Source organism: Passer domesticus, chromosome 11, assembly GCF_036417665.1.
Source record: "Passer domesticus isolate bPasDom1 chromosome 11, bPasDom1.hap1, whole genome shotgun sequence".
Lineage (NCBI taxonomy): Eukaryota > Metazoa > Chordata > Aves > Passeriformes > Passeridae > Passer > Passer domesticus.
The window spans coordinates 34,609,582-34,663,128 of NC_087484.1; the positions used below are offsets into that span (position 1 = coordinate 34,609,582).

Sequence of the window (53,547 nt, forward strand, 5' to 3'; positions counted from 1 at the left end):
TGTGGAAGGCTCGGCCGCGTCTCTCGCGTCTCCGCAGGCTGAGCTGCTGGAGCTCAGTGGAGAGCTAATCCCAGAGGCTCTTTTTGCTGGGACCCCCTGAGTAATGGGGAATTTTTTTTTTTCTTCTAAAATGTTCTCCTTTTTGTTTGCTTTTACTTTATAAATATAGAATGCGTTATAATACACAGGCTCCAGGATGTTTCTTTTGCTGCCCTGAATCCACGGGGCATAGATGAGGAGGGGGAAAATGGTGCTTGCGCTCAGCCAGCTGCCCAGGCGTGCAGTGCTGCAGGGACAATGGCCAGAAGCCCCTTGGCCTGTGGTGGTTCTGCTGAAGCCTTTGTGCTGCCGGCAGAGGGGGTGGGCAGGGCCGGAGCTGCGGGGATCCCTCTTGGAGCAGTGCCTGGAGATGGCCACAAGGCCTGTGGCAGGCAGGAAGCGCCATCGGTGTCCTCCTGGCCGTGTGCTGCTGGCTGCATTGCTGAGGGCTCCCAGGTGCCTCTGGCTGGGGCTCCTCTGGAGCTCCTGTGGGGCTGCGGCGCTGCTGCCGGGCAGCTTGGCCGGGCTGGGGGAGAGCCTGAGGGGCTGGGGCACTGGGAAGCCCTGAGCAACTGGGTGTCAGAGGCCATGAGCAGCCCCCTGGCAGCCGCCTTGTTCCTGACAGCCGGCTGCTCTGGCGCTTCCTCAGTGGGCGTTTGGAGGGAACCCCTGGCATCAGGTGTGGAACCCTGGTCCCGGCCTTTCAGGGCTGTGAGGCCAGGAGTTGTGGGGCTGGGCGTGTGCCCTCCCTGTGCTCGAGACTGGAGCCCGCGGCCCCTCAGCCTTAGGCACTGAGCTCCAGTGCCTGCTTGCCGAGTCTTGTTCCTGTTGCCGTGGGGGAGGCCGAGCTCTCTGGCTTTAGGCAGGATTGAGCCAGAAGAGCAGCAACTCTGAGCCCAGAGGGGCTGAAGAAAGGCAAATACAACAATTTTGGTGCCGACACCCAGGAAGGCTCTCCAAGTCCCGGGGAGATGGGTAGCCCTCGGGAAAGGAGCTCCCCACCACCAGACTTTTAAGTGGTCCTGAGACTAGACCAGTCTCCCTTGGAAAAGAGAGCCTTAATTCCAATAACGCATAAGCAAATTAGTTATTATGAGCGCGCAAATGAGGCTCCCATCAGAGTGGAGGCTTATAGGAGAAAGGGAGTACCCATATAAAACTTCTTTGTGCACCAAGACCCTCGTGAGGAAAGGAGGCTGTGAGTATCACGAGGTTTTGGGTCTGGGGGGCTGCTGTGTGCATGTGTGAGTGTGTGTGGAGTATCTGAGACGGGGGCTGGGCAGCTTTGGACCCCCGAAGTGAGCGGGAGCTGCCGGTACCGCGTTTGCGAGATCTCCGCCAGGAGACCGGCCGAGAAAGGAAGAAAGCAAGAAGGAGTGAACAAGGGAGGCCCTGGGAGGGATTGACCAAGGAAGGAAGGGAGTCCCTGGTCCAAGAACCTGTGGGAAGGTCCTTGAGCAGGAGAGAGTGACTCAGTAAGGAGACTAAGGAGAAGAGTGATTGAATTAGTTCAATTTGCTTTGAAGAGTTGATAGCTAGAGGTTTAGTATGTGATTAAATAGTGAGAAGAGGTAACCAGAAAAGTGTAAAATAAATGAAGAAAGGAAGGTAGAAATAGATTGAGAAAGAAGGAGAAAATTAAAAAAGATAAGTGGAAATAGATTGAGAAAGAGAGAAAAATAAATAGGTGTAGAACAAGTAGTTTGAGAAGGTAGTGTGACAGAGGAATAAGTGAGGCAGTGGAACCACGGGGTGAGTGTGAGAAACCAAGATTCTCCTGCTACTGGAGTTTGGTGCCGCAAGGGATAAGTCAGGGAAAAAGTAAGTGCCTAAACCCAGGGGTTGCGGTTTGTGTGAAAAATTCACAGGAATTTGGAGGATCTGAGGACAGTGAAGGAAATTCTCAAGAAGAGAGCATTCCTCAAGACAGCCTGCTGGGGATGATGATACAGTTTTAAGATGAATGAGAATCCCAAAGGGGAAAAAGTCAGCAGAAAATGATTAAGTATTGTATGTTTGAATAGACAAAGGAAATGATCCAGAAAAATAATTTCTATTGGCCTAAGTTTGGATTATTTGAGGATTGGATTTTCCAGGCTCTAAATATATATGTGAATTCCAAAGAGCCTGTTAATCAGGAAGAGAGTGAGTATGCTGCCTTACAGATCCCTGAGGGGAGAAGTGGGTTTGTTGTTCAGAAGCAAGAAGGTAAGGGTTACCCGTTGTATCCTTTATTAAGCAAAGAGCAAGCGGTCAAAAGGAACAGGCAGGAGCCGTGAGACCCATTGAATCATCTCCCACCCCCCTATGGACAACCTAAGCAGCTAGCTCAGCCTCAAGTCCCTGAGGGTCCCCCTGTGAATCCAAAGGCACCTCTTATTCAAGAGGAACCAGTGGCACACAGCACCAGAGGCAGGGGGAGGCAAGGGGAGGAGAATGATGGAGATGAGGGGGAAGAAAGGGAAAATCGATTATTACCCACATAGAGGCGTTCCAATGGCAAATGCAGGACAGGGACCACCTATTAGTTATGTGAGTGCAACCCTAAATACAGGGGATGTCAGGGAGTCTAAGAAGGAGATGGGCGAGATGCAGAGGACCCCGTTGGAGTGGCAAAATAGTTGGATGAGGTTTTGGCACCAAACACATATACCCGGGTGGAGTTGCAGTCTATCCTAGGAATTTTGTTTACCAGAGAAGAAAGAGAGATGATCTGACAGGCAGGGATGCGGATTTGGGACAGAGAACATCAGGGACCAGAGCGGGGTGATCAGAAATGGCCTGTGCAGGATCCAAATTGGAATAATCAGGATGTGGGGCATAAGCAGAATATGAGTGATCTTCAGTGGACAATTATTCGAGGAATTTGGGAGGCAGTGCCCAGGAGGCAAAATATGGGAAAAGCTTTGAGTGAGCATCAAAGAAAGGATGAGTCCCCGGCAGCATGGTTAGAGAGATGAAAGGAGGACTTGCAATTATATTCAGGTATAGATGCTGATTCTGCAGCTGGGCAGGTTCTTTTCAAACCTCGGTTTGTGGCGAAATCTTGGGGAGACATCAGAAAGAAGCTGGAGAAACGAGAAGATTGGCGGGACAGGGGGCTTCAGGAGTTCCTGAGAGAAGCACAAAAGGTGTATGTAAAGAGGGATGAGGAGAAGCAGAGGGCAGATGCAAGAATCTTGGTGGCAGCAGTTAAAGAAATGCAGGCAGCTTTGAATAGAGAAAAACCCTCAGGAAAGAACAAACAGCAGACGTCAGGTCCTCTTTTTAGAAACCCAGGACCCACGTGCTTTTTCTGCCACAAGAAGGGACACTTCCAAAATTCTTGCCCTGCCTTTATGGGTACAGGACCCACCTGTTTTTATTGTCATAAAAAGGGACACCTACAAAAAAGTTGTAGGAAAAAGCAGCAAGATGAGGAAAATTTTCAGGAAGATTAGGGTGGTCAGGGGCTCTATTTAATGAAGGGGACTGAAACACAACCAGAAGAGCCCTTGATAAAGTTAAAAATAGGTCCCCATAGCGAAGAAATTATATTTTTAGTGGACATGGGAGATTCTAGGTCAACAGTAAGGAAATTACCACAGGGATGTAAGATAAGTCAGGAGAAAATTCCAGTAATTGGAGTTAAGGGAGAGGCTTTTGCAGTTCCTGTATTTAAAGGGGTGCAAATAGAGACAGATGACAGATTTGGAGTGAGTGACTTATTGTTGCTCCCGGAGGCTGAGAATAATTTGTTGGGCAGAGATTCAACAATAGCCTTGGGAATACAGATAAACCCCTGTGAAGGAAAGCTCAAAATCTATTCTTTAAATTAAGAGGATAATCTGGAAATTAATAATACCTTTTGGCATTCAGGTGAAGTAGGGAGGTTGAACATTCCGCCCATTCAAGTTGAAATACAAAATCCAGAAATACCAATCTGAGTGAAGCAATAAACAATATCACTGGAGGGCCGGAGGGGATTAAAACAAGTAACTGAAAATTTAATACGGCAAGGAATATTAGAACCTTGCATGCCACCCCATAATACTCCCATTTTACCGGTAAAGAAATCTGACGGGAGCTACAGACTGGTTCAAGATTTAAGGGCAATAAATCAAAGAACTATTCCTCATTTTCCCATAGTTGCTAACCCATATCCTTTGTTGAGTCAATTGCCCCCTAATTACACCTGGTACGGTGTAGTGGATTTGAAAGATGCCTTTTGGACTTGCCCTTTGGATGAGGGCAGTAGAGATTATTTTGCCTTTGAGTGGGAAGATCCGGATACAGGTAGAAGGGAACAGCTTGGGTGGATAGTGCTACTGCAAGGTTTCACGGAGTCACCCAATCTTTTTGGGAGAGCATTAGAAAATCTCTTGAAATCTTTTGAGTTGCCCAAAGGTATCTTCTTAGTCAGTGGGAATGGCCTAGAAGGGGGGGGGGATTCGTGGCCAGCTGATCCACTTGATACCCCCTCTCTTGTGGCCATGGCCAGAGCTGGGTGGGATGGCCCTGGCAGGACGGTCTCCTAGGATTCCCACCGATCCAGGCTCTGACTGTGGCTCTGTTCCTCTCCGTTCCAGCCCTTCAAGCCCTGAGGAGAGATGACAGCCCTTCCCAGGCATACATGTTAGTTCAACAGATAGTCAGTGGGAGAGCTGCAGAACTGGCACAGAAGAACCAGAGTTTGTTGAAGACCTGCAAATGCCATGGAAGATGAGACTGCCTTGAGTCCAGAAGAGACCAGCTGGAGCTCCAGGCACCGCTGATGATTGGCACAGCTGAGCCTGTGGAAAACTTGCATGGCTTCAGCCCTCTCCCTGCTTATAGATAGCTCCCTCCCTCCAGCCCTCAGACTCTGCCCATCCCTCCTTTTCCCCTCCATTCTCCCTCCCTTTTCACGGCTCTTTCCCTCTAGTCCTCAGATCCTGCCCTTCCCCTTTTCCCCACCCAGCTCACTCCTTTGCTTCGCCTTCCATGAATAAACAGTTTGGCTTCTTCACTTTGCCTGCATCCCTGTGGAGCTGCAGCAGAACAAATCCGGGGCCCTGGGACACACAGGCCCCTGCTGCCGTTCTCTGCCACGCCGTGTTTTGTGCACAGACCCAGAGGAACGAGGGCAGCTCAGGCTGGCACGGTCCCTGTGCTGAAGGTGCAGTTTCACAACCCTGTGCAGGTACAGATCCTGCTGAGCACACGGAAGGCCAGCAGTGGCACAAGGAGCCTGTGTGTCAGGAGCCAAGTCGTGTCTAAGGCCCTGCCACATTTGATCTGCTGCTGTGCACGTCAGCAAGATAATGAAGAACAGACAGTGAAGGAAACCTTATGGTTGAACTGGTGGGAATGTGACCCTTGAGAGAAACAATGGATTGGTCAATTGATGGGAAGTTAACCTGTGAAAGAGGAACAGCACACAGTGGAGCTGTGGTTGGCATGGAGGTGGTATCAGAAGCCATTGCGGCCTCATCTGATGCACTGGCCAAGCGTGAGATGACGTCCTAAGTGGAAAAACTGCAGAGGAGGAGATGTCAGGCCTGGTTCTGGTGTGGAGGGATGAAAAGGCCAAAATGCACGCCCTGTTGATGCAGGGGATGCCCTGAAGGTGGGTGGCCTGCCTGCCCCTCCCACTGGAGCACCACGCTGAGATCCCCTGAGAGGAGCCCAGTGCTCCTTGCTCCTCTCTGCTGACACGTGAGCCTTTGTCTGGTTTCGGGGTGGCCCTGGCTGTGTGAGGGGGGCTACGTGGGCACGAGACAGCCGGTCCTGTCCCGCTGGGTCCCAGCAGTGCCTGGCAGCTGTCCTGCATCCACGTCAGGATGCTGGCCAAGAGCAGCCCTGGAGGCTGAGGCACAGGTCAGGGCCCATGGTGTTCCCTCAGGATACAGCAGTCCCGAGGGGTCTCCCTAATTCAAAGAGATCTGCAGACAAATGCACTGTCCACCAAAAGCCCTTTTCTTGAGCTGACGGGAGGGCAGGGGTCTGCACCCCACCAAAATGCTTCTCTGCCATGTATAAATTTCAGTGGGTTGATGTAGGAATTGCATCAAAAATACCATCCATCTTTACCCTGCTGAGGTGATTGCATAGGCAGGGGGTTAGAAATACATTCTGTCAGATTCCTGTACTTGAAGCTGATGTCCAGGCGCTGGCCAGAGCGGTCTCCATGCCCTAAAGCAGCACTTCTTCCTCATGGCTTCCCTGCACCGGGCTCATTCCCTACTTGCCATTCCTTCTTCTGCTAGAATGTGTCTAAAGCTTTTTTCAAGTCCCTCTCCTGTCAAGTTAGGCCCGCCAGGTTTTTCTTATGCTAACTGGTGCTAAGTACTTCCCTGTGTCTGTGCTAAGTACTTGTTTGCTTATGTGAATTGCTTGTGCTTGTGTCAAACAAAGGCCTTGTTTCATCCTCCCTTTCTCTTTATCCTGATGCAAATTCTTTTGCAAGATTTCCTCCACAGTCCACAGGACATATGTACTGTTATGCTGCTCTTTTAATTTTCTACCACATCCATAGGTTCATGATGGTTTAGAGGAGGGTTCATTTTTTTAAAAATTAGAACGGGTTTGCTGAGGAAGCTAAAAATCTGAGGAGCTGTTGGTGATTGAAGATTTGTCCATCACAAGAAGACATCTGACTCATGATGTTCTCTATCTTTCTCTATTTTGGTGATGATTTTGGTAACTTCTTTGATACCAATTTGAGTGTCCATAAGGCTCTGTGAGATGCATTTTTGACTTCTGCCACTGGCCATTCTATATTAGGCTGGTACAGCATTTGTTTTAGTACATCAATGTTCCTTCCAGTTTGGAATTTGGGTGCTTCATGATACACATCATACACATTCTGCATAATCTGAAGAGAAGTTATTGTGTGGTGCAGCTCAAGTCACATCCACTTTTGGTTGTGAATTACAATAGAGAAGTTATTACCATTAGCAGTTTCATTAAATGAATCTGTTGTCATTGTTGTGCAAGCAGATCTCACACAGGCCAATATTGGAATTACACAGTATTTTGTTGCATTCTTAATGGTTAATGTAAAAGACTGCAGCGTTCTGTTCATTCTATGTGAAACTGACCAATTGCCACCAAGTGTGGAAGTCTTTTTCAAACTCCTTTGTGGTTTCATTTTTAGGCATGATTTAGTTAATTCTCATGGTAATTTCCCCCAGCTCTCCTTTTTTTAAGTTTTCCTGAGATTACAGACTGTAGCCACAGCTGAGCTTGTCTACACTGAAATGCTAAAGAAATGTTACCGTGTAGTTTCCCCATAAAGCCAACGACTGCTGGAAACAATCCTGCTGTGTATTGTTGGCCAGGGTGGTTGATAGGTTAGCTGCCAGGCTTTGGGTTTGTGCAAGTGTTAGCAGGGCTGATCTGAGAGGAGTTTGTGTCTGTCCAATATAAGAACTCACAGTGCTTCATTTATTAAGACTTCTTGATCAATAGAATTTCATATTCCCAGTTCAGACCCAAACCATCCCCTTAAGCCTTTTTTAGACCTATGATTTGGTGTCTGGGAATGCATCCATGACTCCCAGCCTTTTAGGCTTTGCTGTATGAATGGGTAGTATTGCTGTTTAATTTTGGATCTATTAGCCTGTATCTTTACCTCCAGCATTTTCAGAGAGTACCTTGGATTTAGAAGCAACAATTGATCATTTATTTTTCTTACCACAGAGTGAAAGACTATATTATTTCACACATGGGTCCCGTGCTATGCCATTGTTTGCTAATGTAAAGTTGTTTGTTTTAATTTTAAATGCCTGTTGTGTGACCCGTTCTGTTTTGCTCCTTGTCGAGTACCCAAGGCATGGTAACAGGTTTCTTCAGATACATTGCCTGCCTTTAGGCAAGCGTTTCAGAAACCTTCAGAAACCTTACACTGGCCCCTGGTAGTATTACAAAGGACACTTACTTTACTAAATTTCCCACTACAAATGGCTGAGTATTCTGAGTACCTCAGCCCATAAGAGGATGTAGTTGTGCTGTCAGGAGTCCATGCATATCTGGGTTGCCATCACGCGGTCATGACATTGGGCATGATATACCCTAACAGGATGATTGTGCTCCCGGCTTCCCCTCCAACTGGATTGGTGACTATTTCTGATGGCCTGGAATATGCCAAGAATGAAATTCAGTTCTCAAAAGCAGATGCTCTGTGAGACCTGTTCCACGTACTAAGCATACCAACAGGACAATTTATTATTCTAGTGGCACAAGAACTGCCTGCTGGAAACAATATGTGTTGGTCGCATTCCTGGCGGGCTCAATTCCTGTATCTCTGTGTGATGATGGTCCTCCCACCCCACCTGTGCCCTGCAGAAGAAGGGAACTATCTTGTGCTAGGTTATAGTCTCCCATTTTAATTTGCATAGCGCAAAATCCTGATAGGAATCACATTAAAATGGATTCACACGCTGCTTGTTAGAAATCTCACGGATGTGCATGGTCACAGTAATAATCACAACTAAAAGAGGTTTGTGAGTTTCAAATTCACATGCCATAGAGGTCCTGCTTTCAGGTGGGACAAGAAAGGCTGGCATGGAGTCAGGTTTTCCTCAATCTTCAACTGCTTGGTCATTAATCCTTAAAATAGCATAAAGTGTTTTTACCTTATTATTCCCTTTTAGCCAATTAGGTCCCAAATATTTTTGAATGTTCCATCTAGCAGGATCTCGCAGGCCAAGGAGATCATGATGGTAGTGACAGTCACCTACTGTGGCTTGGATTCTGATCAGAAATATCGGGAAGATGATGATGGTGTGAAGCGCATCTTGGTTTCTTCTGTTCTTTCTGAGGTCCACTTGTGTACTCCTCTTGCCTTTTGCAGAAGTCTTTTAATTCTGGAACAGTGTAGGCAAGAGGTTAACACTTCAAGCTTTAAAGGCTGTATAAGTGATTAAAAGTACTAAATAGAGTCCTTTCCATTTTGGGATAAGAGGCTTTCCCCCAGGGGATTTGATGTATACCTGGTCCCCAGGCTGGATTTGTGGAGAGGAGCATCCTCTTGCTCCTCTGCTCAAAATGTGTTGATATATTTGATGCAGTGTCCTGGTTTCGGGCAAGTTTGGGAGATAACCCCCAAAGGGGCTTCTCTACAAAAGCAGATTCAATTGCCCCTCCCCCCTCCAACCGGTTTGGGAGAAAATATCTCTTTGGAGAAAAGTGGAAAGAAACCTGTTTATTAAACAATAGAAACCAAACAATATTAAACAATAAAACTTCTCACTGATCCAAGGAAAGCAAACTCAGAACAGTCCCCTCCCCGGGTTGCAGCTTGGCTCACTCAGTCTCTGATCAGTCTCTCTGGTGCTGGAAATGCTGCTGCCCAGGCCCAGCCAGGGGGGCCACAGGTGGAGCTGCCGGTGCTCTTCTGCGTGTTCAGTGCAGAGCAGGCTTGAACAGGTCCAAGAAAAAAGGAAAAAAATCACAATCCGGAGAACTTCCTTGCCTCAGCTAGCTAAAACTAACTAAAAGCAAGAAAAAGGGAAAAAAGGAGCTCTGTCCGGCTGTCTGTCCATCCGCAGACAACACAGTCCAGGAGCAGGAATGTGGAGGAGTGAGAGCAGTCTGAAAACAAACTGCGCGCTTCTTCCCTCCCCTCCTCACTGTCTGGAAGAGAGTCTTAAAGGTGTAAAACTTATTATTCAGTATAAACAGAACAAGATGATTGGGGATAAAAGTATCATATAGTCAACACAGGACATTCCACCCCTTATCCCCATATCGTCACCTTACTACTAAAACTAATATATATATTCTAACTCTACACACACATACATTATACATCTAATATACAGCTATACACAGACAATGGTGGCAACATTCATCAAACAGTGATATTTATACATGGTTCTCACCCAACAATCAGATCTCCCTGAGGTACACATCGTGTTCTTCCATCTTTTTGCATTATCCACCATGTGCAACCTGGTCCCTGAGCAAAAACAACCCCGCAAATGGGTTTGTCTGTACTCGAGGCAGGATTGATCCAAACTGTCTTCCCTAACAAACCCCTGACATGTACCACTGGGACTTTGTCTCCATCTACTCTATGCAAAGGCTCAGATTGGGCAGGGCCCACTCGGTTAGTAGAGCCTCGGGTATTAACTAACCAGGTGGCCTTTGCCAGATGCTGCTCCCAATTTTTGAAAGATCCCCTACCTAAGGCTTTTAAGGTGCTTTTTAGCAGCCCATTGTACCTTTCCACTTTGCCCGAAGCTGGTGCATGGTAGGGGATATGGTACACCCACTCAATGCCATGTTCTCTGGCCCAGGTGCTGATAAGGCTGTTCTTGAAATGAGTCCCATTGTCTGACTCAATCCTCTCAGGGGTACCATGTCTCCACAGGACTTGCTTTTCAAGACACAGGATGGTGTTCTGGGCATGAGGCACAGGGTAGGTCTCCAACCACCCTGTGGTGGCTTCTACCATTGTGAGCACGTAGCGCTTGCCTTGGCATGTCTGGGGCAGTGTGATGTAGTCAATCTGCCAGGCCTCCCCATACTTGTACTTGGACCACCGCCCACCATACCATAGGGGCTTCACCCTCTTGGCCTGTTTGATGGCAGCACACGTCTCACAGTCGTGGATAACCTGAGAAATACTGTCCATGGTTAAATCCACCCCTCGGTCTCGTGCCCACTTATAGGTGGCATCTCTACCCTGATGACCTGAGGCATCATGGACCCATCAAGCTAGGAATAACTCTCCCTTGTGCTCCCAATCTAGGTCTATCTTGGACACCCCTATCTTTGCAGCCTGGTCTACCTGCTCATTGTTTTGGTGCTCCTCATTGGCTCTACTCTTGGGGACATGGGCATCTACATGGCGGACCTTCACAGGTAGCCTCCCTACCCTGGTAGCGATGTCTTTCCACTCTTCAACAGCCCAAACTGGTTTAGCTCTACGCTGCCAATTAGCCTCTTTCCACCTCTCCAGCCATCCCCACAGAGCATTGGCTACTATCTATGAATTAGTGTAGAGGTAGAGCTTTGGCCACCTCTCTCTTTCAGCAATGTCCAAGGCCAGTTGAACAGCTTTGAGTTCAGCAAGTTGGCCATATCTACTTTTTCTTTCAGTTGTCTCTGCAACCTGTTGTGTGGGGCTCCATACGGCTGCTTTCTACTTCTGATTCATTCTTACCATGAGACAGGAACTATCAGTAAAAAGAGGATATTGTTTTTCTTCCACTGGCAGTTGGTTATATGGAGGAGCTTTTTCAGCACGTGTCACTTCTTGTTCTTCTTCATCAGTGAGACTGAAGTTTTTACCTTCTGGCTAGTTTGTAATTATTTCCAGAATCCCAGGGTTGTTCAGCTTTTTAATACGGGCACACTGTGTTATGAGAGCAATCTACTTATTCCATGTAGCACTGGTGGTATGGTGGGTAGAGGGAACCTTTGCTTTGAACATCCACCCCAGTACTGGTAGTCGGGGTGCCAGGAGGAGTTGTGCTTCAGTGCTTATTACTTTTGAGGCAGCTTGGACTCCTTCATAGGCTGCTAAAAATTCTTTTTTTGTTGGAGTATTGTTGGCTTCAGACCCTCTGTAGCTTCCACTCCAAAATCCCAGTGGTTGGCCTCGAGTCTCCCCAGGCACCTTCTGCCACAGGCTCCAGGACAAACCATGGTTCCCGGCTGCAGAGTAGAGCACATTCTTCACATCTGGTCCTGTCCTGACTGGGCCAAGGGCTACTGCATGAGCGATCTCCTGCTTAATCTGGACGAAGGCTTGCTGCTGTTCAGGGCCCCAGTGGAAAGTGTTCTTCTTACAGGTGACTAGATTGAGAGGGCTCACAATCTGACTGTACTCAGGAATGTGCATTCTCCGAAAACCAATGGCGCCTAGGAAAGCTTGTGTTTCCTTCTTGTTGGATGGTGGAGACATTGCTGTGATCTTGTTGATGACATCAGTGGGAATCTGACGCCCTCCGTCTTGCCACTTCACTCCCAGAAACTGGATTTCTTGAGCAGGTCCCTTGACTTTGCTCTTCTTGATGGCAAAGCCAGCTTTTAAGAGAATCTGGATGATTTTTTGTCCTTTCTCAAACACTTCTGCTGCTGTCTTCCCCCATACAATGATGTCATCAATATATTGCCGATGTTCTGGAGCTTCACCCTTTTCTAGTGTACTCTGGATCAGTCCATGGCAGATGGTAGGACTGTGCTTCCACCCCTGGGGCAGCCGTTCTAAATGTACTGCACACTTCTCTAGGTGAAGGCAAACTGAGGCCTGCATTCTGCTGCCAGCGGAATGGAGAAAAATGCATTGGCAATATCAATAGTGGCATACCACTTTGCTGCCTTGGACTCAAGCTCATACTGGAGCTCTAATATGTCTGGCACAGCAGCGCTCAGTGGTGGAGTCACTTCATTCAATGCACGGTAGTCCACCGTCAGTCTCAATTCTCCTTCAGATTTACGCACAGGCCAGATGGGGCTGTTGAAGGGTGAGTGGGTTTTGCTGACTACCCCTTGGCTCTCCAGCTTTCAGATCATCTTATGGATGGGAATCATAGCATCTTGAGTGGTTTTATACTGTCGACGATGCACTGTGGAAGTGGCAATTGGTATCTGTTGTTCTTTTCTCTTCAGAGGCTCTATTGTAGATGGATTCTCAGACAGTCTAGGCAAGGTATTCAATTGCTGGACGCCCTCTGTCACTACAGCTACTATCTTAAATGCCTACTTCAGTCTTTTTGGGTCTTTGAAATACCTACTTTGGAGATAATTTATGCCCAAAATACATGGGGCTTCTGGGCCAGTCACAATAGGGTGTTTCTTCTACTCATTTCTAGTCAAGCTCACATCAGCTTCTACTAAAGTGAAGTCTTGTGATCTCCCTGTTACACCAGCGATAGAAACGGATTCTGTCCTTACATGTCTTGATGGAATTAAGGTACACTATGCACTAGTGTGGACTAAAGCTTTATACTCTTGTGGTTCTGATGTGCTAGGCTAACGAATCTACACTGTCCAGAAAACACGATTTTCCTTAGCCTCTACCTGGTTAGAGGCAGGGCTCTTCTAAGCTTGGTTATCTTTCTTTTCTTGGGCATATATCTTAGAGGTTCCTTCAAGGGGATCGCATATGTCATCATCATCATCATACCTGGCAGTTCGGCTATGGGCAACTGGAGTTGCTTTTCTTGTGGTGGAACTTCTTCTCTGAGCTCTGTCTTCTTTCAATTCATGCACCTTTCGGGCCAGAGCAGCGGTGGATTTTCCATCCCACAGCCTCAAGTTTTTTCTATAATCGTGCAGGAAAAACCACAGCTCAGCTGGTGGGGTGTACTTTCTCTCTCTATCTGGGGAACGTCTGTGTTGGGTACCAGAACTTTTGATCTGTACTGCTGAGATTTGGAGAAGGTCTTCTTTAATCTCCTGTCTGAGCTTCTTATGATTCTCCTCTATCTTATCCTCTAATCTCTGCAGACGTGTTTCCACTGCTGCGATTCTGGCATGTGTTGGGCCGTGTACAGCATCTGCATAAGCTCGGAGCTTCTTTGCCATGTTAAGCACGGTCTCATCCCTGTCATCCCACTTCATGATAGCTAGAGCAGAAGCATATTCATGTGGCCCAAGTCGTACCAGTTTTCGCCACATCACAGATGTGCATGGTACCAAGTCTGGATTCCTAGTTGTTATGTCATCTGAGAAGATAATCTCAGCCACTGCCATTTCTCTCAGGCATTGAATCCCTTGTTCTGTGGTCTTCCACTGTGTTTGCTGCATGTAGAGATCATCGGCACACAGGTATCTTTGCGCTACACTGTCCAAGACCCGTGCCCAGAGGCTGTGAGGGTTAGCCCCCCTCATCATGCCTTGGTCGATGACAGGATCATGTGACAGGGATCCCAAATGCCTCGCTTCAGTGCCATCCAGAATTGTAGCCTCGGCTGCAGCATCCCAAAGACAGACTAACCAGCTAATTCTGGATTCATCAGATGGTCGGGTGTAATCCTTCCTTAGGCCACGCAGGTCCTTCAGGGAGAAGGACTCAATATTGGCTTCTGATCTTGTGCCAGTTGCTTTGACTCCTGATTTTATGTCAGGAAATGTTGAGGGTCCTTCTCCTGCATCATCATCATCATCATCATCATCATCATCCACTGGTCGATCGGTCTTGTCTGTGCACTTCCCACTTCTAGTGCTAGTAGCAACAGCCATTGGTTGAGGCTTATTGTCTGGTTTAACTGCTGGCTTTGAGCCTGGGGTGTTGGCTGGAGCCTGAGTGACTGGGATAGCTCTTGATGTATCTCTCTGCCCTCTTTCTTCTGTCTGCTGCCCTAGAGTATCTAGCAGTGTGTGATAAGCATATGCTAGGGCTTAGCTCACTGCAATGATCTTTTTCTCCTTAGGGTCATTATGATATTTCTCTTTCAGATATTTCTTCACCGTAGCTTGGTTCTGAATTTGTTCATGGGGAAAGTCCCAGACTATAGGGTCAGAGAATTCTTTCAGGATTTGGCCCATATTTTCCCATTCTCCACCCCACTCAGGATTCTCCACATGTGGGTCTACTTCTGGGTCAGGGGTCTCATCAGCCCTTCTAGACATCTCAGCCCTCATTCTAGAGAAGCTGTAGACCATATAGAGGAAGCTTACCAGATTAAATACCAGAAAGATGGTGTCTTTAACATTCAGGGGAAACTGAACATTCTCCAAAAGTGACGTAACAGATTCAAAGGAGAAGAAGGAAAGGAAAGGCTGGAAAGCCTCATTCCCCGCTCCTCCTCTAACTAGCTGGGTGTAATTACTAATAAATTCTCAAAACATACTGTTAGAACTGGGATGCAGGGTAGGACAAAGAAACCATAAACCACACATATCATAAACAGACGCCAGTATCTTTGTAAATGCCCTATAAAGCATTATCACCAAGGCCAGCACAATAGCTAATCTAATCCGTGTCTTTTTACTGGAAAAACTACATGATAGGGACAATAATTTTAGTGACCAGAAAGATATTGAAACCTCAAAAAGGTCTAGAGACCAGAGCCACATAAAGGCCTCCCCAAGAGACATTACAAATTCAAACAACATGGCTACTGGGTACTTTAACTTAGTACACAGCAAGCATAACCAACCTGCGATCAATAAAGGGTTTTTTTCTACTTTCTCAAGCCGCACGTTGGGCGCCACTAACTGTATTTGTCTTGGTTTAGGGCAAGTTTGGGAGATAACTCTTAAAGGGGCTTCTCTACAAAAGCAGATTCAATTGCCTTTCTTTTTTCTAACTGGTTCGGGAGAAAATATTTCTTTGGAGAAAAAGTGGAAAGAAACCTGTTTATTAAACAATGGAACCCAAACAATATTAAACAATAAAACTTCTCACTTCTCCAAAAAAAAAAGCAAACTCAGAACAGTCCCCTCCCTGAGTTGCAGCTCGGCTCACTCAGTCTTTGATCAGTCTCTCTGGTGCTGGAAATGCCGTGGCCCAGGCAAATGCCGTGGCCCAGGCCCGGCCAGGGGGGCCACAGGTGGAGCTGTTGGTGTTCTTTTGGGTGTTTAGTCTAGAGTAGGCTTGAACAGGTCTAAGAAAAAAGGAAAAAAAAATACAATCTAGGGAACTTCTTTGCCTCAGCTAGCTAAAACTAACTAAAAGTAAAAAAAAAAAAAAAAAAAGGAAAAAGGAGTTCTGTCCGGTTGTTTGTACATCTGCAGAAAACACGGTTCAGGAGCAGGAATGTGGAGGAGTGAGAGCAGTCTGAAAACAAACTGTGCGCTTCTTCCCTCCCCTCTTCACTGTCTGGGAGAGTCTTAAAGGTGTAAAACTTATTATTTGGTATAAACAGAACAAGATGATTGGGGATAAAAGCATTATATAGTCAACTCAGGACATGTAGTTAAAAACATTTTGTGGATTTTAATTGTAATTTTTTTTTTGTTTTGCTTACATTTTCATGGTTTTTACGCTGTTGTAAAAAAGCCATGGGAGAAGCCTTTTTAATGAATAAAGGTAGTGGAGCTGTGAAGGCCAGTGGGCCAACAGGGAAAAGTCTACAACTGTCCCCTGGATGGAAAACCCCTCAAGCAATAACCACTCTTGTCAAGGTGAGAAGAAAGGCTTCTTCCAGCATGCCTTGCTGTGATATGCAGATTCAATGTATCCCATTGGCCCTTCCCACTCTCTCCACCCCTGTGCCCTCATCCCATTGGCCCTGGTGTACTGTCCCGCCCCTCAAGAACCCTATATAAAGCTGTGCTTTCCCTGCCTGAGTGGCTCCTAGTCCCCAGACTTTCCTGAAGAAGAAGCTCAATGAAGGCTCTCCTTGGAACCCCACACAAAGACCCCATCTCTCTTTCTGCGTCGCCTGGATCTCAGAAGAGCAGAAATCACCCTGCATGAGCGCAGTCGTGCCTTGTGCTCCTGAGGAGTCTTTTCCAAGACACTTCTTTGGGAAGGTACTCTAGACAGCCACCCGGCACGACAAGTGGTGCCCAACGTGAGGCAGCAATGCTAAGGGCCCTGAGGCCCTGATGATCATTGATTGCCAGGGTACCAGACACGCTCCCCTTGGTAAGAAAGGAGAAGAGCTGAGCATCAGAGGCAGCAGAGAGCGGGTCAAGACCAACAGCCCCGTAAGTCTTTTTTTTAAAAGTGCTGTCAAGCTAGGACAATTTTATAAAGAAGACCCAGGTCTCATCCCCAAGAGCTTTCAGGCCAAGATTGCAGGAACCTCCAGTCCTAGTGTTGCGTGGGGGAAGGTTTACAGGGACAAAGATAAAGATGGGAACAATAATTACAAAGGAAGAACAGGTCATTTATAAACATTTTAATTTATTTTTAGATTCTTAAGGGACAGAGTTTTCTAAATGGGATCTGAAAAGAATTGTTTGGTGGCTTTACAACACTTTTCCTGGTGCATCTGCAAGACTCCATATTTACCATCAACTTTTGGGACCTAGTTTGTGTGAAGAACACTCACTATGGCACCTGAATTGCTGCCCATGTCCTCTGCCATCCAAGAGACCTTACACCATCATGCAGCACATGGAGGCCTCCTGCCTTTGGTCATGTCTCCCATAAAACCCCTTCTAGCTTCTGTGAAGCTCCCCTTATTCTGCCCCTCTCTGATTTTCCCATACCCTCCCCAGTCCCTGATCTGGAGTAGTGTTGGCCATGCCATCCCAGACCCTCCTTTTCAAGATGGTAATGGTCACACCACCTTGAAACTGTTTTCCAGCTCTTCACCTTCTCTTCCTGGCTCTGATCTCGCCTCTGGCTCTGCCTCTTCTCCTGAATGCACCACCTCTGGAGGCTCTGACCGTTCCATCATAGGGCACGCCTCTTCTAGGGAAGATGGAACCAGAGACCCCGCTCCGGAAACCATTCTTTTTTTTACTCCGCCAAAATGGTGGCGCCCATAACCCCCCGACTGGACCCCCAGACAACTTGCTACAGTTACCCAACATACAACATCAGGGCTTCCACTCCCTCTCCTGAGAGGGTCTCCCCCTTAGTTGCCTCCACCAGCACCATACAGCCCCTCTAAAGCCAGGCTGATCCATCAGACAGTTTGGGACATGTGTTCCAGTGTCGAGAGCCTCCTTTAAATGCAGCCATTGCCATCTGGACTCCCCAAAGAAACTTCATATTCAATGAATTTGTGCCTGCGCCAGTGACCACCGCCATGGATTGCAGTGGCAGGCATGTCCAGCATGCTGTGGCAAACTGCATTCAACAAAGTTTGACACCTAGAGCTCCCAAGCGCCGCCAGCAGAGGAGAAATCATCACCAAGCCTGCTCCAGACAGCAAATTAATGTAACTGTACAAGTTTTCTATAGAAATCATAACACTTCCCCTTTTATTCCTCCTTCCTGGTAAATATATTTTCAGTTGTATTTAGATAATTTTAAGTTTAACCAAGTTCTAGATCACCTTGAAGATGTGTTTGTTTGATTAACCTTTTACAGCTCCCCAGTCTTCATTAAAAAGGAGTAACTTGATTTAATAGTATTAATTGAAGTGATGTAAGCTATTCAATACCAGTATTATTATTTTGTTGGTTAAAGTTGATTTAGTTTTTACAGACTGTTATTATCTCTTTCAATTTTAATATATACAAAAATGTAAATAGTTCTCAACTAAAGTTACAAGAATTTAATATGACAGAAACAATCCTAACTCCCATTATTCATGTTAAATCTTTAAATGCCTCTATTTTAATTAATTGGAAAAATCGAGTTTTTAGAATGCACTCTTTATACCCTGTCTATTGTCCTTTCTGCAAGGAACCCCGCAGAAAGACAATATCATATTGTAAAAGTATGTGTCTGTCATAGGGTAAGAAGGAAGTGAGTTTTTTTGGGAAGCTGTGATTAAAGCAATCAGTGCTTAGATTTGAATATTGGCACTTAGCTTGGCCACTGAAGGTATGGAGTGCCTTTGAGAACACCAGGGGTGAAAAGAGCAGAGAACTCCTAAGAGAACTTTCTTGGTCCCAGTCCGTGAAGCAAGTCAGACCTTCCCTACCCAGCCAGGGCTGGGTGGGGGAGGCGAAGCCTTGCGGCTGGGTGAAGTAGGCCGGAGCTTCAGGCAAAGGAGGGGAGGTGAAGGCCTTGTAAGATGAAAAAGTGGAACAGCCCTGAAAAGCATTGAGCCACCCCCTACTCCCCAGGAGAGAGAGAAAGCCAGTGCCTGTGCTGCCTTAAAATTCAATATCACAGCCTGACAGCACAGCTGGCCAGAAGGAGAAGTAAGGGATGTGGCACAAAAAAAGTGCCCAGCAGCCGTGGGAGTTCTGATTGTAAGACAAGGAGTGATAGTATAGAATACTTGAAAGACTTAAAGGGAAGAGAAAGAGGAAAAAAAGGAAAAAGAAAAGAGAGACAGTGAGAGTGAGAAAAAAGGACTAGTTTACTTAGATTAATGGCATTAAGTTGAGAACAAAGAAATGAAAGAAAAGACTTTCCTTAAGTGTTACTTTGATTATTACGTTAAACTTATTTTCTTACCTATACCTTTCAATCTTTACATATGTCAAAATTATTTTCTTGTATGTACCCCTTTCATGTTTAATCTTTCCATTAAGATTGTTTATTGTCTGAAGTTTAGCTAAAATTATCAGTTCTATAATTGTCATTTACTTGTTAATAGTGTTTCACTGTTCATTCTTATGTCCCCGGGAATCCCTTTATGAGTTGTCCTAATGCCTCTAGAAGTTACTCCATAAGTATGAAGGAATTTAAGTTGAAGAGTATTCTGGGGCCATAACTTAAAGATTGTTCTCCTGTTTCTAAAAGAAATAAAAAAGGGGGAGTTGTGTAGTGCCCCCGCCCCAGGTGGCAGGGATTCTACCCAGACAGACAGCATGGGTTGAGGGGTGTGATTTAAAGAAGATTCCACCCCTCCACCCTGTGGGGCATGTCCCTGGAAGTCCGGAAAAAGGCATTCCACTCCATCTTGTCAAAGAAGGAATGGCTCCAGAATGTTCTTCCTTTCCTGTACCCCCATTGGTTTCAATTCTACTGCAATGTCCTCACCTTAGTTTTTTCCATTGGTTGTCCTCCTGGATTCACCCATTTGCGGTCCCCTGCTCCTTCTGCTATTGGACCCTGACCCTAAATGCCACCCCTAGCCTGTCATATAAAACCCATGACTACCCCCTTGTTTCTTGTCTTGGTCGCTGGCACAATAAAGGATTGAGACTTTTGCTAAAGCAAGAAGCATCCTGTTGCCTGCCTTTCCCTGTTGGTCATCGGTGCCTGCCTGAGGTCTGAGACTCCAGGGCCCAGGGGAGTTGTTGCAGCACAGGCCCCATGCCACTCAATTTGGAATTTTAGGAGGTGGCAGGCCATGGAGGGCCACAGGCCCCTGGGCTGGATGCAGGTCCCTGGACACGAACGCCAGCCGTTTTTCATGGGCAACAAAACTGACCAGGCCAGTTTCCTGATGTCCTTTCCAGGAGGTGCTTCCCACTGCCAGGGCAGCCTGAGCTTTAGGTGGTACCAGGTTGCCTCTGGGAGACATCCTGCGCCGTCTGGGATTTCAGGAGGCAGCAGACTAGTTGGGGTCACAGGCCCCTTGGCTGAACGCAGGCCATTTTCCATTGGAAACAAAACTCACCACCCCAGTTTCATGGTGTCACTTTGCAAGAGGCACTTGGCACTGCCAGGGCAGCCCGAGTTGGAGGTGCTGGCAGCTTGGGTCTGGGAGACATCCTGTGGCATTTGGGATTTTAGGAGGCAGCAGCCCACTTGGGGTCACAGGACCCTGGACATGAATGCCAGTGGAGGAAAGATCTAATTCTAAAAGCATGGCCCAGGCAATGCTCCTTTGACAAGTTCTGCCCTGAGCTTTCCTCAGGAAGATCTGAAATGTTCAATGTCACCAGCAAAAGCTCCTGCAATGGCTGCTCGCCCTCAGAGCAGGGCTGTCAGCTGTGAAACAAGTGCTGCCACAAGCAGCAGCTTACCCAGGGCAGCAAATCAAGAGCTAGGAAGGAGCTGATCTGAAGGCCAAACTTCCTTAGCTCCTTCTAAAAGAGCTGGAACAGTTCTTCTTTCCAGTGCGGTGGAATGCTGGGCACCACAGCTCTAGGTGAGAACTGGGCACAAGTTTTCTCTCACTGAGTGCTGTGATGTTTTCTGGAGGAGCTCTGGGCTTCTGTGCGTGCTGGCCACAATGAGGAGAGAAGGAATCAAGTGCACTGACACACCTTTGCCTTGAGCATAACCCAGCCTGGACCAAACACACTGAAAGGTTTCCCCCTGTCTCAAAATGGCAGGTCCACTGTTTGACAACTCAGGTTGGTTTGGTGTCAAGGAATTTCCCTGAGAAATACTCAGTTTGTCTTCCTCTCTGCCTTTCCCTCAGCAGCCTTGGGGATGCTCCTATGTGAAGCCATCTGTCTCACAGAGTTTGAGACAACTTAAAACAGGATACTGTGCAATAAGTCGTCTCCTCTAAACCGTTCTAACAATCCCTTTCCAGGAATAGGAAATTATTACTAATAGATGAAAGTGGAAAAAAACCCCAACAGTTTATTAACAAACAGATCCCCCTATGACACGTGTTACAAGGTGGAGCCGGGATCTCTCTCGGGAAGAACAGGAGCTGTCATGGAGTAGTTCTAGCAGCTGATGAAAGCTCGCTAGCTCGTCTGGCATCGACTTTCTCCCAGTGGCAGAGCTCCATGGAACAGTCACAGCAGGTGAAGCAGCTGGGCTGGAGCCCCTCAGTGCCTTTTCTCCCTGCCGTGGCTCAGCTCACAGACTCTTGGGCTGGGAGCGGGTCTGCTCCGCTTCTGCCAGCACCATGTCCCTGGGCTTGGACAAACAGTTTTCTGCTAGGAGAGCCCTGCACTCTGTTCCACATCTCTTTCATAAAGGCCCAAACCAACTCCAAACACTCAGTCTACAGCAGCTTTTCACAATGGGCTGCAAAAATCGAGGACTGCTGCAAGTGAGTGTTGGAAGGCTCTTGTCTTGCTCCTGCCAGCAGAATTCTCTGTGATTTTATGCAATTTTATTCAGATGCAACAGGAGAACTGAGGTTTTTTATTAAAATATTCCATAATGAGTAACAGGCCTCGGGAGCATGAGGTACAGAACTGACATGTGAAAGCATGAGCATATCCTCCAAAGTGGTCAGTTTAATTGTCCATTTTATTACTCTTCTATTTACTCTACACTAAGAAGGAAACGCAAGCTTTGCTTGGAGGCAAAGCAGGCATGGGATACACTAGGATCCCTCGCAGGCTCACCAGGGCTGGCAGTGACAAAGCAGGCAGACTGCTTCATTGAGAACCACTACAGAGCTACATCCCAATGCGCTTTTAAGTACTATGGTATTATTAAGAGCTCCTTTTCTGCATGAGATACAAAAAAGGAGGTCCCAAATGATCTTCATGCAAGCATGCAGTAAAGACCTGATCCTGCTATCCTAATGAGGCTTTGGTTTTTGGCAATTACACACTTCCCATTCATCTTTTGATGCAGACACTTGTGGTTTTCCCCTACACCCTTGCAAGGCTGGCAGTTGCTGCTTCCCATTTCCTGTTCTTCCCTAGAGCCAGTACAGTGGCTGCTTTGAAACAAAAAGCCCTGAGATCTGGATAGCTTGAAGGAGCATGAAATGCTAATTGAGTGTTCATGGTGGTCATACCCAGGTCTGCACTTCCCAGTGCTCTGAAGCAGCAGCAGGAGGACCGTGCATCATTCCTGTTGGTGGATGTTCATGTTTCTGGTGTGCAAGAGCAATGACTTTGAGGAGGGACAAAAATGCCCCAATTCAAACAGTGGCTGTGCAAGGAGATGTGAAGTTTCACAGCCTTTTCTAGAACATTATAGAAAGATCTAAAAGAATATTGTGGCATTGAGTAGGTCCCTAATTTTGTCTCCATAGAAATCCCCAAAGGCCACATTCACTCTGCTGGTGATGGCAACCCCACAAGCTCACGGGCTAGTTTTCCCGCCAACATGCCACCCTGCCTGGGCTTTACTAGGCCAGGACTAGACCCATAGCTAAGCAAACACATGCAGCCAGGTGACATAGAATTTTTCTTTCAGAAGACCTAATTAACACATTCCCATGCCGTTTCTTCTGTAACATCAGTAGGTGGCAACCATGAGAACTTTGCTGGCAAAAGGTTACATTTTGCACTGGGCCTAGAAGTGTTTTTCCCTAAGGCAAAGCAAAGTGAAATGTGAAGTTCAAAAGCTTCAAATGCCTATGAAAGAAAACTGTGGAATAATTTCTGGAAAGGCAGCATTATCAATGATCATGCAGCCCAGCAACAGCTGGAGCTGCATCCAGAATTGCTTCTTCCAGCTGTGCAGGAATTCATTTCAGTGGCCAGCACTGTTCCATGATGAACAAATTGTCCCCTAGCTCTGGGCTGAATGGCACCCAGGCTGCAGTACAGATTTGAGGAACCCTTGTCACTTGTTATTGGCCTCCCAGTGCACTCATCCTTCTGCAAACAAGGTGCAAACAACACAGCTGGGCTGCTGTCCTGGGTAAATATACATACAGACAGTTTTTCCAAATCAGTGCATCTTTTCCCAGTGAAAGACACGAATTCTTCTTACCTATGAAATTGTGATTGAAGACACCCGTCAGCCAGATCTGTGTGAGATTGCAAAGGAGCAAAGCTTTGGGGTTTGGGCACATTTCTCTTTGTTTCTTTGCTCAGGCTTTTTCTGAGCACAGAACACACCTAGGTAGAAAGCTTTTGACTATACAGGATCTTTTGGATCCATTGTCCCCCAAACAAGTCAACAGGTGGCCCTGTCGTAATGCCAAGTAGCAAAGAGCAGCACAAATGACACCAAGAAAACATGGCCAAAGAGGAAGAGGAGAGGCCCAGTGAGGAGGAAAGGATGTGGTGAGACACTGGCACATTGAGTGAGCTGCACTCCCACCATCTCTAGGCTAGCAGGACCTGGTCTCACATTCTTCTCCTGGTTTATTTAAATTTAATTTATTTATTTACTTTTTTTTCATCATCAGTATAAAATATATACAATTAAAAATATGTAATCAAGATTTAAAGGTACAATCAAAACACATTTATTCAAAACTACATCTAAGGATCAGAACATATGTACATCTACTACAAAACCTAACATATAAATCCTATTCTTCAAACAATCTTCATACAGGCAGCAGCTTCTTCCTGAACTTGGAGAAAAGAGAGCTCTTCTGTACAGCAGGCAAGGACTTTGTGGGTAAGGCACCATGGGAATTGTCCAGAGGAACCTTCTCAGTAAGACTGTAACCAGTCCGATCTGCAAAATGGAGACAGAAATTTTAACAGGGGCCACAATGCAAACCTAAAGCAGCTAAAGCTCCATATTTCATGGGACAGACATCCTGCAAACTTCTAAAGAGCTGCACAGGGAAACATGCTCTTGCTGGCAGGCACTTGAGGCAGGACAAGGTAAAACCCTGGCCCACTTCCACAGGGCTGCCACAGGAGCACCCTGGCCTCTGGGCTGCCCTGGGACAGCAGGGAGCCCAGAGCCCTGTGCTCTCCAGCAATGGCTCAGCTGCACATGCACCCTCCTGCTCCTCTGCCTGCCCCACAGCTGAGCAGCCCTCCAGCTCCACAGGCACTGGCAGCAGCACAGCTCATTGCAGGGGCACATGCAGGCACAGCTGTTCCCTGGCAATGTGCACAGGCTCTCTGGGCTGCCACAAGACCCTTCCTCCCACCAGAGATTGGCCCAGCTCCCCCTCACCTCTGTGTGAGGCTGAGCCATGATCAGCCTTCACCTTGTCCTCAGTCTGGAGTTGCTTCAGGCCCCCCATGCCATGACTAGGAAGGGCGATGGAGAGAGAGGGGGCAGGTGCACACCCTTCCTTAGCATTTGGTCTCTTTTGGCACAGCTAACAAGGCAGATCTGGAGGTGTCCAACTCAGCACGTTGTCATCTCTCTGGAGAACATCATGCCTTCACCAGCCCAACATTTTGGAGAGGTTTTCCTGCACATGTGGAGGCTGGCTGGCAGCACATCTCTTCAGCTTGGTGCCCATCACCTTGTGGAGGGCAGAGGCAAGCTTGGTGGCCACAGTGCGGACATTGGCGCTTCGCACCGGCAGCGCCTTGTTCTCCAGGAAGGACCAGAGCACGGGCAGGGCGTCGTGCTGGACCACTTCAGGGCTCCTGGCATAAACCCACTCCACAAGCACTGCCGGGAGAGAGACACAGCTTCTCAACCACCAGCCTTAATGCAAACAGGGATCTACCTCTGCTCTTGCTAATTGGAAGCCTTCTGGCTAAGATCAGCAAAATAGCACAGAGCCCCATGATCCAGAAACGGGCAAAGCAGCTGATCATCCTGGAAACAGAACCACCAATCCCTCAGGACTAATTTCTCCAACCACAGCCTTGTCCCTGTGGCAGACTTTGTCCCTTTACTAAATTATTTCACATTATCTTTCTGCATGAGCAATGAATGAAATGTCCAGTTGCTTTTTATTTCCATTAAGAAGTTGTCTAAACCCACACTGAAGATTCGGAAATGCACCGTGGACAGAAAATTGAGAGATTTCTAATAAAAGGGATGATTCCATTTTCATAACTTTGATGTCAAGTGCCAAACGTTTAATCTGGCTCTTCCCTTTGCGCAATGGCACACAGCAAAGGGCAGTATTAGAACACACCTCAAAACTCCTGCCCACCAGAGACGGCTGCTGCTTGGCAGTTGGATTGGAAACATCAGTGACTAGCTGGTGTCTTTGGCAGAATGCTTCTGGGGCTTCCAACAAGCAGCTGTTTCAAACCTCAGGGTGTCTTAGAGAATTAGCTAGACCCCATTGCTGTGGCATTTGAGCATCTCCACATTTTAATGCCATTTCCCCTCCCAATGTTAATGGCATTTTTTCTTATAATGTCCACTGAAGTAGGGGCATAGAAAGAGCAAAATGCTACACAGGGGACTGAAATTCATCCAAAACACAAGTGTTTTCTCATATTGTCTCTGAAATCTGCTCTCTGCTCATTTTCTGAACCAAACTATATCACAGACAAAAATTTACTACCAACAGGCTCCTTGCATGGCAGATTTGGCTGAAAGATCAAAGATGAAAAGCTCTGGAGACCATTCTTATTTTCTGATCAGGCAAAATGTTATCTAGTAGCCATTTATTATTCTGTGGTGGAAGAGACTTTATTTTCTCTGAGCTTTTAATCCACTGGCAGTCATCAATATTAAAACAGCTCCTGAAAGTACCCAAACCCCAATTGTGCTAAGCAGGAAAAGGGTTATGGTACCCATTTTAACATGGGAATTCACTTGAGTTTAAATACAATTAAAGATATTGGTGACTATTGAAGGTAAGGAACAGCTGTCTCTTCCTACTGAATCTCAGAGAGAACATCTACTTTTTCTAAAGTAGTCCTAATTTATGTTTCATTCCTTTATTTGAAAAAGAGATCAAAAGATCTGTAAAACTAAATTCCCTGTTGCTGGAGATCTACTTTTTTCAAAGCTCTTTAAAGGGCCTTTGACATTCCCAATCGCTGAACATGCCCTTTTGAGATTCCTAATGGAGACACAAAGTGTATTAAACCTTGCATTCAAAGATGTTGGCCTAATTAGCAGTGGCTTTAGCCCCAGATAAAGCAAGACTATCAATAGTCTGTTCTAGTATATATTGGGATTATAATTTTCCCATTCTTTGGGTATTGCTGACATAACAAGCACCTCTGAGGAATCAATTATCAGCTGCATTTGTAACATTTGGGACAGTGCTGACACAGGCAGACACTGTTTGCACACCCTGAAATGCTCAGTCCAGTGCCACTTTGACAGCACAGGCAGGGAGCCTCAGCACTCTGCTTCTGCCCCTCTGCCTCCAAAGGCTGCCTTGCACTAAATCCCTGCCTCTAATACGTCTGTTGACTTTTGACCTAAGCTGTGACCCCAGGCTCTGCACAGTTCAGCCTCAAAGCTTTCCAAGAGAAAAACAAGAGTTCTGTGAGGACAAAACAAACTGGTCCCCTGAAACAGCATTTGCCACCATTTTCCCTAAAAGATGACAGATGTCCCTGAGCTTCCAAGAGAGGGGCCAGCTGGGGTATTTTGAGCCCCTCCCTTTCCTGGAGCTGGGTTCTGAGATGCCCCAGTGGGAGCTCAGCCCCGAGGCCGAGCTCTGCCCCCATCTCAGGTGCTGCACAGCTCTGCAGCAGCCAGGGAAACCTGCCAAATACACCTGCCTTGGGCACTGGGCAGGAGGGACAAGCTCAGCACCTCCTGGTTTGGCGGAGCTACTCTGCTGTCTGTTCACAGGCATTGCCTGTAAATACTCCCTGGGAAGACCTCTTGGCCTAGAAGGGGAGGCCATACCTGTGATACACTCCGTGACATCCAGCAGAGCTTGGCCACTCAGGTGATTCCACTGGTAGCTGAACTCCTTCAGCAGTGACACTTTATCTACAAGTGAAACACATGTTTCTGCTCGCTTTTCTGAGGCCATAGGACAAGGGACAGTGCAGAGGGAAAGGGCAGGGGCAACCCCATTCTATAAAATAAAGTACATTTCTGCTGGTTTTTGAATCCTTTTCTTCATTCCTTCCAGCCTGCTTGGCAAGGTTTTAAATTGCAAAAGAAAAGCTCTCCTTTCACATTTGTAAATGCAAAGTTGTCTTCTGTATCAGGAGCTATGTTAAAACATTTCCCATCAGGGACCTCAAGAGTTCAGTCACATGTAAGTAGTGAAATGGTTTTGCATCCCAGAGCAAAAAGGAAGAACCCCATACTTGGGACACAGAAAGGCACCGAGTCAGGCAGTTCCTGAGTTCACAGAGCAGCTGAGGAGGAGAAAGTGGCAACTCCCCTTGAAGACCTGCCTCTTCAACACTCCTATTTTCAGGCACATTTCCCCAGTGTGGCATTTTCAGAGCTGACATAAATCTGTGTGGCAAAGGAATTTAGGGCAGCCTTTGCCTATGTAGCTAACTGCTGTAGACATCTTGCCCCATGCAAAACAACATGTGGAACAAGGCACCATTGACAGCTGGGTTTATACCTATTTGTTATAAAGAAATGAACTTGGCAAATCCTAAGTTCCCCTTTGAAAATAGAAGACAAAGAAGAAAAGGGGTAAATAGGCAGCTAATGCCTATCATGTAGAGCATTCCCGGTGGCTGCTCTGCAGGAGCTCTGATGGGTCAGTCTCCCTTCATGCCAAGAGCAAAGCTATTCATTTGGGAAGTCAAACGGGACCCAATCAAACTCCAAACCCCCTTTGCCTCTGAACTGCAGCAAAGCTGTAGTCTGGGACTTGCTCTTCAGACAGGCAGCACAGAGCCAAGGGCTCCTGGGACTTTTGGGAAATGCTGATCACATTCAAGCCTGTTGGGGGACTGGTGCATAAGGACTGCACCTGCACAGCTTCTGAGGGATGCCAGCTGGAGCTTTCCACAGACAACAGCAGCTATCAAGGCACTCAGCACTCTCTTGTGTCAGAGAGACAGAGACACAGGTGAGGAGAGTCCATGCCAGGGCTCAGCCTTACCTAAATGAGCAATGGATTCTTCCAGCGCTTTCACAGCTGCGGCACGAACCCTGGGGTCCTTGGAGTTCAGGTTCTTTGTTATTCCTTCCAGCAAACCAATGATCACCGGGTTCAAGGCATCTTTCAGGACACCTGTGATTTCAGCCAGCACGTCCAGCGCCTTCTGCTTCACTTTCTTGTGGCTGTCAGATATTCTCAGGACAAAATAATCAAAAATCTGTGAATAGAACAAACAACATGAAAGCTGGATTCACATGTCCTTGTTTGAAGAGTGGATGTAGCAGTCAGCAATGTAAAAGATGAGAGAGATACTTTCTGTCAGGTCAGCACTTGCTTGCACAATTTCACTCTTTTCCTGTGGGCCACTCACTGGAATGGTGGCACAACCTCATGCTGCTAGAAAGATTTTCTTCTGTTTTTAAGAGGTTTGGTTGGGGACAGAATAGTTCCTATGGTATTTCACTCCATCTGTAAATCATTAAATCCATTCCATTTCTTCATGCTAAAGACTACCTTTGCTTTAGAAGTATGGAAGCAGATGTTTACAATGCCCGGTTTTCTACACAGTTGCCTCAAGTACTGAGGGCAATTAGGATTTTGCCAAAACTATGGCAGGAGGAGATCTAAGTTTTCTTTTGTTTGTCTCAGCAGCAGTATCTGGAGAAGTGCAGGGCTCTGATCAACTCTTCCAGGATGCAGACCATTTCTCTAAGTAACAGGTAGACTTCTGGAATTTAATGAGCTGTACAGCCCTCATTAGAGCAGGTTCAGTCCCTTGACAGACACATCATCAGGCACCTTTTCTTGGAGAAAGGGGAAAAGCAGCTACTGGGAGGAGATGGCAGAGATGAGTCCTTAGCTGTTTTCCTCCTTTTCCAAGGAGAAAAAAAGACCCCCCAAAAAGGGTGAGCACTGTCTTTACCAAGAGGAATAGGAACAAGGATGGAAATGAGAGCCAGAGTTGTGCCTGTGCAAGACTAGATGGAGTATATGGAAGTATTCTTAAAAAAACCCTGGGTTTAAACCATCCCAGTCTGATCTTCTCTTCCCTAGGTAAACCCATTTTTGGTCTAGAGAATAATTGCCATGCTTTCAGTGGCTGGATTGCCTTCACTTAACCCAGCTGGGAGTAGGAGAGAGCAGCAGTCACACCAGCAGAAAATTCTGTCATCATCGATGAACAGCATCAATAGGCAGCTGCCAGACGTATACAGCTGGACTGAAATAACTTGTCCTGAAGCCTGGACCTGAATTAAATTTGCCTGGGTAAGAGGGACCAGCATGTCCCAAACAGCCAGGATGGAGTGCCAAGACACACTGAATTAACTTTACTGCTGCAGGCTTAGGAAAGGAGCTAAAGGAAAGGAGCAATGAAGATACACTACATACCTGGACAATGTTAGTGGAGATGAGCTGGGGGCTGGTTTTGCACAGGTCTTGGAGGAGTGACACTCCTTCCATGCGCGTCTGAAACCCCTTGGCCTCCAGGAGATTGTAAAGCTTCTGGAGCAGCTCCGTTTCTTCCTCAACCGGAGGTAACGTGACCTGGGCTTGTGCACGGTGTAGGAGGCATCCATCAGAGGTAGATTTCACCCTGGAAAATAAAACCAAATGAGGACCTGTTGGTGATAATACCTTCAGTAAATTGTGAGCAAAACATCTTCAGTAGCTTTTCTAATGATGTGATTTCAAGCTGGAAAATCATGAGGCTCTGAAAAACAACGTGGACCTAATGACAATCATTTTGGGAGACAATCTGCAAGGAACATTCTCGCCAGTGCTCACTCAGAAAAAGCAAGGATGAGATGCATCTGATCTATCTTCAGATGGCTGCCAAGGCACACAGGTCACATTGCTTTGTGGAGAAAGAGACACACTACTTCCAAGTTTAAGTGGCTCCTCATATGGGATGTTTGTGTCTCATAATAAGGAAACTCATCACTCCGGAGAAGTGTCTCTACAACCAGGCATGACAATCTGCAAAAATAGCTCAGATGCATCTGAACAGATGAACAGGGTCATATGTGAAGGATTCAGAAAATCAGTCACAGAGATAAAAACAGAAGCCAGACACCCCAGACCTACACTCACATTTCATTTGCTTCCCTAGAGACTAAATCCACAGCTTAACAACCCCACTGGGAACAATTCTCCTGGATCAACCTGTCTCTTCCATGAACATGGAAAGATGCTAGCTATGCTACTGAGGCATGTGGTCACTTTCCTGCCACTGCTGAGCATGACAGAGCTAAATAAATCCCCTCTGTGATCAGAGGAGAACAGGTACAAGTAGCTCTGCAACTGCCATGAAGAGACAGCAAGGACCAAATTCCTGTCTTAAATGCTGATTGCAGCACAGGACAAAGGAAACCAAACATGCTGTCTCCATCAAGCAAATCAGATGAAGGACAGGAATATCAAGACAAAAAGTCCACATTGAGACACCTGTTGCCTGAAGTTGATCAGGAATTGCATTGCTACTTACTACTCAAACTTGATACTGTTTCAGGGTAAGAAAACCATGATTCAGCCAGGCCAAACCACATGCATGAGAACTGCATCTTTGTGGAATGGCATCCTCCTTCTAGACTGAGACTTCTCATCAAAACACCCATCAGGAAAAGACTCCACTCAGATGAAAAAAAAGCCCTGGTTGAATTTCCTTGTCCCAAGTCAGGCAGCAGAAACTTGGCCCTGTCATAGCCTCCATACCACTGCCCTTGCCACTGCACTGGATCGTCTGAGCTGCAACCAATGGGGTCTTTTTGTCTCTCAATTGTGAAAACCCCTCCAAAGAAGTTGTGTTCAGCCTAATGCAGAAGTAGACTTTTTTTTATCATAGAGCATTTGTAGGGAAAGAGAACAATCTGTGTCACTGGCCATCTCTGCCAGAAAGATTTTCCTGAGGAAGAGACATGTACAGCTTGTCATGTGCTTTGTCACATCTGAATAAAGTGCTCAGTACCGTTTGCTAGAAGACAATGTGGCCTGGGGCTTCTTGGAGCCATCGTTCCTCTTCTTCACCAGCTCCTTGACAGATGGGCGTTCAGCCTTCTGGTTTTCCATCCCCTACAAAGACATAGAGAAACCCCATCAATCTTTAGAGTATAAAATAGGAAATTCCCTGTTTAAAACACAAGTTAGAACCAGGATCACTGCTACCAAGGCTTAGGGAAACATTTCCTAACTTGCAGATAGAAACAGCCCAGGGATTCAGTGATGCCAACTCTTTGTTTTCAATAGCCCAAGGCAGGTTATGGGTGCTACCAGACTGAGCAGCAGTCTAAAATCCCAAATTCATTAGTCTTGAGCATAAATGGGAATAATGCAAACTGACAGGCAACAAGTGTTCGTAAACAACAGAAGCAACAGAAAAATCTGGACTCTCTGGGGGTTGGCCCATTGTGTTGGAAGGATTTGGTTCAACACTCACTGTCCCTGTGCCTGAACAAAGGCATGCTCCCTTCTGTAATGTCGATAAAAAAAATAAAATCCCTGCCCCCCCCCCCCAAAAAAAAAAAAAAAAAAAAACCCAAAAAAAAAACCCAAAGGAGTTTCCACTGGATGCTGCTGAATTCACCAAGATTTTTCCAGTTCCACAGAGCTTGACAGCAGGGCAGTATTCCCAAAAGACTGTAACTGTAGTAACTAGGATTGACTTGGCCATCTTTTGTAAATTTGGAAATTTTTAGTACTACTACTTCCAGTATCTTTTGCAAAGACTCTGTTCTCTTCAGAAGCACTATTCTCACTTAATTGCTTTACTGGGCAGAGGAGGGAGAGCATGGTGGGGGCTTACACTTAAATGTAAACCCATTTGCTCTCTTTCCCTTTCTTCTTTGTGAATGATATTGAAAATATTCCAAACCCCACTTTTTCCCTAATAACATCAATTTCTTTGTGGTTTGCAGATGAACAGGCTGAGGATTAACATCTCACTCCCAGGAGAAAAATGATTCAGTAGAAGAGGAATGAGATCAAGACAGATTGGGGATGTTTGATCTCATATTAGCAGTGGCAATACTTGCACCAAGGAGCCATTTCTACTGCCAAGCACTTACTTTCTTCTGCATTCTTGTCAGAATATCTTCCAGGTCATGGGTGGAAAGAGATCGCTCCAAAAGCATTTTAAATTTTTGATGATTGAGCAACATCTTCACCATCTTCTGTCCATAATGCCTAAGGAAGGAAGGGAGGGAGGAAAGGAAAGAAAAGTGAACAAACAAAGGAAGAGTGTGAACAGAAGAGGCTTATACCTTAAATTCATCATGTGCAATCCTTGCACAAGAAGGCATTACCTACTCAGCAAAGAGGGAGATTTACCTCCAGTTGATACTGCACAGTGCTGTCAGATGAACACAGGAGGCAAGAGGAGAATGTGGGGCAACAGAAAAATACCATTTCACTCTGAAACTGTGGGTGTGCTCCTGTGGGATCAAAGGATCCCAGACAACAAGCAAAACACATCTGCTTTGTTGTCAGAGCCTATTAGCAGTGTCTTGCTGCCATTGCACAATAATTTGCCTTTCTTTAACTGGCAGGGAAGCCAGGACAAAACACCTCATGCATCCTATTGATTATTCTATACTATATGTATGCACAGGGGCAGCTAGTTGCTCTGGTGTTCTTGGCAGCTATTAATGGGAATTTCATCATCAGAGTAAGGGGACTTTGGTGGTTTGGGTTGATTTTGCCACTGGGAAACCACAGTTTTCTTCAAGAAGAAATTTGGAGGTCATTGAGCCACAGATAACAGCATTCTAGAAATCTGCAGACCAAGTTCAGAAAGACTGAATATGTTGGCTAAAGACCCCTGAAATATTTATAGGAATGTATTAAATTAATGAAAAACAAATGTTTGGGATCCTTCAGTAATGAATATTAGCCAACACTTTGGCTTTGTGTTGTGCACCCAAGGCCAAAGAAAACTGTTGGACTGGCTCATCTGAGCTCTTTTGATCTCAGTAAAGAATCCTTCAAGCCATAGGAAGTTGGCAATGCTCATTTCTGCTGGCCAACCTCAGGTTACCCAGTACAGTCATTTGCCCAGGCAAGCCAGAGCAGTGGTCACAGCACCAAGGCTGACAGAGCTCCAGAAGCCTTTGGACAATGCTCTCAAGCACATGCAGTGACTCTTGGGGTCACTGCATATGGCCAGGGGTGTGACTGGATGACCCTGATGGGTCCCTTCCAACTCAGCATATTCCATGCTTCTATGACCCTTATTCACACAGTGAGGGAACTTCATATTTCCTTCAGTTTCCACTCTTGTGGGGTTTTACCTTTATAACCAGACACAAAAGGCTTTTCCTGTTTTAGGAGGTGAAATGAAGATCATTACCTTGTGTCCTGGTGACAGTCCTGAGCAAGCTTCCCTGCCACGTGTGCCAGCCTCTCAGCCCTGGCTGTGCCTGCCAGCTTTGTGACTCCAATTCTCTCCATCAGGGACAGGAGGAGCTCGGCCCCACACTTCCGCACCTGGGCGTGACGGCTCCTGGGAAGGAGAGAGCAAACCCTGGGGCACAGGGAGAAGGAGCAGCAGCAGCACAGGCCTTGGCCAGAGCCTGCTCCCTGTCCTTGCTGGGGGAAGGAGGCCTGGCTTCTCCCTGCAACTTTAGACACCGCTAGAAGGTTCTGAACTCAGGTAAACACAAAGCTAGCATTGTACAGAAGGACTGCCTGCAAGGCAGAGGGAGGAATTCAGTCTCCCTGCACTCTCTGATACCCAGCTCCTTTCACAGTATTTACTCTGAGAAAGATTAAGGAAATAGATTACATATGAATGATTTAGAAATTAAAGACAACTCATGCTGACCCATCAGAGGGCACCCAGTACACAGAGCTGCAGCGGGATTGAGGCTCTTTCCACCCATGATCCCCAAATCTGCAGATCTTTGGAAAAAAACAAATGCAGGGAAAACATGTTGTGGGCCATGAAGTTTCAGAATATCCAGCAATGCAGCCTGTTTCTTCTGTGAGGCTTGGCAACGGAGACATCTGAATGTTTTACCCTATTCCAAAGCTGAGGAAAGGAGGGACAGGCAGTTTAGCCAGGCTGTCCTGTTCTAGAGAGTGTCTCTTGGGAACTATCAGGCCCAGCACCAACATTTAAAGCAGCATGTGCTTCAACTGTCCCATGGCAGTCAGGCTGTGAAGGTGCCTTTAAAGTGATTTATCATCCCAAGGCTAACATGAAACATGAGTTTGAATAGAAAGTAGAGTTCTATGGCCAGGACAGTCACACAAGAGTCCTTTTGGCAGGAGCTGCACCTGCTGTGCAGGCTGTGCCACACCCAGCAGATTGTCCCCCATGTGCTCCACACCCCAGCAAGTACCCTCCTCCTTTCTCAAGCTAATGGCATCATGAGGAGACATGGTTTTCCCAGGGCCCCTGTGGTTAGTGCTGTGAAATACCAAACACCACTCACAGCTGCAATTGCAATTGTCCCTCTTGCCACAAAAGCACAAGGCTCTATCCTCAGCCTTTGCAGGCACTTTCACTTCCCCATCAGTCACCACAGCTAGGAAAATCTGACAGCCTGGGAGAACTCCAGGAAGCAGCAGGAAGCTGAGTCAGAGGAGCTTTCATTTGGGTATCAGGAAAAAGGTTTTTCACCCAGAGGGTGGTTGGGCACTGGAACAGGCTCCCCAGGGCAGTGGTCACAGCACCAAGCCTGACAGAGTTGAAGAAACATTTGGACAACAATCTCAGGCACTTGGTGTGACCCTTGGGCTGTTCTGTGCAAGGCCAGGAGCTGGACTCAATGGTCCTGATGGGCCCCTTCCAACTCCCCATATTCTAAAGTTCTGGGATTCTGAGAACTAATAGGCTGCAGGAGGGCAGAAACAGGTGACAAGAAGAGAGAAATGACGTTGATTGGAGAATGAAGTCACTGAGTTCACAGAAGATGCAGCATACAGGACCCTTCCCTCCCACCATTCCCATTCTCTGTCTCATCCCTTCTCCCTCCCACACACTAGAAGGTGAAGAATATCACTAAAAGAAGAACAACCTACTTGACTCCCATGTCCATGACAGCAGTCATTGCTCGTGCAGGAGTCACATTCTCCACCATGATCCCCAGGGTCTGACTGGCTGCTTTCTGAACAAATTCTGGGGAGTTGGACACCATCTGCAGAAGGACCCAAGCAACCTCATCCACCTCAGAGTCCATGTTCTTCTTCAAGGTCACAAAGAGCTCTCCCAGAGTGACAATTGCAGAGTAGGACACCTTGGAACGGAGGTTGGCCACCTGGACAAGTCATGAGGGGAAACATAAGAATCACCTTGAAAAGAAAACCAGTTGCCTTCAACAGAAGTCCCAGAAAAATGACAACACATCCCACTGTGTCCAGAGAAACATCAAAGTACAGTAAGAGCAGGAGAGCACAAGTACAGAAAGGCTTTTACTCTGGCACCAATTTCTGGTCTCAGACCTGCTTACTGCAGGCCTAAAAAAAAATATTTCATTCAAGTGTTCTACTTAACTCTTCTAAAATGTTCACAGCTTTGATTTTAAGCCCTTTGACTAGAAAACTGAAGCAAGGGCTGCTTTCAAATCATAAAAGCACAAATAATAAAGATAGAAGAGTCAGGTGCTCCTGTTCAAAAAACAACACCAGCAGCTGAAGCACTCAGCCAGGAAACAGAAAACACAGGCTCAGACCCAGAGACCAATTTGCAGTGTTGAATTACAGCTTGGGCAGAGACTGGGACTCTGGCAAATAACCTCATTAGTGTCTCAGTTTCTGCATTTGCACATTGCATTATAAGTGCACCACACTCAAAGACAAGTGTCAGATACCCAACTTACCAGTAAATACAGCTACATGTACCCACAGATCGTACAGATAGCTGACAGAAATTAGAAATAGAAGGTCTAAAAGCAGAAATGAAGGCAGACCCTGAGCACACATGGAGATGAACAAGCACATACCTGCTCTACACACCATGTATGAAGTATGTGGGACAATTCAGAACAATGTTCTCACCTCGTTGGTAACTGCCAAGCAAACGTCATGAAGTCTGGAAAGCAGGACCTCTGAATGGGACCCAGCCAGGTGTTTGATGTTGTAGAGTCCCTCCTCCTTCAGCTCCCTGAAAGGCAGAAGATTATTTTTTTCTCTCCCCCAAGGCAGCACCTGCTGAGATTATCAGGCTGGCAGCTCTGTCAAACAATGGGAGGTGCTTTTCAAGGAGTACTTAATTTAGTTATGGAAAAGGTTGCCACAGGATGATGTGGCTGTCAAAAGCCTACACAAATCCAAGAGGTGAATAGAGGGGTTTCAGAGTGGCCATTTAAGCAGACAGCCTTTCTGAAATCTCTGGCACATGATGCCCCCCTGGCACTGCTTCCTAGAAGCTGTAGACCAGACCAAGCTGCTGTTTCTTGTCACCTCCCTGTGCCTGTCCCTGAGACACAGTCCCACCGAGCTGTTATTGGGGCATTTTCCTTTTTTGTCAGCCCCAGCAGGCAGTTCAGCACTGAGAGTCTGCACTGGCACTCTGGAGCTGAGTTTCCCCTCTGCCATCTAGGCCTCTCTGTCACCCCCTCCATTCCACCTCACATATTCCCCCAAAAAGCAGCAGGATGTCCCAGAAGATTCCACCTCTGAGCAAGAACTGTTGAAACTCTGGCTTTTCCCAAAACCCCCTACCTAAAACAACCACCACAACAGCAACGTGTTATTTAAAAGGTGCAAACAACTCTGTCTCTCAGCACTTTGTGCAGGGCCTCAGCTACAGGAAGGAATGTGAGGCATCAGGGCTGCAGCACAGGGCTGGCGACTGATCCCACAGGCACCCCTGAGCGTCATCCGGATCCCCCACACCTGTAGAAGCTCTCTGCACCTCACAGGACACCCAAGAGAAATAGGGAAGAGAAAGCAGAAGAGAAAGGACAAAACAAAGGTGACTGCACAAGGAGATGCATTGTGGCAGATTTTTCATGCTCATCCCAGTGTGTATGGAGTCCTTACCCCTGTGTGAATGAAGCATCTACTGGAGAGTGATCAAAAGGACATTAAAAAGGAAACCAATATCACCTAACATTTGTAGGGTTATCACCTCTGGGCCTCCTTCTGCCTGTGTATAATTTTGGGACACATGGTGAGTGTTGACAAAACATCTCAGGCCCATATGAAGCAGTGAGAAGGAAAAAGTTGAATTCCAAAAGTGCAAGATTCCTAGAGGATTTAATATCTTTTTCCTTCTCTTCTGCCATCAGCCCTTCAGGAGTAATGGCAGGCTGAGGGACTGGACAGCACAAGTCCCTGGAGGAACTCCCTGCAGCTGCTTCTGGGACTCCCATGCAGGAGGTCACAGGGAGACGCTGTCACCTGCCATTGCTGTCAGCAGTGGGGGCAGAGAGGAATCTTACTCAGTCCCACTGGGCCAGTGGCCCAAGGCACCCAAATCTCTACACTCAAAACTTCTGCCATCCCCTCAAGGTTTCCTTTGCAGCTCCATGGAGCAACAGGCAAAGCGAGGAAGCAGCACGGAGCTGCTGCAGCTGGAGCAGTGCTGCAGAGCAAAGCCAAGAAAAGGCTGCTCTCAAATCTTTATCCTCTCACTGCTCTGGTTTCACGAGTGCCCTTTGTCCACTCTGGGCTCTCGGGGGCTCAGAGGTACTAGCAAGACACAATTCTAACCTACGTTAATGCCAAGAGGGACACAGAGTGAACAAGGCCTTTCTTACCAGTCATCGCTGCTGAGCAAGGAGAGTGCCTCCAGCAAGGAGTGCTGTGGGTCTGGAGAGGCTCTGTCCTTCTGCCCATGCCCACGGAGCGGCTCCTCTCGGCGCGGGGCACCAGTGGCCGTCTGCGAGGTCACTGCAAGGAGAGGGTCGGCCATGGGCGCTGCGGCCCGGGCAAGGCACCCCGCCATGGAGCGGCCTGCAGCCCCATCTCCCAGCCAGGGTTCCCTGTGGTGCCAGCTGGCACTGGCTCAGAGACTTCCCTGCTCTCTGGCTCCTGGGGCTCCTTGCTTTCTCCCAGCCCCCCAGCTGGGCACAGCTCCAGGCTAAACCTGACAATTGCCCCGCAGCCCCAGCTCCCCAGGGCCACAGGTGCCACGGCCAGCGGCAGGTTCCTGTGGCCGCAGAGCTCCCGCTCCCTGCCAGACAGCGCTGAGCAGCAGCACTCACTGCCCAGGAGGGAACCCCTCAGTGCCCCTCTTGTCTCAGCACCCTGATTTCCCCAGCCCTGAGGACAGGGGCCCTCTGCAGCTCCCTGAGGAGAGACCTGCAGCTGCCTGGAGACAGCACCAAGCCAAGCCTGAACAGGCCAGCCCTGCTGGGCCCAGCTCAATCCCCACGGAGCAGCTACCAGGGAACAGCCATACCTGACCCTTCCCACCTGACAGCGCCTCTGTTCCCACAGACTGCAAATATTCTAGACAGCAGGCAGCTGAGTGCACATACATTTTAGTATCCGTACTATTGGGAAGGCAGTACTTTATGGATGTTGTTCTTTCCAAACATCATCAATCTGTACTCTTTCAGAGGTGCACACTGCCTGTATTTCAAAGATGCTGAGGTGAAATTTGTCATCTAATGGATGTGTTTGCAAACTCAGCAGGTTCTAAGCTTTCTCTTGTGGAAAAATATACTTTCCAGACTAGACAGTTGATTAAAAAGGTTTCCAAATGCACTCTGAGGATAAAAATATGCAAATACAGATCCGCTTTGTTGGCAGACACACTCTCTTGTTGATCAGTTGACCTGGGTTTGCCTTAATTAAATTTTATGGTAAGGAAAAAAACTTAGAGGGTATGAAGAAAATCAGATGATAAATGCATTTCTTAGGAAACCCATTTGTCATCAAAAGCACTGCCAATCAAAAATTTCATGTTGTGCACTAAAAAGCTCATTTTCTAATGTGTAGATGAAAACATTTGAGCTGTCTACAATGATGGAGTATAAATATTGCACAGAATCTTGATGAACTGCCCTAGACTTTATAGGGTTTTTGTGCTACCTTGCATATTCTCACCAAGTATGGAGGAACCATAACAAGAAAAATATTCAGACAGGAGCTAATCTGGGTGTCCCTGAGGTACCCCAGCCACTGACACCAGTGATGTCACTGCAGAAGTCTGTAGACATACACATCTGCATTCAGTATGAATGGAGAGACACCTCAGGCTAGTTCTGGTCAATTCTGGGCATGGAAGTAGCATCACTAGAAAAGAGCATTGAAGTATCACTCCTAGCTGCCATCTTCTTATCTCACCCTGCTTGGGATCACAGCACAGGCAGGCTGCCCACAAAGGAGAGAAAAGAGCCACTAGGGACTGTCTGCTGTGTATTTCCTGCAGGCAGCAAACAGCCTGGGAGCAGCAGGCAGCCCCTCCTGGTGTCATCGGCTGCACATGGCTGCTGTATTTGCTGGGTGACACAGGAGGCACTGCTTGTTCCCTCTTGGCACTGCAGGCTGTGGGATGGCAGCAACGAGGAGCCTTCGGGCACTTCTGGGAGCAGCAGCAGCACGACTGCACCAAGCTGCTGACTGCCCTGCAGAGACAGCCCTTGCTGGGATAGCAGAAAAGCTGGCTGCAGAACTGGACAGCAGCACAGGCAGAGGGCCAGATGGTGAGTGAGCAACTGATGGTGGTGGTTCTCGCAGGTGCACGGTGAGCACACCCTGGCAGACTGCCCTGCAGCTCACCCTGCAGCCACCAGTGCTGCCTCCTGGCACCAGTGCTGTAGTTTGGACTATCAGGATGGGCAAAAGCCAGAGCTCAGGCCTTTACACTACTTGATTCAGCTCAGCTTTCCAACAGAGCTCTAAGAACCACTGCTCCAGCACTACCAAGCTGGAGTAACTCAAAAGTAGATTTGCTGTTCATTCTCAGGACAGACTATGGACCCAAGATCCCAGCTGTGCTGGCTGAGGCAGGAGGCAGTTTGTACTCCTTGTGCAAGGAAAAACCTGTGTGGAAAAAGCTGCCATGGAGCAGGCTTACCTGAGGAGCTGCATGGGAAGCTGCCAGCCCCATGGATGATGGGCCTATTGGGCAGTAGGGACACATTGTCCTGCTTCTTCAAGACCTTCTTCTTCAAGGCACTACCAGGCTGTTTTCTCTGCACTCTAGAAGCTGTGCCATCAACAGGTGGTAGGCTAAAGCCTGCAGGGACCAAAGAGGAGCTTCTAAGTGGAAGGCACTAGACAGGGTGATGATGGAAAGGGCGAGAAAACTTGCCAGAGCTGGGTAACATCTCTTTGTTATCCCAAAGAACTTCAAGTATAACAATGGCACACTAATATGGGAAAAAGAATCACAGATTCCTAGAAGAGTTTGGGTTGGGTTGGAAGGCACCTTTAGGCACCATCTAGTCCAACACCTGTGAGCAGGGACATCTTCATCCTGATCAGGTTGCCCAGGGCCCCATGTAAGCTGGCCTTGAACACCTTCAAAGATGGACCAACAACAACTTCTCTGGGCAAACCCTTCCAGCTTTTCATCCCCTTCCTTTAATAAAAATATCTCTAATATCTACTTTAAATCTACTCTCTTCTAGCTTCAAACCAAATTGCAGTAATGCTTCCCCTAAGAAACAAGGAAACCCTGTACTGCTTTGCTTTTGTTTTCCTGTTCCAGAGGCTGGCAGGGGAAGTTACCAGAGAAAGTGCAGATAACCTTGCGTGCTGCCCTGGGGCTGAGTGCTGCCTCCTGAGGGCCCTGCTGCCGCCCTCGGGCAGCGCTCACAGCCCTGCAGGCAGAGCCCCTCGGCCGGGATTCAGTCGGGAACGCTGCTTGCTCCCGGGGCTACAGCAGAAGCACTGCCTGGGGGCTTCAGCACAGCTCTACAGCACCAGCTCCTCAGCAGGGAGTGGCAGGAGAAGGATCTCTGGTGTTTTCATGAGAAGGAGTTGCATTTTGTTTCTTCCAGGTTGCACACTGGTTGAAAAGCATTCTTTTGGACTCACCTTGCCTGAAGACTGCTCTCCAGGACAGAGTCTGAAGTTCCAGTGTGCTTTGCAAGACAGAATTTTCTACTCTGAAAGACTTTCGAGGTGAAGGGGGGAAACTAATATTCTGTTACTGACTCACTGAGGCCACAAGCAAGACACTTCATGCCCCTGTATTTTTCTTTCAGAAACAGAATTAAATCCCAAGCAAGCTTCCACTCAAATGCAAGTGGAACAGTCCCCCAGTCTGACTGCAACACTGTGCAAAGGGCAAGCAAGTGGTCAAAAAGGACCACCACAAGTGTAGCCACCACTTACTTGCTTCAGCTTCATCCCCGGGCTCAACTGTCTCCCGAATGGGCTGCAAGGATGTTTTCCTTTGCCTCCTTTTCTTCATCTCTCTCTCCAAAAGCTCTGCATCCTTCCGCTCTAAGTTCTTTTGAGCCAACATGCACAATGCAGCACGGATCTAGGTGCAATGGAAATGCATCACAGACTGTAAGGAGAGACACATCAACCAGACACAACATCTCCTCAGGAGCACAGAGTCCACAGAGTGCCATAGGTTTCAATGCAGCTCCATATCCATTCCAAAAGTTTCAGAGGAATGTCTCCCGTCCTCACCTTGGCAATTACAAACAGCCAGGTGGAACATTTCTGTGCCACAACCTTACACTGCTACAACTGCAGCCTATGTCAGGAAGCCCTGCTTGAAGCATGAAGGTCTTAGGAGTGCTCCAAGACAGAGGAAGAGCTGACACGGCCAGTGAGCTGGCAGTACAGTTCCTACAGGCCATGGCAGGAGAATGAAAACCATGTGCAATATCCAGCAAGGAGGGGTAATTAGCTGTTGCTTAACACTCATGGCCAGGAATTGCAGCTGTTTCTCACTTCCTGGCTTCTGAAGGACTCAGCTCTGAAGGACTCTGAAGGACTTGGTCTCTGACATCAGGAGACCAAAATGGGGAGTCATATGAAAACAAGCTGCAGAAACACTGCTGTTAATGAGCAGAAAACTTGAGAATGAGAGGGCTGTGACATACAGCCAGAAAGGTAACCAGGAAAAATCAAACTCTCCCATTTTCTTTTGCAGCCTTGCTTACACACAACATTAGAATCTTTGCTTCTCTGCTTCCGAGGATGCACTTTGCTTACATTCACTGATGTGTAGCTTATTCTGTCATTCAGAACTTCTCTAAAACAGCCTTTGCACATAAAGAATGCTTCTGACATGACCTTAGCACCATCTCCAAACCAGGCACCTTGACACCACTGCAAACAGCCAAGCAATTGCTCTCTAGTTGTCAAATATATTCCCAAGAGAATCCACATTGCCCAGGAGAGGATGATTATGATTTTCAGTGACATTTTGGGCCAAGCACTAAACCGCCACTGGAAAGGAATTCTGCTCATCCCTGTCCTTTTCCCTTACCTTTCCAAAACCTTCCCTCAGGTCTGTGTCACGCGTAAGACCAGGATCGGTGTGATGATCCATCTCCTTGGCCCGGCTCAGTGGGAGGCCTGGAAATGAAAGCAAAGGTTTGTGTAAATCTCTGGCAGATGTCAAGCCCCCAAAACCACAATGCTGGACAACAGGCAAGACAGGTTCCAGATTGCAGAGCCCTCAGAAGACACAGAGACTGTGACTGAGAGCAGCAAGGTACAATGCCTAGAGCCTCTCCCAAGGGATGGGCTACTGGCAGCAGACATGACATTACTCTGCTGGCCAGCAGACTGAAACCTGCTGCACGATGAAGGCCCCAACCCCTGGATGCTGGAGAGCCTCTGTGTCTGACAGAGATGGGTAGAGATGGAGATTGCTCTTGACAGCAATTCTTATCTGCTCTTATTCATGCTGATATTAGTAAACATCTTCTTTTAGTTCCTAAAAGTCCCAGGTTCTAATACCTGGATGCATTTAGATCAACATTTTCTTCTCTTTGTTGGAATATTTTAGAGGACATGCAAAGAAAAACTTAGCATTGCAGGAGTGTTACCCAAACATGAACTGTGTTCTTGGCACCAGATAATTCATTTTCCCCGAGGGTTTCCTTCTGAACTGTATGAGACTGGGCCAATTTTGGGCCAGCCTGATTAAAGGCTGATTTTCTAATTGCAAGAAGAACAATGGAGCTCATTCTGAAATACTCTCCAACAGAGCTGTTAGAGCTAAGAGAACTAATTCTTTACATGGCTTCACAGAGGGTAAATTCATACAGCAGCCAAGCAGTTTGAGAGGAATCCCTGTCCTAAAATGGGATTTCTTCACCCTGTAGAATGCTTCAGTCAGTAATAAAAGGGAGACAGCTAAGGATTAATGATATAGGTCATTTCTAGTCCAGAATGAGTCCAGAAAAAAATGTCACCTTCCTTACTGAGCAATACTTCTCCCTAGCTGCATTAAGCATTCCAGCTGCACATCAGCAATTAAGGAGTCATTCCAAAGGGGCTGTACCCAGGATTTGCCAGAACTAACCCGGAGCAAAGGGACCAGGTCATCTGATCTCTTCTTCTGCATCAGCAGAATTATTTCTTCAAGTCTCATCTGTCCCATCATGACACAGCCAGAGATGGCAGAGGAACAACAACAGTGTCATTGGGGCTTTCAACTTGAAAGCATTGGCTGAGCCAGATGCACCAGAGAGTGCATTTTGTCTGGCCCAATTCCACTTGTCAGGGATCAGGCAAGGCAGGGAGGGAGGACAAGGCAGAAGGCATCTCCTCCCCCAGCCTCAGCCTGCAACACTGACACAGGCACAGAGAGCCGGGGAAGAGATTTGTCATGATGAACCTGCCATAGGTGGCTTTGGGCTTGTGCTGTCACAGGATGACAAACTCAGACCCTGCATAGGATGCATCCATTTGGAAGGCTCCTTCTCCCTGACAGGAAAATTTATAAGGACATTCTGTCAGAGGAGGTTTCTCTATTTCTGCCAATACAAAACCAGGCAATGTCCATTAATGTCCATCCCGTCTCAAAGGGTTCAGCTCAGAAAGTGCCCCAAGGAAAGGTTTTCTGCTACAAAAGCAGGAGGAAGAAGTGGGAAAATTTCTCATTTTGTGCTAAATGCCTTGTTTTCCTTACTAATTGTGACATTAGGAAGGCTGCAGGGAGATAAAAGGCATGTGCAGAATGGAGAGGAATATTTCCTTTTCCTGCACTGCATTTCCAGGGCCACGAGGTACTACTCCAGCTCCTGCCACTCAACACTTCAGACTGCAGGAATTTTCACTGCACTGCCAGAGAATACTCCCAGTGACTGGACTCTGGGAGAGTCCACTGAGCCCGTCAAGCAATTGAAATGCATTTAAAGAAATTTTTAAAAGAATGCGTTTTAATCAAGCTTTGCAAATGTCACCTCTGAGTCAAGACCAAAATGGTCATTTTAGGACAGACATGCCCTGTACCTACCTGCATGTTCAGAGTTTTCCTCCTTGCTTCTGCTGCTGGATCTTGGCCTGCAGAAAATGGAGGACAATGAACATGTGAGGAGGTAGAAAGAGAAAGGAGGGAATGGCTGTACCATGAAAAGAGGAAAACCGCCAGAGCATGGGCACTCTGATGAAGGAGGAAATGCAGCACAGAAACACACCAGGATGCAAAGCTGATTCATTGTCCTTAAGCTTTCCATTGCAGGAGTCACAGAGAGCTGGCCAAGCTCTGTGTGAAACAATAGCCAAGTCCAGCAGAGGACTCATCTTGAGGTGCTTTGAAGCCCTGCCTCCTCTTCCCCACCACCACCTCTGCTCTTGGCACATTGGTGCTGGCTTTGACATTGTGCTGGGTCATCATAGATGGGCAAAATGCCTAAATACATGGGACACCTGGCTGTGCAAAATAACCACACTTTGGGATGGGAACACACAGGTGAACAGCACACTGCAGCAGCAGCAGACACCTTGGCTTACCTCATCTCCTGGGACTCCTGGAATTCCAGCTGCGGAGAGCTTTGCAGAGAGCCCACAGCACTGCCAAGAGAGGGACTTACTGCCTTGCCTATGGGGGGGATCAGAGGTGGTCCCAATAACCCCTTCTTCATATCCCCTCCACTGGAATACAGCAAGGAAGCCTGCAAAGAGTAGAACACAGTGCTCAGATCAAGCATGCAGCCTTGTCCCCATTCATGCCTCAAGACATTTAGATGTGCATTTAATTGGGACCTGGCAGGAAAAGACAAGGCAAACTGATGGAGCAGCTTGGCCCAGGATGGGGAATGTTGACCTAGGAAAGGGAAGTGGTGAGGGAGATCCCAGGGCACACATTTGGCACCTCTCCCTTTGTGCTCAGTTTTCTGCATTCCCAGCTGGCATTCACATATTTGACATCAAAATGTTCTGAGGTGCCACTGCCTCCACCTGGAGGATAGGGTGTCATGGGAATGGGTTTAGATCACTATTCTCTCCCTGCCCCTTAGGTACCTCACAGCCAGTGCTGATCTCCAGTCATGTCCCCACAAAGCCATTCTGCGGGAGGCCAAAACCTGCTCTTCTCAAGCCCCTCATTTCTTCTGCTGCTGCCCTTCCCTCCTACACTTCCCCAGCAGCCTTTGAGACCAGATGCTGCTGCTGAGCTCGCAGGATGCTCACTGCTCTCCAGCCCCAACACATCCACCATCTCAGCCTCACTGGCTTTCAGGATGTTCAGCAGAGCTCCCTGCCCTGCTGCTCTCTGCAAGGTCTCTGCCTGCCCAAGTTCCTCCAGGGCCCCCATGCCATGGCCAGGAATGAGAATGGAGGCAGCAGGGGCAGATGCACACTCTTTGTTTGTATCCCATCATTTTTGGGCCAGCTAAAGAACCAAATCAAGACCTGTTCAGTTTCAGTGAGAGGGACAGTTCCTGTCAGGGAGACACTGGACCTTTCTCAGCAAGGCTGAAATCAAGTATCCAAGCCTTTGATTGGACATTTTGTCTACCAAAACTCTTGTTCATCTGCCTCCTTTTGCACCCCATGGCAAACCCAAAACAACTGCAGCTCCTGGCCCTGCTGACAAGGCAATTGTGTGCCTGGGCTCTGGGCTGCTCTCCCCATGGCCACTTCCCATCCCTTCCCTCTGGACAAAGCCATGCCACAGCACACAGCTGCCCAGAAGCTGATGATGTCTAGAAATAGCAGCAGAGACAACTGTGCAGAGGGCATGGCTGTACAAGTCAAAAGCTGAGACAACCTGGAACTGACTTTGCAGGACTGCCTGCTCCAGCAAAGACCTTGTTCCATCCCAACCAGACACAGCTGACAAAAAACACCACCAAGACATAGACATGGCTCACAGATACCCATAGGTTACTAAATCTAGAAGGACAGCTTGTCCAGATTGGACAACTTTAGCTGCTCTGACTGCTTGTTGGTGTTTTCTCAGCCATGAGACAGAGGAGGAACCACAACAGAGCCCAGAAACCATTCAAAGACCTCTCTTGTTATTGACACATGCTGAGGATATGAAGGCTGCACTCCACAGCCACTGCAGAGACAGCCTGAAGCACAGTGTCCAGCTAAGATCTTCTTTGGCTCAGCTGCTTCCCTGAGGTCACACCACAGGAAAAGATCTCCAATCTCTGCCTCCAGCACATAAACTGAAAATCTACTGCACAGGACGTAGTTTGGTCTCCTTACCTTATAACATTTTTCTTCTGAACTCTGCTCCTGGTGTTTTCTACTGTCATTATCATAGCCAGTGCCAATGTCCTTGTTCTCTTTCTCCATGCTGTACATTTTATTATTGTTAGAAGAAGGAGAGCTGATCCTGATGGGAGGCAATGGCTTTGAGGGAAGGAGCGAAGAGGGACATGGCCGGAAAGACGTGGAGAAAATGAACCTAGTCACGCCTGCAAAGTGGAGGAATTTTCACTGCACCACCAGAGAACACTCCCAGTGACTGGGCTCTGGGAGAGTCCACTGAGCCCATCAAAAAACTGAAATGCATTTAAAGAAATTTTTAAAAGAATGGGTTTTAACCAAGCATTCCAAATGTCACCTCTGAGTCAAGACCACAATGGTCTTTTTAGGACAGACATGCCCTGTACCTACCTGCATGTTCAGAGTTCTCCTCCTTGCTTCTGCTGCTGCATCCTGACCTGGAGAAAATGGAGGACAATGAACACGTGAGGAGGTAGAAAGAGAAGGGAGGGAATGGCTGTACCATGAAAGGATGTAAACATTCTTAGCATGGGCACTCTGATGAATGAGGAAATGCAGCACAGAAACACACCAGGATGCAAAGCTGATTAATTTTCCTTAAGCTTTCCATTGCGGGAGTCACAGAGAGCTGGCCAAGCTCTGTGTGAAACAATAGCCAAGTCCAGCAGAGGACCCATCTTGAGGTGCTTTGAAGCCCTGCCTCCTCTTCCTCACCACCATCAGTCATTCCTCAACTTGCATCCTAACTCCCCAATTCTGCTGTCTCTCCTTTTGGAGCCAAGTGGTTCCTACAGCCACACTGAAGCAGCAAGAGCTGCTCAGCTGAGACATGAGACTGTATGGAGGGCAGCTACTTTTGTACAGGTGCCAAAGCTTGACTTTGCCTGCTCGTGCCTAAACCTGGTGACAGTCTCATGCTACATGTGGTCAGAGCACTGCTGTCTCCGAGAATGCTATGACACCTCCTGGCTCTTTCAAGAACAGAAAGGCTTTTTACAACTCAGCTGCTAGGGGAGGATATTCAGATTGCACTTTAAAAGCCCTCCCAAAGATTTCCAATTCAAATGATACTTCTGTGTCTCCTTCTTTATTGTTATCACTCGGATAAGCTTGACAGCTACATTTTCTCTCCCATATCCAAGCCAATATCTTTCCATCAGGTACGGTCCTGTAACTCTTGTCTACCACCTTGCCCGCTTTGATCTTAAGCCCAGATCAAAATATTAAACATTGATCAGATTATACATCTATACCCCAAAAGTTCTCTGGCATCTCATTTCACAGTGGAGGCCCAGGCACAGAGAAATTATTCCTGATGTTTACAGAAGCAGCACCTGAATTTGCAGACCCCTCTCCAGTAGCCAGTATTGGCCCATACGTAATCTCATGGGTGCAGAAGTTAACAGTCAAGAATGACAGCATTCAAATATCTGCAGGACCCAGACCCAAGCAATTCACTTCCCAAAAAAGAGCACAACCATTACAAAGGGAATCAATAGCCAAGTACAGCAGAGGACCAATCCTGAGGTGCTTTGAAGCCCTGCCTCCTCTTCCCCACCACCACCTCTGCTCTTGGCACATTGGTGCTGGCTTTGACATTGTGCTGGGTCATCATAGATGGGCAAAATGGGGAATACACAGAGGTTTGCCTAAATACATGGGACATCTGGCTGTGCAAAATAACCACACTTTGGGATGGGAACACAGAGATGAACAGCACACTGCAGCAGCAGCAGACACCTTGGCTTACCTCATCTCCTGGGACTCCTGGAATTCCAGCTGCAGAGAGCTTTGCAGAGAGCCCACAGCACTGCCAAGAGAGGGACTTACTGCCTTGCCTATGGGGGGGATCAGAGGTGGTCCCAATAACCCCTTCTTCATATCCCCTCCACTGGAACACAGCAAGGAAGCCTGCAAAGAGTAGAACACAGTGCTCAGATCAAGCATGCAGCCTTGTCCCCATTCATGCCTCAAGACATTCAGGAACGCATTTAACTGTGTCCTGGCAGGAAAAATCAAGGAAACTGATGGAGCAGCTTGGCCCAGGATGGGGAATGGAAAGGGAGATGATGAGGGAGAGACCATGGCACATATTTGGCACCTCTCCCATTGTGCTCACTCTTCTCCAAAAGTGGCTTCATTCCCAGCTGGCATTCACATATTTGACATCAAAATGTTCTGAGGTGTCACTGCCTCCACGGGCATTTTGGATGTCATGGGAGAGGCTTTATAACTCCCTGCCTCTAAGGTACCTCACAGCCAGTGCTGATCTCCAGTCATGTCCCCACAAAGCCATTCTGCAGGAGGCCAAAACCTGCTCTTCTCAAGCCCCTCATTTCTTCTGCTGCTGCCCTTCCCTCCTACACTTCCCCAGCAGCCTTTGAGCCCAGATGCTGCTGCTGAGCTCTCGGGATGCTCACTGCTCTCCAACCCCAACACATCCACCATCTCAGCCTCACTGGCATTTAGGATGTTCAGCAGAGCTCCCTGCCCTGCTGCTCTCTGCAAGGTCTCTGCCTGCCCAAGTTCCTCCAGGGCCCCCATGCCATGGCCAGGAATGCGAATGGAGGCAGCAGGGGCAGATGCACACCCTTTGTTTGTATCCCATCATTTCTGGGCCAGCTAAAGAACCAAATCAGGACCTGTTCAACTTCAGTGAGAGGGACAGTTCCAGCCAGGGAAAAGGTCTGAGAGCTCTGCTGACAGCACAGAAACTGAAGATTGACCACACTGCACTTAGCTTGGTCTCCTTACCTTATGTCCTTGTCCCTCTGAACTCAGCTCCTCTTCTTTTCTCCTGCCCTCAGCATACCCAATGCCATCTTTCCCATTCTCCTGCTCTCTGCTGCATATCAGGCTTGGCTTGGTAGAAGGAGAGCTCTTCTGGATGGGAGGCAATGGCTTGGAGGGAAGGAGCATAGAGGGACTGGCCAGGGAAAACCTCTTGGCAAGCGGGTAGCCAGACAGGCCTGCAAAATGGAGACACAAAATATAAGAGAAACCAAAATGCAAACCCAAAGCATCTGAAGCTCCATATCTCGTGGGACACATTCCCTGCAAACTTCTAAACAGCTGCACAGGGCTACATTCTCTTGCTGGCCGACACTGGAGGCAGGACAAGGGAAAACCCTGACCCACTTCCACAGGGCTGCCACAGGAGCACCCTGGCCTCTGGGCTGCCCTGGGACAGCAGGGAGCCCAGAGCCCTGTGCTCTCCAGCAATGGCTCAGCTGCACATGCACCCTCCTGCTCCTCTCCCTGCCCCACAGCTGAGCAGCCCTCCAGCTCCACGGGGCACTGGCAGCAGCACAGCTCATTGCAGGGCCACATGCAGGGCACAGCTGTTCCCTGGCAATGTGCACAGGCTCTCTGGGCTGCCACAAGACCCTTCCTCCCAACAGAGATTGGCCCAGCTCCCCCTCACCTCTGTGTGAGGCTGAGCCATGCTCACAGGGGAAGAAGTGAGTTAGGTGAATTCCCACCTTTATCATTAACATATCTAATGGGTGTGGCACTCAAGGGGAAGAATTTTTAATTTTAGAGAAAATTTATTTGGGTTCATTTTTCATGGAACTAGCCTGCATTTAATTCCTATGAACAGTATGGAGCTGGCAAGTCTGAAGGGAAAAGGCGAAGGCTCCAATGATAAGAGGAGAAAATATTCCTTCTTCAGTCTGGCCTGTGAATCCACAGGAAAAACCCACACCGCTGTGACTGCTATTTCTGTAAACCACCAAGTCCTGTCAGCAACAGGCAGGCCTTATTGGTGTTTCTGTAGCACTGTAATACCATCCTCAGGGTTGGACCTGACCAGCAAGCAGAGGAAGAATGGGAAATTTATCTGTAGTGAGACCTGACATTGATGGCAAGGAAAGCAACAGGACTTGCGTCTCATGACCATGTCCAGTCTGTGCTCAGCTGTGGCCCAGTCCCTGTCCTGGCTGACAGTATGAGTGATTTGGCTGCTGTCAAAAAGGAGAAAGCAGAGTAAACTAATGACAGAATGTTGTGATGCCATGGGCATCCTTGCAGGATCATCTGTATCTGTCAGCCACCTACTCTGACCCAGAGCCAGCACTGAGCACCATGGAGCAGTTTTCCCTGAAATATGGTGGGATTGTTTTTCCATTTGGCTTCATTCTTTCAGCTCCTTCCTATGCTCACCTTTTCCTTCAGAGGTTTTTCCTTTTCTAGTAAACTCCATCTTTGAACCCGTGCTTCTGCCTGGCAGAAGGATCTGGGTTTGAATTTGGGAGCACTCTCAGTGTAGCCAGCGACAGGAGCTTGGTGCCCAGCCTCAGAACAAGGCCGGGTGACTCCGATCGCCAGCGCTCGGCACAGAGAGGCAGAGCCAGACGCGTCTGCTGCCGCTGCGGCCGTGCCAGCCACAACCTTCACAGCCTTCACAGCCCCAGCGTGGGGCTGCCCCTTCGTGACACAACAGCCCATGGGGCTGCCCCTTTGTGATGCACTAGACCGTGGTTCTCTCATTTCCATGGCTGCAAAACCCCACCCCAACTCCATCCCTTTCCCTTCCCTTCCCAAGGGCAGCCAGCCTTAAGCCCAGCCTGGCCACAGCTGAGGGTTTCACACTGTCTAGGAAGTAAACCCTCTCCAAAGCTACTTTTCAAGTCCTTTATTTCTGGAATTCCCACTCAGTTCTGGGTTGCAGCTGGTTGGTGTGGGAATTGGTTAATTTCTCTTCACATCAAACAAAGTGCTGGGACACAAACAATGGCACCATGCTGTGGAAGTTAAAGCAGCTCTGCACTCCCCAGTAGATGACCCCACAATTCAGCTGGCCGATAGCTTTAGGGAACAAATTGACCATCCAAACATTCCACTTTTGCTCTGCTTCATTGTTCCAGTGGTTTATTTCCTGCTTTCTTGATTGCAGAGACACCCAAACCCAACATAAACATCATCTTCCTCAAAACATTTCTGACCCTGGCAGTTCCTGACAATTCAAAATTTTCTTCATAGAAATAGCACTTGGCAGGTCATTCTAAAATACTCTCCAACAGAGCAGATAAAACTAATCATCCTTGATTTGGCAGAACTAAGCCTAACCCACGGGACACGTGGGTCTGATCCCTTCTTCAGCATCTGCAAAATTATTCTTCAAGTCTCATCTCTCTTATCTATTCAAAGATCTCTGCATTAGATGCCCCCAGAGTTCAGTGGGCTGACATGATCAGTGTATCTGTAGGGTGTAAATTGGCCATGCAAAGTTCTCCATTGTTGTGCAAGGGGTTTATTCCTGCTTTCTTTCCTGCAGACACACCCAAACCCAACATTACAACACCTGCCTCAAAGCAATTCTCATTTGGACTGTCCCTGAAAATTCAAACCTATACTCAGAGTGTTTCCCTGTCCCCAGGGACAGGCTCCAAGGCTGGGCTCTCACCTGCATGGAATGAAGAAGAGCTGCTGCCCTTGCCAGTGGCTCCGGGGTCTGGTGATTAGGGCTTTGAATGCAGCTTTTGTACACACACTGCCTCTCTGGGCCAAGCAGCATTCCGGGACATTGGCAGCACCTCTGCAGGCCAACATCCTCCAGGCACAGCTGCAGGAACGAGATTGCAGCAAGTTCTGGCTGAAGGAGTCTCCAGGCTGCAGCAGCCCTTCACCTGCAGCAGAATCATCTTGTGCTGCCGTGGGAGAAAGCAAAGGGGGTGACGGGCTCTTTGCAGATGAGGGTCTCCTCCAAGTGCTGCTGCTCACTGGGCTGATACAGCTGCTGGTGCCCTCCCCTGCAGATGTACCAGGAGCCTGTCTGGAAAAATAACACTGCCAGTGCCAGTGCCAGCCACCCATCCCTGCCATGGCCCTGCCCGCAGGGCGTCCTGCCTACCAAACTGCTCCAGTCAGGTGATGTCAGACACCATCAAAATACATTCAAACTATGCATTTTACACATTCTTTCCAAATCATGGCCATGCAGTCCACATGCTGGAGGCAGACTGCTCTTGGCAGAATGGGGGAATCCCCAGCAGCTGCTCTCCCCATGGCTGGATGGCCATGGCAGCAAAGCCAAGTCTCTCACCGTGTCCACTGCTGTTGGGTCCCAGTGATTTGGACATGTTCTCACTGAACTCAGGCTTCTGCTACAGCAGTATTGTGCCTTCACACATTTGATAACTAAGAGTTGGAATGGCAAGGACTCGTTACAAGAGCTACCAAATAAAAGGGGAGGGAGGGGGTGAGCGAGTTAGAATAGTTTGCTCCTTTTTAATACAAGCATATCTGGATTGAAGCAGGGACACTGGGCTAATCGTACTGGGGACTGGTTTGTAAGCCTTGTCTCTAGCAATTCCCACCAGTCTGCAAGCATTTTTTAGTAGAAAGGGGTAGATAAATTTTACTGCACATCCATGAGTAAGTTGAAGCCAGAACTCCAAGTACAAAACAAATACTCCCAAATTGGCCACCCATGGGGAAAGGAAGAAGAAAAGCAGGTGAAACAAGTGCCACTGCAACTGAATTGCCTGCATTCATCCCATGGTCCAGCCTTTGTGGACAAAAGCACTTCAATTCAAACACACAGCTTAAGAGCAAGGAATTCAAGTGTTTTGAGAGCATTTAAAGCCTGATTCCTATTACTTTCAAGGAAAGGTAGATGCTAAATTCCTTAAAAACACAAATATGTGTCTATTTCGGACTGCATCCTTCAAAGCAGGAATGGAAGTTCAGAATTGCAGAACTGTTTCCATTGGAAAAGGCCTTTAAGATCATAGAGTCTTCCCAATAACCTGACATCACTAACACTGCCAAGGCAACCACAAAAGCATATCCTAGGAAATGTTGGGAGATGAGACATCTTTCTTGTCTCCTTTGTCTCCCCAGGAGCCCCTTGGCAGGAGAAATGCCCACATGGGCTTTATCTGACTCCTTTCTAACCAGCCTTTCCCTCACTCCCAGGTCGCATTTGCTCTGCAGGCTTCACTAGCTCGTTCAACCCAGAGGAGCACTCAGAGGAGAAAATGCTGCCTGGCGTGGG

At 47.6% G+C, this 53,547-nt stretch overlaps 2 protein-coding genes and 1 long non-coding RNA gene across 3 annotated transcripts; all 3 read right to left on the minus strand.

Annotated features, from left to right (window-relative positions):
- Nucleotides 1-23,522: 23,522 nt before the first annotated feature.
- Nucleotides 23,523-26,615, minus strand: LOC135278378 (uncharacterized). The gene is made up of 2 exons (XR_010345892.1): nucleotides 24,218-26,615; nucleotides 23,523-23,764 (listed from the first exon to the last, which is right to left on the minus strand). It is a non-coding gene; the product is annotated as an uncharacterized LOC135278378 (long non-coding RNA).
- Nucleotides 26,616-26,759: 144 nt separating this feature from the next.
- Nucleotides 26,760-37,884, minus strand: LOC135278312 (TOG array regulator of axonemal microtubules protein 2-like). Its single transcript, XM_064384867.1, has 8 exons — nucleotides 37,697-37,884; nucleotides 35,991-36,096; nucleotides 35,016-35,251; nucleotides 33,340-33,492; nucleotides 32,060-32,177; nucleotides 30,964-31,067; nucleotides 29,388-29,592; nucleotides 26,760-28,215 (listed from the first exon to the last, which is right to left on the minus strand). The coding sequence occupies exons 1-8, from the start codon at nucleotides 37,882-37,884 to the stop codon at nucleotides 27,946-27,948; spliced, it is 1,380 nt and encodes a 459-aa protein (XP_064240937.1). The 3' UTR covers nucleotides 26,760-27,945.
- A 6,446-nt stretch (nucleotides 37,885-44,330) lies between these two features.
- LOC135278313 (uncharacterized) lies at nucleotides 44,331-50,921 on the minus strand. The gene is made up of 7 exons (XM_064384868.1): nucleotides 50,712-50,921; nucleotides 49,302-49,516; nucleotides 48,298-48,458; nucleotides 46,938-46,984; nucleotides 46,524-46,735; nucleotides 44,900-44,980; nucleotides 44,331-44,369 (listed from the first exon to the last, which is right to left on the minus strand). Exons 1-7 carry the CDS (start codon nucleotides 50,749-50,751, stop codon nucleotides 44,331-44,333), a joined length of 795 nt encoding a protein of 264 aa, XP_064240938.1. The 5' UTR covers nucleotides 50,752-50,921.
- Nucleotides 50,922-53,547: the final 2,626 nt, after the last annotated feature.

Bases quoted from the DNA above. Each gene is read 5' to 3' on its own strand.
- LOC135278312 (XM_064384867.1), bottom strand. From the start codon at position 37,884: ATGGCGGGGTGCCTTGCCCGGGCCGCAGCGCCCATGGCCGACCCTCTC. The intron at 35,252-35,990 runs GTGAGAACATTG...TGACTTGTCCAG, and splicing joins GCTTGGCAGTTACCAACGAG to GTGGCCAACCTCCGTTCCAA. The intron at 28,216-29,387 runs GTATGTAGTGTA...TTCTATTCACAG, and splicing joins TCTCCACTAACATTGTCCAG to ATTTTTGATTATTTTGTCCT.
- LOC135278313 (XM_064384868.1), bottom strand. From the start codon at position 50,751: ATGGAGTTTACTAGAAAAGGAAAAACCTCTGAAGGAAAAG. The intron at 49,517-50,711 runs GTGAGCATAGGA...TCCATTTTGCAG, and splicing joins AAAAACCTCTGAAGGAAAAG to GCCTGTCTGGCTACCCGCTT. The intron at 48,459-49,301 runs GTAAGGAGACCA...TACTCTTTGCAG, and splicing joins CAGAGGGACAAGGACATAAG to GCTTCCTTGCTGTGTTCCAG.